The following is a 65,923-nucleotide window of genomic DNA, read 5'->3' on the forward strand; positions in this document are numbered from 1 at the left end:
ATTTTTTTAATAACTAAATTTAAAATTTATTGAAAATACATCGATTAAATTAAGAAGAAGTGAAAAATATATAGACTAAAATAAAATGAAATCGGATCAAAATGGTATTTTATTTATTTTTTTAATTTAAAAAGAATTGGATTTTGAAACAATGAAGGAAGATAAAGTACAGTGTGGTCCAATACTAAAGAAAAGAAATGTCCCATTTTCAAAAAAAGGCCACTTCCCGCCTTTTCCCTTACTTTTTCCATAAAATCCCACTATTCCATACTTTTACTTTGTTTTTCTTTTTGTTTTCTAAGGTTACCGTTGGTTCCTCACTCAAACAAAACAAAACAAAAAAACCATCCACACAAAATCCAAACCCTCCACTTTTTCCAATGCCCCATTTCAAATTCAAATACTTCCTCTTATTCAAATTATATATATACACACTTATAAATTTACTTTTAATTTAAATAATATTTTGATATCTGAACTTTTAACGTATTCGTTTTGATTTCAATGTTTTCCAACTACGTTTTAATAATTAATCATTTTGGTCATTGCAAAATGATATTGAAGTACATAAACTAAAATTGACATTTTGAAAATTTTAAATACTAAAGTATTTCAAAGTTGGAAGTATAGAGATCAATATGAATACTTTCAAAGTACAATGTTCAGATAGTATTTAAACCATTTGTTTTATTTTGATCGATGAACGGTTAAAATTTGAACATTATTATTACTTGAATTAATGAGATATCAATTTTCATTCAGTACTTGGTATATCATTAGATGATGTATTATTATTTTATTTCACAAGTCTCGGATCTCAAGTCAAAATGAGCTTAGTTGAACTAATGTAGCTTTTGTATATCAACTTCGAAGTTAGATATTTGATTCTCTCACTTCACATATGTTATAAAACAAGCCTGTTGAGATTGATAGTAAAAGTTTATGTCAGTTGAGTTATACTAAGATTAACTAAAATAATTATCTCTAAATTTTGTAGATTAAATATAAATTAAAACCATTATAAAATTTCAAAATGGATAATTTGAATATTGTTTAATGAATTTGAAAGTTTGAAAATGGAAATAAATAAATAAATGAAGAATAGACCTTGAGATGATTTTGAAATGGTATCTCTCTCTTCCTTTATATATATATATATATATATTAAAAGCTTATGAATCCCAGAGATAGAGACTTGACCATAAAATACCTTCTCCATTTTTACATTTTCTTAACTCTTCCCCTGTTTTTGTCTCAAAACTTCAACAATCAAAACGATGATTGGCGACAAGAAAGCGATTATACCTCGCCAATCTTCCTACAACTCTCTGTATTTGAATCCCCTCATTGACCTCCGGCACAACCGTAGCTGCAGCGACGGCGGCGGATTCCGGCAAGGTAAAGAGAACTTGATACCTAATACGAAGGATAAACAGAGAGATGAAAATGCAGAGTGTTGCGACAAAGAAAATGCGATTCCCATTAATGAGTTCTGTGCTAATTCGAAGCAGAAATTTGGGGATTTTAAGTCATTTTCGACTGGAAAGGCTTTGAAGCCTTCTTCACTTCATCTCTGTATGCAAATGAACGAGCCCGATAAGGTTTTTGCCTCTAGATTGTGGGATGCCACTGATTCTGAACATTCAAGTTCATTGAAGATTTGGGATTTTTCGGATTCGGAAGCTGCCCCAGCTTCCTCATGGTCCACTTTGCCAAACAGGTGGATATTAGAACTTCAACCCCATTTATTCATTTATTGATGATAAAAGTTGTTTTTTGTTTTTCTGTTTTAGAAAAATGGTGCTTACTCTTTACCATATTTGAGTTTTAAGGCTCCCGTAACCATTTTAATGATTTCGTTTTTAGTTTTCGTTTTTTTTTTTTTTCAAATTTAGGTTTGTTGGGTCTCAAATTTTTTTTTATGGTTTCCTTAAATTTTTCTTTATTGTTTTCTCAAATTTTTATTTATGGTTTTCTCATATTTTTATTTATGGTTTTTACTTCGGTTATATATGCACTTGTTTTTGTTTTTAAAAGGGTAAACTGTTTAAGTTAACAAAAACATTGATGAAAATAAAAAGAGCTGGGTGTATAGATGCCTCACTCTTTAAGAAGTAATCATAGAAAGGAAGGAAACCCACTATTTCCTTATCTATTATAATAAACACCAACGGTCCAATTTCACTAGAGTTTCTTGGTTATGTTATCTATTTTTAGGATGTTTTCAAAATTGAAATCAAGTTTTGGAACTAAAAGAAATCTTTTTCTGAAGCGAGTTTTTTTTTTTTTTTTTTTTTTTTTTTTTTTAACGAAATTTGATTAAAAATTTAAATCTTTAATATTGCAAAAAAATAGTGAGAATACAAGCACAATTCTCGAAAAAAAAATGTCAAGAAAGCCTAAATGTATTAGAATTAGTTTGACATAGTATTAGGAAGAAGAGGACATTGCTTCCATTAATGTTATTTTTAGCTTTTTAAGGATTTTGGGAGTGATTTTGTAAGTGATCTTTTTCTCTTTTCAGGTCATTGTTGTGTAGGCCATTGCCTGTGGATGTGGGGAGATGTACTTGTGTCATTGTGAAGGAAAAATCACCAGATGGGCTTCATGGTGGAGCCTTCTATTCTCTATACACAAATGTAAGTTTGTGGCTTTCAGATTCTTTGGATGATATAACAGGTGTTCTGTTCTTAATGATTTACATTCTCTGACCACCTTATTTTGATTAACTTTCTTTAACCCAAGTGTGTATTGTGAGAAACTTAGGCCTATTCAACTCTTCAAGGAAAACACAACACTATAATCTCCCAAATCCTGTAACTTAGTAGAGGATTCCCTTGTTGATCTTCAATCTATGTTTTTTTGCATTTTAAACTTTATCAGGAAGGGAAAGGACGGCAGGACCGGAAGTTGGCAGTGGCCCGTCATCGACGACGGAACGGGAGGTCAGAGTATAAAATAGCTCAGAGTACAAGGGGGATATTGTGCAATGCAGATGATAGTTTTGTTGGATCCATGACTACAAACCTTGTTGGTTCAAAATATCATATATGGGATCAGGTTTTAATGGAATGTTAAATTGTGTTAAACTTAGAGTTTGCAGAGTAGTACCTATGATTGTGACATAATTTTCTCTTCATGTTTGTTCTCAGGGGAGCCGTCTGAAACCGATCCCGAGCAAGCCGAGATCGCTTCTGGCTGCTGTAACGTAAGCCTTCATCCCGTCCCTCCGACTGTCTCCCTCTTTTCTCCCTCCATGTCACTCTTTTAGTGTCATTGATTTAGCTTTGTTTTCTACAGATTCATGCCTACAATAACCACTTGGACAGGCAGCCATAGAAGCATGAAAGCTTTCATCCCCAAGCATCAATCAATGCAGCTGAAAAACACCAATCAGGTGCTTTAGAACATTTGATATTCTTTCTAATTTCTACGAGATGTTGTGAAAGTGATAGAACCCAAACATATTGAGATATAATTGGCAACCAAATTATAAGATAAACCAAGTAATTTGAGGTACTTAGGCCCTCCCAATCTCTTGAGATCATTCTCAAGCCCTAATCCACTCACCCAAACTTGCTTATCTTCCTCCTTCTCTACTCACTCTATTTATAACTAACAAGTCAAACAAATCCTCTAACTAATCACTAATATACCCTTAATATCCCTCTAATACCATTCCTATCAGAAAGTTTGCACCACCCACGAGACGTTTTGATACTTTTCACATTGATGACATTCTTGATAAACATCGACAAAATATAAAAAATCATTAAGTATACAAGTGTATCAAAGTAGTTTGATGTTAAATTTCAATATATCTCGACATTTGTCGCATCTTTTCCCGAACCCTTTAATTTACTGGTGGTTTGCTTCAGCAGGTGCAGCACATAGCAGGGCTGCCAAGGGAGTGGGAGGAAGAAAAGGCCAAAGTTCACCAGCTTGTTTCTAAGGTTCCCCAATACAACAAGGTGAATTAGAAACTTGCCATTGAAAAAAACTCTTCAATGAAAACTTGGAACTGCTCTGCATTCCTCATTGTTTTATTGCTTTTGACTTCTTCAGATTTCTAAGCAATATGAGTTGGACTTTAGAGACAGAGGAAGGGCGGTTTCAGGTCTTATGATCCAAACCTCTGTGAAAAATTTTCAGTTGACTTTAGAGGTACAAATCCACATTTTTTAGAGTACTTTGGGATCAAATATGATAGAAAGAAAGTGATCTGATTTTCATTTGTAAGAAGAGGCTGAGTTTCGAGTTGGTTTTTTGGCATAGGAAAACGGCAAACAAACGATTCTCCAACTTGGAAGGATTGGGAAGTCTAAGTATGTGATGGATTATAGGTAAGCTGATCTGTATTCTCTTGAAATTTAATCCAACCAATCCGAATTAACAATCGTATCGAAGTTCAATGAAATCCTAATACATCGATCGAAACCGAACCAACCTGAATATATTTGGTTTTTGAAACTACAGTTATTGTATTTGGCTCCTGGTTTTCCCTTTCAATTTTCTAATTGGGATCTGATCTTGATGTGAATTATGATAAAGTGAAAGTTTTGGCCTTCTTGCAGATATCCATTGACAGGTTATCAAGCATTTTGCATATGTCTGGCTTCCATAGATTCAAAGCTGTGTTGCTCAGTATGATCATATATGGTTGCTTTTCAGCTCTCTTTTGCAGTTCAATCTCTGAACTATCTTCCTTTCAATGTTCTGACTTAGCATAGATTGATGCAAGACTAGTTGATGAGATGTGTTTGTAAATTCTCTCGAGTCTTGAATTTTGATGATTAACAATGTTTAGCTTTGATCATTTTGGTGAACCAAGTTTCTCTTTGGATTAATTGATGTAATAAATTGATGGTCTTTTGTTTTTAGTTTAAAATTGTGAAGGTTAAGTGACATGGATAGTAATTATTATCTTATTCACTAAACCATGCTTAGAGATAGACATAGATATTAAGAAATATGGAAGATTAGGAATGATTTGAAAATACAATTTATCTCGACATTATAACATAAATAAACAATTCGTTTTTTTTGCAAAAACCACCTTCGAATATATATATATATGAGAATTTTGGTCGAAGTAGGAGTTGCTACTTATTTTGGTAGTTGATAAATTAAACATAAAAACGTAAAATTACAAATTTAACTTTTTAACTTAAAGTTCATTTTAGTTCATGAATTTTAAAATTACAAGCTTAGAGTTTGTTTTGGTAAGTAATCAGATTGTATTTTATGTTCTAGAGTAATTGAATTCAGAAAATATGTATTTGATAAACATAAATTTTGTTTTCGAAAATTGTTTTCAATGTATCTAGATTTTGAATTTGAAAATTTAAGATACATAATTATATTAGAAAAGACTAAAACAATAATAAATATAGTATTTCATGTTATAAGCTCAATTATTTTTTGTTAAATTAAAATACGTATTATATAATATATTATACATTATATGATGTTCCAAGATAATAATTATACAAACATTTTAACATAAAATAAGTTCATAAATTAATTAGTAATAGTTTATATTTCATCTATCATTTAATGGGTAAATATAATTAGTTTTATAATTTATAAATATATTATCAAATATATTTTAAAAAATTATTTAAATTAAATTTTCATATCTAATTTGCTATCAAATATATATATGAAAACATGAAATACAACTTTGTTTTCATCGAATCCCTTGTTTTAAAAAATGCTTATCAAATAGACCCTTTATTTGGCAACAATTTCAATTTTTGTTGGTTTTCCTATAATTATTTTTAATTTCATGCTTCTTCATTAAAAAATTTTCAATTATAGTTTTCATCTTTAGTAAAAGACAATTGCTAGCCAAATTTCATTAAGGAAAAAAAAAAAGACAAGTATTTAATTTTAAAAAAAAATTTAAAATTTGAAACTTTTTTGGATCCATTAATAGAAAGTAGAGAACAAATGTAGAAATTTGTCAATAGAAGTAGTTAACAAGCTTTAACTTTTTAAAACTAAATAATTACTAAATAGGGTCTAAACTTTCAAATTTTTTAAAATTTACAAACCATCTATATAAAAAACAGAAAGTTTAGCACATGTTTGGCAACCATCTAGTTTTTGTTTTTATTTTTTAAAATTAAGTCTATAGATACTACTTTCATCTCCAATTTTCTTCATTGTTATACTTTTTACTAATGATTTAAAAAATCAAGCCAAATTTTAAAAGCTAAAAGAAGTAGCTTTTAAAAATTTGTTTTTGTTTGGAAATTTAGCTAAGAATTCAACCATTATATTTAAGAAAAATACAAATCATTGTAAAAAAATAGAGGAAAAATAGGCTTAATTTTTAAAAACAAAAAACAACATGATTACCAAACGAGGTTTTAAGAGACTATTAAACCTAATTAAAAGTTCATAAGGATAAACACCAAAATTTAAACACTAAACATTGACGTTGAAAAAATGTTTTTGGAAACATTAATAATAACGTGAATATTAATGGATGAAAATGATAAAAATCGAACGAATTTATTGAAATTCCAATCCAATTCCTCGTGGAGTTGAGCTGGCAAAAGTATGTTATAAAGAAATGTATACCGGTAAAGCTATCAACTTCCAACTAACCAAATCTCAACCACTTGCAAAAGTGTGTAACTCATAAAGTAAGTTCTTAAATGCATATTAAAGGGATGTCTAAGGTTTTAAAGAAGTTGTATGACCACAATCTATCAAATTTAATTGGTACTATATAATTTAGTTTCAAAAATATCTTTAATTGAGTGGATTGTGTCGAGTGGAATCGGATAAGGGGTGCGTAGTAGTTCCATATTTTTTAGTGTGCTTCCATATGCTACATCTGGCAGGAGCGTAATCAGCGGCTGCATGAAGGTCGACCAAGGTCGGTGTTTGCTCTGGTTCACCTTATGGTCTCTACGGTTTGTGCTCGTGCTGCTTCCTAGTGGATTGACCTTCTTGGTCTTATCTAGTATGTTTACGGATGTTTTTTCTTTTTGAACTTTACGTTGTTCTTTGTTTTGTTGTTGTCCTTAGTTTGTGGGGTTTTGGGTACTTTTGGCTTTCTCCTTGGTGGTTTGCAAGTTCGAGTTTATGTGTTGGTTTTGTTCTGGTCTTATCTTGTTGGCTTTGTTTTGGTTTTGTTGCCCTGTCTTTGCTTGTGTTTTGTTGCTTGGATGCCTTGATCCCGGGCTGTGGAATTTCCCTGTTGTATAATAATATCACCTATTCTAAAAAAAAAAATACCTTTAATCGGTGATGATTTAGTTTCTTTACTTTTGAATTTGAAACAATTTAGGTTATGTTTGAAATATATTTTCAAATGTTTAATTTAAAAAATAAGTCATTTTGGAAGAAATTGAAGTGTTTGACAATCACTTAAAATAACTTCTTAAGTGTATTTTAATCCGTTTTTATAAAAAAGTGTTTAAAAAAAATGAGTTTTTTTTAAAAAAAATACTTTTTTCTCAAGATCAATTATAATTTATAACGATTTAGTCTATGAACTTAAATAATATTAAATTTAATGAAATTTCTTAAACAAGTAGATTGATAAAGAGATTGGAATCAAATTTATTTAAAATATAAATACTAAGTCATTACGTAATAAAAGTTATTAGAATTAATTTTGATAAGATTTTTTATTATTATAATTGAATTATTACAAATTTCAAGATGCGGGAACTAAATTGTTACTTAAAAAGGCTTTTAAAACTAAATTGTGACAAATTCGGAGGTTTAACAACTAAGTTAAATTAACCATTACAAATTTTAAAATTACAAAAAACTAGTTCAAGCACTACACTCTTTCGTGGATTAAAGTCCAAGGATGAGGCAAAAGTAATTTTTAGCCCTTTTTCAATGTCTCAAGAAAAATAATGTTTTAATTTCTATTTTAGTCTCGTAGCTTAAAAAATTATTTTATTTAATCTTGATCATGATGTCTATTTTTAATTTTTAAAATTTTAAAATATAATTATTCAATCATATTTTCCTTAGTACTTTTATCACATAAATACCATTTGCTCAATGGTCACCTCAAGCCAACTTGTACAGCTTAAATGGGTTATCTTTTGGAAAAAGAAAATGTAAATTAAGATAAACATTCTAAAATAGAATTAAATTACAATGAATATTTTAAAAGTTTATGATAAAAAGTCGACTAAAACGTAGTTTTTTAAATAATAATAATAATAATGTCAAATCGAGTATAGCTAATTGGCATATGAGTGTCTTAATAACTACGAACTTTGTGGTTATCCCCCATTCTAAGAACAACAACAACAACAACAATAACTACTTGTGAGTTATGACCTATTAAAACATTAATTTTAAGAATTTCACACTCTTTTATTTATTTATCTGAAGCGAGAGAATCAAACCTCTGTGTTATGGTTTTGGTTGATTGATAATATGTTCTTTTATTATCTTGAATGTTTAATCTTTGACTTTATTGAGAGATCTTGAGTTTGGTCTTATTTTCTTATTGGTGATAGATTTGTTGAGGTGATATTTTCCTTATTTGTGATATTGTCATTCGGGTAGCTTTCTTACCTTCTGTGTTTTTGTATTTAGTGTTGATCCAATGATAGGCTTGAGGTGAAGCCGTCTCTTTTGTTTCTAGGTTTTTCTTTAGCTATTTGCTTTTCATTTAGAACTATCAGTGGTTGTAAATGTTATATCACGAGAAGAAAAGAAGGTGTTCTGTAGTTTTGAAGCTTGGTTTGTCTAAGTCATTCTATCATCGAGCTTTGGCGAAGTGTTAGTTGTTCGTGCTTTCAACTAGCAGGTGAAAAGGGAATCAGGTCGTTGCAGTGGCATCAGATTTAGAAGAAGCTTGAATTTACAGACTCATCTAAAGTACTATCAGAGTTAGGAGGAGCCTAACTTACTTGCTAGTATTCAGTCATGTGTAAACTGAGAATGTGTAATCTTAGTTGAAGTAAATGTTGTAAAACTGAATTACAAACTAGTAGATCTCTTTTCACCTAGGCACAAAGCCTCCCAGACGTAGGTGTGGTTGCACCAAACTAGGTCAACAAGTTTCTATGTCTTTTCTCTCTTCTTATTCTCTTTTAACTCTTGTCTTTATTACTGTCAATACATTACTCCTAGAAAGTGCTCTATTTATGTTTCATCTATTTTTCAATTGGTATTAGAGAGGGTTGACTGCTTGTTTATTGAGTTCTCAATGGAGTCAATCAAGCAAGGTAGATCTACAATACGTCTTCCAATCCTAGATGGAGCAATTACTCATATTGGAAGCCTAAATGATTGCCTTCCTTAATTTATTGAGAAAAAGACCTAGAAGGTGGTACTTAATGAATGGTCATATCCAACAATTACTGATAAATATGGTGTTACCAATCAAAAGCCTAAAAAAGACTATATTGAAGATGAGAAGTAAGCCTCTCAAGGAAACTCGCGAGCTTTAAATGTGAAACCCGAATTTCCAATTTTCCTACTTAAGCAGGTAATTAAGGGAATTAACTAAGTATGAGTTAAATCTTATGTTGAAGAGAAGGAAATTTCTAAGTGTTGAATAGATTTTCCTTGAGTAGTTTGGAGATAAGCCTTAACTAGTAGAAATTTGGCTAAGTGTGAAGTTAAAACCATGCGTTAGGTGTTAGGAAATATTGAACGCATGAGATGAGGCTAAGTGTAGTATGAAGCCGAAGACAACCATGCGAGAGCTTGTGAGGTTGAACGCATGATTGGTCGAGGCATTGGCAAAAGGCATTGCTTAAGTTGCTCATGCATTGGGGCTGCATGAGGAGAGCGAAGAGAGCGAGATTTTGAATGCAAGACGCTAGGCAGACGATCGTATAGGTTTGGACAAACTAAAATTGTCACAAGATAAACATTTAATCAACCTAAGCATGAAATCTATAGAGAGTTTAGAGAAGAGAAGACTAACCCTTGATGAATAACTCTTCTTCACGCAATCCTCTTCAAGAACACGAACTGAACAATTTTGGACGAACACTAGGACTTTTCCTCAAATCTAGATGCCACCACTTAGTAACATCGTTATTTTTAGGAACAAAGAAAGGACATGTGGGCTTCTTCTTTATTGCTTTCGACCGAGAAAAATTTCCATGAGTGAAAAATTTTTGTTTTGTGAGAGAGAGTTTTTTTTATAGAGGAAAAAAAAACTCTCTGTGTTTTCCAAGAACATAGGTTTAAGAGAAGAGTGAGGGAGTGGGAGTTACAATAACTCCCTCCCACGATCTGTAAATATAACCCCCTGATAATGGGGAGTTATAATTATATTATTAATAATTAATAATATAATATGTATATTATATGGTTAGATAACAAATTAACAAACCATCAATATACATTATAATCATATTATAATGTAACTACCCATAGTTTAAATAGGAATCATATCCACATTAAATTTTAACCTATAGTTTTTATACAAATCTTATTTATATAAATAATATTTGGATCTCATTCAAATATTTATCTCTTGCATATTATATAGTTTTAATTATAAATCATATTTATAATTAACTATCTATTATAATGTATGAATATACATTATACATTATATTAATCATATAATTAATAACATAAATTTCCATAAATAATTTGAACAATTCAAATTATTCTGAAAACAATTATTTCTTATTTTTATCCTTAATGAGCTAACAAAGGACCTTATAGACCTACAGATTATAAGCTTCAATGATATGAGACTAATCAATTAAACATTTTAATTAGATTAATCAACATTCATTAATTGTCGGTCACTGCACTAAAGACCGACAGCTATACTCTTTGCAATATAGGTATATTTCTATGTCCATGGATATAACCAATCAACAATAAGTTGACTATTCACAAGTTGCCCATAAATACAACTTGGTCAAATTACGGCTTACTCCTGTAGTTACATCTAACTTCTTAAATACCTTATTCCTCTAATAAAATATCAGTCCAACTATAAACTAACCCCTTTTGGGCCAATGAGAGGGTGAGACCTCATTAATCAAAACCCAGAATCAGCTATTAAGGGAACAATTTATCTACTTTCTCTATCTATAGGAAGTTTAAATCCCAGAATCAGCTATTAAGGGAACAATTTATCTACTTTCCCTATCTATTGGAAGGAGTGAATTCCATCTTGTGTAGCCATGTTCCCAGCTACTCTAACAAATCCCCAAAATGATAGGCATATTGAGTCAACAAAGCAGGTCGTTCTTACTCATATAGATCAAAGGATTACCCTCATAGATAGGAGTACAAAACTCATTCAGGATCAAGTCATCTGTGGTCATCCTAGTAAAATGTTAGTTTCTACAAGCAAGTTATAAAGAGAATCCAATCATTTCACGGTCCGATCTTATATAAACTCTTTATACAAGACACCCTCACTCACATATCTTTACATGAACAATATGAATCATATCGTCTATAACACTTACAACTCATGTAACAGTTACAAAGTGAGTCATATCTGCAATGTTACTAGGATAAGGTACCCAACCTTATCCATGTACTGCACACCTTTCAGGTTATTACTTGAACATGATCCACTTGTATATCTATAACACACTGTTCAACTTACATTAAATAATCTCGGATCTTATTGGATTGAGCTAATATTGTCTAATGTCTAATAAAATACTTCTTATTTTATTAAATAAATAATTTGTATTTACAAATTAAAAAGTACAAGATCCACGAGATTTAAGAAATTAAATCCACAGTTGTTACTCTTGCTGATACTGAAAATATTTCCATTGATCCTTCTGTTGAATCCGGTTCTGTCTCTGTTCCCTCTGCTACCATTGAGAAAGACTTTGATGTTTTACCAGATGTTACTGACATTCTTCTTAATTTGGGGGTTCTGTTAATCCTTTTGTGCATAGTTCGACTGTTTCTTCTCTAGATGCCTCTGTTCCCATTTATGATGTTCAGGTTAAGCTTTCGTTCCCTTTTACTGATTTTGCTGCTAGTCAATCCATGTCTGTCTTTAGTTCATTTGAGGGGATTGTCCATTTCTCTTGATGATAATATTCCTCTGCCCTATTGGAAAAGCTAAAGAATAGTGTCTTTGAGAATGTGTATGTTGATTGTGGTCCCTCTACTCGTACTCGTTCAAAAGAAACCTCCTCCAAGAAAAAAGGTTTCAAAATTTGACTCTTAACCCTCTGAACAACTCTCTGACTCAAGCTCCAAAGAATACATTGCTGTTATCAGAGACAAGCCTTGCATGAGTGTTAGTCACTGTAAAATTCCTCCAAATGTTCCTATTGTTCCTCTTGATGGGATATCTTTTCATAGTGAGAACAGTGTTTAAAAATGGAAATACGTGATTTTGTGGCGTATTGCAGATAAGAAAATTGAAGGATCTCATTGAAGAGAACCTTGAGTAGAAGTGGAATCGTCCCAATTCCCATTTTTCATCGAATGTATTTTTTTTTTTTTTTTTTTTTAACAGAAAAGAAAGAACAAATTATGCTTTATATAAAATACATCATGTTTTATAAAAGGAACTTAGGGTCTCAGAAACCCTTACCTTTGAAGACCTTCTTCAAGAATCCCTCGACAAGAAACCAACAGTACCACGATGGTGATCTTAGTATTTCTCAGGTAAGAGAACCAAAAGTGGTGGGCTCTACTATTTTGGAATGAGGGAATGAATTTTAGAAAGAGATGAGGAAAAGGAAAAGATTCATAAACTTACAGAGAGCATGCTTTTCTGTTAAAAAAACGTATATTTTCTAACCTTTTTTTTTTTTTAAAGATGAAGGAGACTCTCTCCTATCAAATGCCCATAAAAAAAAACATCAACCACCAACTTACGTAGTGGAGAGAAAAGGAGGGGAGAAAGTTATAACTTCCTCCCTCATTTAAGTTAAAAATAACAATTAATATATTATATAATATATATATATATAATATATATATATATAATATATATATATATTAAATGGTATATTCTATCAAATATAACACATAATCTATAGTTTTAATATTGTATCATATATGATATAACCTATAGATTATTCTCTCTCATATGGCATTTAATATAAATCACATTTATATTATAACAATTATGAATCCAATTCATATAATTAATATTTGAATCTTATTCAAATATTTATTTGTTCTCATAATGTATAAAATACATTATACCAATTATATCATATATAATTAAAATAACTTAATTATATCGTATATAATTAAATCCCTCTATTAATTTGAACAATTCAAATTAATCCAAAAACTAATTCTCATTTAATCCTATTGAGCTACCAAGTGGACCTCATGGACTTGTAGCTTGAAGCTCCAACGATACAGGAATAATTAATCAAACTCTTAAATTAAATTATTCACCAATCGTTAACTGTCGGGCACTCCACTACAGATTGACAGCTGTACTCTTCGCACTACAGATATATTTCTGTGTTCATTGGATATAACCAATCAATAGTATGATGACCCTTCACAAATTGCTCGTAAGTATAGCTTGGTCAAAATTACCGTTTTGTCCCTATAGTTACATCTAACTCCTTAAGTACTACTAATTTCTCTAATGAACAATAAATCACAATCCAACTATGACTAAACCCCTTTTGGGCCAGGAGAGGGTATGGCACCACATTGTTCAAGCCCTGCAATTAGCCCTTAAGGGAGCAATCTATTTACCCCGACCTCGGGGAAGGAGTGAATTTCTTCCTATATAGTTGTGTTCCCAACTTCCCAATCAGACGAATCCCCAAAATGGTAGGCTTATGGAGTCGACGATTTAGCCACCTTCACCCATACAAATCAAAAGACCGCCCTCACAGGCAGGAGTTCACAACTCAATCAGAATTCAGGTCATGTTACCTATGGTCATCCTGGTGAAATGTAGTCTCTATCATGAATTGTTGATTACATAAATAAGCGACGGAAGCAAACAGGATCATTAAGCATTCTAATTCATTACTTTGGCTTAAAAGACGACATGCTCATGAACTAAAAACATAGTTTCAACACTAACTTTTGAAATACCTTTGAATCACGAAAACCAGCTGCAATCTTCTCTTTTGGTTGTGAATCACCACAACGTCTTCCCTACTATTCTCTTGGAGCCTTAGATGAGTTGTGGGACTCAAAACAAACTTGAATTAGAAAAATTGGTGGTGAAGAACTGGTTTTTCAGTAGTGTGAAGAACACTTCTTCAACCACTTTTTTCTAGCAAATTGCAACCGATCTCCTCTCCATTTCTACTTAGATCTCATTGTTATATTGCATGGCTTTCATGCAAATCAACATCCTACATGAATTCCAGCTCATACTTGAGAAATTGGACTGGAAGTGTTTATGGAATGTGACTAACCTGCTTCAAAGAAAGTGGGAAAATCCCAAAAGTTGGGATTTTCCACTTTCTCTTTTCTTTCCTTTTTTTTTTTTTTAAAAAAAAAAATTTTGATTTCAAAAATCAAAACTCATTTCAATTAAAAATTGAAAAATTATTAATTTTACAAAATTAATTTTCTAATAAAATTAATAAATTAATTAAACAATTAATTAATTAACTTAATATCAAATATTAAATTAATTTGTCACCAATTCCATTACCATGAATCTTTATTCATGAATTTAATATTTAAATAATATTTAAATATTAATAGATTCTCCAATTCCGTTTAATTCCAAAATTAAATGTGTAATTATATCATGTATAATTACTAATTCTCTTAATTCTAATTTGAATGTTTCAAATCAACTTATCACGCTACTCTAAGGTTAATCCGTTTGTGAGCTAGTAAGGGGACCTAGTAAACCTACAGATCATGGACTCCAATGATCCAAGATTAATCGGCTAAATATTTTACATCGAATTAACCCTCATTCGTTAACTACTGGGTCACCTCACTAAAGCCCGTAGTTGCATTCCCCTCACTATAGATATATTGTGGCAACTTGATATAACCATGATTAGTAATTTAACCCTTCATAGGTTGTTCGTAATAATGACTGGGTCAAATGATTATTTTACCTCCGAGATTACCTCTTATTCCTTAAGTCCCACTGATCCTCTAATGAACAATTGGTTTTTGATCCAATCATCAAACCGAGTCCTTCTCAGGTCAATGAGAGGGTGGGGCCCCTTCTTCAAGACCCAAAGTCAACACTTAAAGGAACAACCTCTCTACTATTCCTAAAAGCGGGTAGGAGTGAATTCCATCTTGCATCTTATGTCCCTAATTATCTACCCAGTCTTACCCTTGAAATGGGAGGCTTTTTTAGCCGACGCTGATGAGCCAACTCTCACTTATGCAAATCTAAGGATAATCCCGAATAAACAGGAGTTCATAGTTAGCTCAGGATTCAGGTTAAGTTACCTAGGTCATCGTTGTGAAATAGTCAGTCCTAAAAAATAAACAACGTTATAAAGTAAGAATGACTTATTTCATGGTCCGATCTTGTACAAACTCATTACACAGAACGCCCCCACTTCTCATTTCATCACATGTACGAATTAGAATCACTTCATCTGTAGCACTTTACAACTCCGTGTAACAACTACATAGTAGGCCGCATCCAATAGTGCTACCAGAATAAGGCACCAAATCTTATTCATACACTATAGATCATTTTGACTATTTACTCAAACATGATCCACTCTTATGTCTCCACATAAAGTTCAAATACTCATGTAATAGTCATGGATCTTTTATTTTATTGGATTTATTTCTAAAACGAAATAAGCAATTCATATATTCAATACAACTTTATTGAATCAAACTTCAATAATAATTTTATTGAATTACAGAATGAGTTTATTGTTTACAAACCACGAATTTTAAGATATAAAACCCAACATGAACGACATTATATAATGAGACTAAACATTTCGTGGTCTGATATTATACAAACCCCTTTGTATAGAATATCCCCACTCACATATCTATACATGAATGATCAGGATCAAATCGTTTGTAGTACTTTACAACAATTGTAACGCCTACAAGCGGGTCATACTCGTAGTGTCACCAGGATAAGTTACCCAACCTTATCCATCTACTACAGACCATTTAGGTTATCAGTTAAACATGATCCACTCGTATGTCTCTACATATATGTTTAAGCTACAAGATAACCTTGGATGTTAGTTTATTGGTTTATGGTTAATGCAACTAAAATATGGAATAAAATATCATATATTTTATTAAATAAACAACGAGTTTATTCAAAACATTTACAAACTATAGGACCCTACAAGATTTAGGGCATCAACTTCAACAGATCAAGTCCTGCTTAGAAATTATGGATCTTATTCAGCGTGTGGAACTTCTTAAGATTGTTATTGACCTCGAGCCTTTTTATCCTCAGCTGATGAGAGAGTCTATTGTTAACCTTCCTTCTAACTTCAACTATCTTAGTATTCCTGATTATTATAAGGTCCATATTCAAGGAACTTTTTTTTTCAATTTCTCCTGCAATCATCAATGCATATCTTGGTCGTGATAATCCCCTTTCTCATGGTGAGCCTTATCCCTTAGCTGAAGATCTTGTTACTGAGCTTACTGGTGGTACTCACTCAAAGTGGCCTCAGTCTGATCAATTGTCTACTTCTGCCATCATGTGAAATATGTTATTTTTTTTTAGAATTGGCATTGCAAATTGGTGTCCTTCGACACATGGGTTAAGTCTTTCTCCTTTTCTGGCTAGTCTTCTATATTAGATCGGGACCCTGTCTACCTTTAGTTTTGGTGTGTTTGTGTATAATCAACTTTCTTGGCATGTTGACTCCTTTGCTATGAAGCTTTCTATTTATTTATCGAGACTATTTTCTGGTATCTTGTTGTCTCAGTGCCCAGCTATTATTGGTTTGAATGATGCTCTTGGTCCTGATGCCAAGATTCTAAATTTGAGTTACAAGATTTTTCAGGGTTCTCATGTCCTTGATATTGTGCATAACATCCATTCTCCCAAGACTTCAGATATTCCTCTTCCTGAGTATATGCAGGTTTTTGGGACTCACATCTTTCACATTTATCTTATGAATCATGTACTATGAGTATCGTCATGATTTGACTGATCGTCGAGCTAAAATTGATGCTTTGGTTCATCTCTTAAGTTTGTCGCTTCCACTTTTTGTTGATGCTTCTACTTCTCAGCCTCCAGCATCTGCTTGATTTTCTCCTTGGCAGAAGGGGAAGATTGGTTGGGTTTGGACTGATGAATGTTTCAGTTTTTTGTTTGAGCTGATGAATGTTTTGGTATTTTTTGTGCTGATTTTATTTATTTTCAGGTTGATTTGTTGTTTTTCTCAAGTTGTACTGGTGGTTTATGTTTATTGTGAAATGTTGGTTTGCCAATAAAAGAAAATATTATGCCAAAGAGGGAGCTTGTTATGGTCTTGGTTGGCTGATAATATTTTCTTTTATTATGTTTAATGTTTTGTCTCTAACTTTATTGACAGATCTCGGGTATGGTTTTCTTTCCTTATTGGTAGTAGATTTGTTGAGGTGATATTTTCCTTCTTTGTGTTGTTGTCATTCGAGTAGCTTTCTTGCCTTTTGTATTTTTGTATTTAGTGTTGATCCGATAGTAGGCTTAAGGTGAAGCCGTCTTTTTGTTTTTGGGTTCTTTGGCTGTTTGGTTTTCATTTAGAACAAACAGCGTTTATAAGTATTATACCACGAAAAGAAAAGAAGGTGTCCTATTATTTTGAAGCTTGGTCTGTCTAAGCCATTCTATCGTCGAGCTTTGACAAAGTACTGATTGTTCGTGCTTTCAACTAGCAGGTGAAAAGGGGGTGAGATCGTTGCAGTAGCATCAAATTTAGGGGGAGCCTGAATTTGCAGACTCGTCTGAAGTAGTATCAGAGTTAGGGAGAACCTAACTCGCTCGCTAGTATTTAATCATGTGTAAACTGAGAATGTGTAATCTTAGTGAAGTGCATGTTATAAAATTGAATTACACTCTAGTGGATCTCTTTTCACCTAGGCACAAAACCTCCCAAAAATAGGTGTGACGCATCGAATTAAGTCAACAAGTTTCTGTGTCTTTTCTCTCTCCTTATTCTCTTTTACCTCTCATCTTTATTATTGTCGGTAACATTATTCCTAACAAGTACTCTACTTGTGTTTCATCTATTTTTCACTCTAATTTCAAGATAGTACAACAGTAGAATCGAGGAAATTGCTTGAATTCAATATTCAAATGTACAGTGACACTAACAAAGATGGTTTTTTATTTTTTTTTTTCCATTCCTTTTTTTTTTTGTTTTTTTATAATTAGGCATTTTATTCTTTTGAAAAAAAAAAATCACTACTGACATAAATGTTCTAGCTCTTTTTATTGTAATGTAAAAATGCACAATTTATTTCTACTAAAAATTCCAATACCAATTCTCAATGCAGGCAAGATTTCTACAGTTGCATGCAGATGAATTCTACGGGGGGGAAAAAATAAACGTATCCTTCTCTTGTTCTTGTGAATCAAAGAAGAAGGCTTTACAAAAATGAAAAACTAATTTCTCTATAATTTTTAATTAAGTTATTTCCTCAAACTGATCTCGTCGGACGTTGAATTCCTCCTCTTTTTTACCGTGCCTAATTAAGCATCGAGTTCGCACTGAAAAACTGATGAAGGTAAAAACGAATTTAGGTACCCAAAAATGCCGTCGTCGCCTTCGGCAATGTCGCCGGAATCTTGAGTACAATCGAAGTAAGTTTGAATGTCGTCGGGAATACAGCGGCGTGGTCGGTCAGATTCCGGCGGCGTCTGTGGAGCCTCGGCGACGGTTGTTCTTTCTATTATATCTTTGAATTTTGAGGAATGGAGTAGGAGCTCCAGCGCCGCGGACGAGGAGGAGGAGTCACCGTCGACAGGTCCCGGAAAAGGCGCAGTGGCGGTTTGGCCGGAGCTGGAACATTGGGACGGAAAGGTGATTCCGATGAGGGGATTGGGGTCAAATTCTGATGTAGTTTCGCCGGCGTTAGGGTTTGATGGACAGTTATTATTGTTTGGGATATCCGGTTCCCCAGGACGGAGGCATTTGATGTAACGGCTGAGATCGAAATTTGTAATGGCGTTAAGGCCACGGTACTCTATGGCCGCTTTGTCGTAAGCTGTGGCAGCTTCTTCTTGGGTAGCTGTAAAAGTAAATGTGAAAATAGCCATAAGGGCTTGTCTGGCGGGACAACATTTGAGAGAGCTTAAATTATAATTTTGGCTCTATTATACTTTCAAATAGAATTGTACTTTCAAATATTCAATTCTAGTTGGAAAATTATTTTAAATATTAAAACTACTGAAAATATTTATAAATAATAATAAAATATCAGTCTCGAGAGTTCATGATGGACCGCAATAGATTACTATTATATTTATCATATCACAGATAATAGTCTATTGCAGTCTATCGTAAATAGACAGTAAAATTTTGATATATTTGTAAATATTTTGGTTCATTTTTTGTATTTTAAAACAACTCATTTTAGTTTTTACTTTCTATATTTTCAATGAATCTTAAATTTAGGATGTGTTTTGGAATACATTTTCAAGTGTTTAATTAAAAAATAAGTCATTTTGGAAGGAATTGAAGCGTTTCATAACCACTCAGAATAGCTTTTCAACTGTATTTTAATAATTTTTTTTATCAAAAGTATTTAAATAAAAATGAGTTTTATGAATTTTTTTTTCTCCAAGTCAATCCAAACAAGCTTTTAGTCTTTTTAAATTAATCTTTATTAAAATTATTTAAGTAATAACAATAGTTTTTAGGCAAAGAACACACTATATGAATATGTTTTTAAAATTTATTATAAAAGATTAATAAATTAATAAACATATTTTTTTAAAATTAAAATAAAATAAAAATAATGACTAGATTTAAAATTTATTAAAAATAAAAGAATTAAAATTAGATATTTGAGAATACAGGCACTAAAATTAAATAAGTCTCAATTAAAATAGCATTTTAACCTTTAGAATAATACTAGTAATAAATTGAAGTTCTTAATTTGTATGGAAAATTTGGTGGGAAGACATTGAAAATTTATGAAATCATGTGTCAAAATGAATAATCTTAAATGGCGCTTGCCATGCTGCAGTTGAGGTTTGGTGGTCTACATGCCAACCACTAGAATTAGTTGCATAAATGTTTTAAATATTTTAGTTTATTTTAGAAGAAAAGATTCTTAATTTTGTTATTCAAAGAAAAATATGGATGATTTGAGGCTATTTGTCTTTAAAAATTAAATTTTCTTACAGAGAAAATTTAATCTACTTTGCAAGAACATTGCACTATAAGACAATTTGACCGCATCGTTTTTAAATTAAGCTTAGGAGGTACTTAAATTAACTTTGAAAAAAAAAAAAAGATAAAATTTCAAAAGCTACTACCTCCTTTGATTGATATATATATATATATATATATTTATTTATTTATTGAAGATACCTCCATTGATATTGATTTCTTATGATTTTCACATTTTAAAGAATGAATCAAATTTTAAATCTTTTTTTTTTTTAAAAAAAAAAACCATAATTTTCTCGAATTTCGAAAATATTTACAAAGTAGATAAAAAAAATTATTTTAACTGTAGAAATAATATTTATGAGTAAAATTAAACTCTTATTAAATAGACTACATTTTACCGTTTCAAAGTTTAGATAAGATTTTAGGTAGGATAAAAGAGCATGATTTTTAAAAACAAAAACTAAAGATGAATAAAATGAAAAATACAAAGAAAGAAAAGAAAGTAGCTTTCCAAAGTAGAACCACTTTATTTTATTAATTTGACATTAAACAATCTAATAAGTTTTTTATAATTTTTTTTAAGTACAAGTTTTTTTTTCCTTTTATAATTAATATCATGGGTTTTCATAACATTCTTGAAAATATATATTAAAAAAGGCATGTGATAATATAAATTAATGTTTGGGCAAAAAAGATAAGATGACCTATGAAACTATACACATGAGAAAGACTATTCATATCATGCTAAGTATTAAAGAGTATGATATGTGAACTAAAAAAGAAGGTGTGATATGTGATAGCAACTCTAGAGTAATATTATAAAGGGAGGCTTTTGGCTATGTCAATGAGAAACTACATTATATAATTTAGAGAAATAACGATTTTTTCTTCTCACAATTCTTTCCTCTTTTGTTTAATTAAAAATTTAAAGTATACTTTAGTCTATTATCTTTAAATGATATATTTTTTATTGTATCCATGAATTTCGAATCATATATTTAAAATCTATCACTAATTTTGTTATCAAAATGCTAATACGACATGTTGGTCAAAATCTATTTAGTGATATAAACAATTAATAATTTACTGTTAAATTTGAGCAGTATAAAGAGATAACTACCATATGTTCCAAGGTAAAGGTATTTATTGCCAAAGACTCTGCCGATTCGAGCTTCCCATCTTCCATTATGATGGTGCCTGCAGCAATGCAATCATATTACAGGAAACCAAACTCCCTTTCAATTTCAAAGTAATAATAAATATTAAAAAAATGAAAAAAAATGCGTCACATCATTAAAACTCAAAAGAGCGTGGTGGTTTTTGTTTTCACATGCAGACAACTTTACACGTCAAGATTGTCTTCCATCTTCAAGTCATAAAATATGGTTTATTTATTCAAGTTTCTTCCCATTTAATTAAAACTACATTTCTACCGGGTGTTTAATATTTTAAAATTTTATACAGAAATAATATGATCATTAATTATTCCTCATAATATACCTTTCAAGAATTCAATTATGGAAAATAATTATGATGAGAATTAAGATGAACCTTGTAAGCCTTGACTATCAAAGGGTTAGAAAGTTTTAAGCTTTTTTCGTTGACGATTTTGTTTTTTGTTTTTTATTTTTAAAAAGAAGTATTTTTTCTTTAATTTTCTTACCATGATTTGCATTTTTCTCAAGTACAAAAATTAAACTTTTAGTCAAAATCTAAAAGCAAAAATAATTTTTTAAAAACTATTTTTTTAATTATCAAATTTTGGCTTAATCTTTTAAAACATGAATAAAAAGTAGATAAAATAACAATAGAGGATAAAAAGAGTATTTATATACTTAATTTTCAAAAATAAAAAATGAAAGGATTATAAAAATGAATTTTAATTATAATCTTTTATCTTTCAAGAATTGAAACCTTTAACTTTTAGATCAAAATACATTAAATTGATAACATATAGGTTTTTTAAAAGAGAAAAAGAGAGAGAGAGAGATCAACATATAGTTCTTTTCCCTTCTTTGGTTAGTGGTTGAAGGATGATATCATTAATTGTCTCTACTGTAAGCGGAAAGAGATATTTCCCAAATTGATATCATAAAGAAAATAGAAAATGGCAACGAAGAAAGTTAACTAAGAAAGTTCCACACGCAACACGTAATATTTTTCACATATTTGTGTAGGAAGGTAGTAGAGACTTAGAGATAGACACCTACGGAGTGTTTGACTTGGGAGAAGAAGCCGAATTCACATTTGATGCATAAAATTACGGAAAAATTACTTCTCCGTCCTAAAGTTTTGGGCGTAATTTCTATATTTGTCCATTAAATTTCAAATTATTATATATATATTTTTTTGTTTTATTGGTATAGAAATTTCAAAAATCACCGACATGAGCGTAGCTCAATTGGTATAGTATTTGTACTATCGATCTCCAGGTTAAATATTTGATTTCCTCACTCCACACTTCAATTACAAGATTTTTTTTTTAAAAAAAAAAGAAAAAAAAAAGAAAAAAAGAAATTTCAAAAATTAATTTTAATAGTGATAAAAATAAAAAAACCTTATTAATTATAATTATTTTAAATTAATTAATAGACATTAATACTACAAACGAACCATGAGTATTTAATGAAGAATCATGATTAAAATTTTATATCTTAAAGTTTAGAGACTAAATTGAAATAAAATTTAAATCTCAAAGGTAAAATTATATTATTTTAAAATCTAACGACTAACTTGAAATTAAAATGAAAACTTAAAAGGACTAAAAATACGGTATTTTAAAATATTAAATATTAAATAGAAACTATACTGAGCAGAAAGTCTTTTCCAATTATTTATAGAAGCTTCAAATTTTACTAATTTCGTGGATTTACACATATGCTTAAGTCACGCATACCTTTGTATCATGAACCTATCTATTAACCAATTGGAAGTTTCAAATTTTCAAGTTTTTATAACTAATACATTTTTTTTTATCAATCCGAATAAAACCAAGTAAATATAGGTATAACAAATTGTCAAATTGTAGGAAAAAAAATGTACATGTATACGTATACATGCATAAAATGATTTACACAAAACAAAATTAGTTAAATTACAAGTTTAATCTTCTTTTTTTTTTTTTTTTTTCTTTTTTCTCGTATATTTATTTTTTTAAATTTAAAAAGTGTAATAAATTCTTAAAATTTTAATTTTTCTATTCTAACACCTATTCAATGTTGTTTAAAATTTTTAACCATGTATTGAACACAAAATCGAAGGTTTAGAATTTCAAAAAGTTCAAGACTACATTTTTAATGTTTAAGGGATGTTCAAATAAATCTTCTCAAATTAAAAAAAATGTTTAAATAACTATTAGGCACTTTTAAAAATTTAGGAACCAATTTAACATAAACAATTTTTAAAATGTTAATATATATTTGACGTCAAATTTTAAGGTCCTGTTTGGTAATCATTTGATTTTTTACTTTTGTTTTTAAAAATAAAACTTATTTCATCCACATTTCTTATAATGATTTTCATCTTTATTAAGTACAATTGTTGAATTATTAACCAAATTATAAAAACAAAAACTTTTTTGAAAGCTACTTTTTTTTTTAGTTCTAAAAAATTGGTTTGATTTTTTTAAATCATTGGTAAAAAGTATATAATAAAAAAAGAATTTTAAATGTGAAAATAGTGTTTATAGACTTAATTTTAAAAAACAAAAACAAAAAACAAAATAGTTATCAAAGATATTTGTTTCCACATGCAAAAGAGAAGCTCCATTTTTTCTTTTTTTTTTTTTTTTTTTTTTTGGAAATATGGAGCAAAATTATTTGGCAGAATCCACTTATTGTTTTTTGAAATAAAACCAAATAAACAGATTTTTAAAAAATAATATTATATACATTTCAATATGTAACTACTTTTATGCATTTACTTTAATTACCCATAAAATTAAAAAAATATATTTTAAATGATAAAAAGATTAATAATATTTATAAATATAGGAAAATATCACCGTCTATTAGAAATAGACGGCGATAGACTATTATTTTTGTATATATGACACAAACAGTAAAATTTTGCAATATCATATAAATATTTTAGTTCATATTATTATATTTGAAAATTGTACTAGTTTGAAATTATTTTAAAAATGAAATAAGAAGAATTTAAAGCCTGGAAGAATAATGTTCTTAATAAGGCAAGTTGTGTTGGAGGCTATGGTACCTTGCTACACCTCTGTACTTTGAAACCCCACGAGAAAAGCCGCTACTCTTCCTGTGGATTGAACTCATAAAATTGGATACAGAATCAATTTTAGAGTTCAAATTTCAAATAATATTTCTAGAAATGAATGGTTATTACCTTCTCAAATATCCAATATACTCTTCTCTTGATTGTCCTTCCATTTCTTTAAGCTCGTCTTGGTACGTTAATAGCTTCCAACGATTAAAAAAAAATCAGAAGAATTGAACACATGATCTTCAACCAATTTCTTAATTTCCATATAGCCAATAGAAAATCAAGTGAATGCAAAACAAACAATCGATCAATTGGAAAGTTACTGGATAGTTAAGAACAGTTTCAGTTCCCCAGTACTTGAGCGCTGCAAGGTCGTAAGCATGAGCGGCTGCTTCTTCATCATCATACGCTCCTGTAGATCAGAGGAAAACAATAGAAGTACACATACTCAACACCGATCACTCTATTTTCGATATTAAATCGCAAATTCAAGTTCCAGTAGCAGAAATACCTAAATACACTGCGCGTTTCGGTTTCAGATTCCATCAATAAACCACCGCAACAGCAAAACAGAGGCAGATCAAAGAACAGTAAAATCAGGATCGGCACCAAACATTGCAGATTCATCAAAGAGAAAAAAAGAAAAACAGATCATTACAGAACCTTGTCGTCCTTTCTTACTCTGTCCTTCATTCCAGCAATTCTTATCCCACAAATGCGCCTCATACCGTCCAGTCCATCTATGCCTAAAGTAACAAAATCGATTCAAGAAACAAGAAAGGAAAAAAAAAAAAAAAAACAAATGAATCGATTCAATAGGACGTTTCAAACCAAATCGGTAATGACTAACCTAGTGACTCCGCGGTATACAGAGCTACGCTGAGCGGGAGCATCACGAGGAGCGGACTTACGCGTGCGCTTCAGTACCTTCCTCTGGCTGTGATGGATTGAAGAAGAGTGAGGATCAGTAGTGGTGGAAATGGAATTGTTGTGCGAAGGATTTGAGATCTTCGCCATTAAAACGAGCAGAGAAGGAAAAGGGAAGTACGTGAAGAAGAGGCAGAAGGAGAGAGAAGAAAGGACTGAGTCATCCAATGGAAAAGGGGAATTTTAAAGGGAAGGGGAAAAGAAAGAGTAAGAAAATATATAGGGAAACAGATGGAAGGTATTTGGTTGTTTGGTATTGGTAAATTGAAAGAGCCAGCAGAAGAGGAAATCGGTTTTTATTTTGCGCTTTCATTTTCTTTTTCTCTTACCTATATTTTTCACACTCTCACTCCCATTTTTCTTGTTTCTTTTTTTTCTCCCAAATGATAAAATTAAATATAACTATGTGGTAGAATTAATATGGTTAAAACATTATTTTAAACTTTCAAATATCTAAATTTAATTAATAAATTTTAAAATTTGTATATGTGATTAGCTTATTGTTGATTTTTAAAAATATCACTATTAGCATTCTTTCGGTTAAATTTAGAAACAATCCTTAAGTTTCAATTTGATTCCAAATCCTTAAGTTTCAATTTGATAACCATTTCTTTTTTCGTTTTTAATTTTTGAAAACTAAGTTGATTTCTTAAATTTTTTTACCAATGATTTACATCTTTCTTAAGTATATATAAGAGTTGAATTCTTCGTTAAATTCCAAAAACACACAAACAAATTTTTCAGTATTATTTTTTTTTTTGCTTTCAAATTTTTAAAAAAATTTTAAGTACGAGAATTGAATTCTTAACCAAATTCTAAAAAAAAAAAAAAAAAAACCTAATTTTTAAGAATCAATATTATTAGTTTTTAAAATTTGCTTAGTTTTTGAAAATATTGGTAAAATTAGATAATAAAGCAAGGAATTTTGAGGTGGAATGGTTGTTTATAAGCTTGATTTTAAAAAATGAAAACTTAAAAACCAAACGGTTACCAAATGAGGTCTAACTTATTTGGTTTGTAATGATTTTTTTAGTTGATCAAATAAAGGAGTAAAGTCAATTTAAGACATTTGTCCTCACTCCTCAAACCTAAGCTTCGATTCCCTCACTCTATTTAGTATTGAACTAAATAATAATAATAATATTTTGACTAGTTGAGTTATATTCACATCGATACTAATTTAATATTTTTATTAAAGTAATATTCAATTAAATCTAATTTTCGCCTTTGGGTTTTCTTAAACTCTATTTTAGTTCCTTAATCGTCAAATGTTCTATTTTAATAGTGAAAAAAATAATAATTTTAGTCGCTAATGTTCCATTATCTTTTGCGAAAAATGAGCCCCTATGTACCACATGCAGCTTTAAATACATGAGTTTATGATAAAATTTATGAAAATTTAATGATAATGACTAATATGGGTTTCAGATAAAGTTTATGTATTAAAACAGTCTAGAATATAATGTTTTAAAAGAAGTGGTTAGATGCCCTATACACCTTATATATTCATATTCAAACTTAAATTTTAGTTGAAATTTTTGGTTGAAACTTAGAGAAATATAATAGATCTAAAATTAGGCACTTGATTATTCAAATTGATTTAATGTTAATATAAATATAAGTATATAAATTACATTTAAAAAAGAGGGATGGACACTTAGCTTCAAATATTATGAAATTAATGCATGCATAAATTACAGTAAATCTCCATGAGAGATGGTACTACTATGATATTAGCAAACTAGGGCAATATTAAATCTCCATGAGAGAGATTATTCAAATTGATTTAATGAGAGAGGGTATACTATGATATTAACAAACCAGGCATTAGCATAGGCTTCATTTATAAATTTATATATTCTCCCTAAATCCTTCTTCATTTCCTTTCAAAATTATAATAAAAACACCTTTTTTTTTGTTTTTTTCTCTATGATCATATTCTCATAATGCAATGCATAACTATATAGAATGTCAACTTATTCCTATATTTATGTATTAGTAATTTTCTTGATAAAAAAAAATTAGTTTTAGTACCGCAACTTTCTTTTCATATTTAAAAAATCCAATTTAGACATAACTGTCGATTGGGTAAAACATATATACCTTCAACTAAAATGTTAGAGATTATTTGAGTCTTCATCTTTAAATGTTGTTAAACTAAAAAAATAATCATATTAAAAATAGAAAATTTTTCATTTTTATCCCTAAAGTTTGGTTTTGATCCGACCTCTAACTTTTCAAATTTGACATTTTAACCCTAATGTTTGGGATAATTTGGTTTTTTGTTCTTACAATGAACACTTTTGGTTCTTCAATTAACTTTAGGTTATATAGAGTTCACTAAACAATTTTTTTAGTACAACTAAGGATAGGGAGATTTGAACCACAGAACTCGTGTTATCAATATACTTATATGTCAATTGAGTTATGCACACTTTGGCAAATAATAGTAATAATTACTATTATTTTTAGTTGGCGTGTATAATACATATACATATATATTTGTTTAATTAAAACATATATATATATATATTCTTTTTCACGTCTCTTCCTAATTATCACTCTTTCACCTTCTTCTTCATTCACTATCATGAATGGAAGGAGGAAGAGGATGAAGGTGGAGGAAGAAGGAAGAAAGAAAATTTTATTTCTGATAAAACAATAAGAGAGATTTTCAAAAATAGAAAAATAAGAAAAATTATTTACATAAAATAGTAAAATTTTAATCTTATTTGATATAGGTCGATAGAAGTTCATCAGTGTCAATCGATGATAGAAACTGTATAAGTCTAGGATTGATCGACATTGATAAAAGTTTATCAATATTTTTTTTTACTATTTTTTAAATAGTTTGAAATTTTTATTATCCGTGAAAATTTCTCAAATAATAATTTTTTTTGCCACAAATCTTTAAAATATGTAGCATAAAGTTAAAAGATATATTTATAACTAACAAAATTACTTTTGAATCGGCACAGCCAAATAAATTTGTTACCTAAACTTCATTTTTCTGAGAGTAAGAAATAAGAACATTTTGATTGAAAATATTGTTTTTTTTCTTAAAACGTCCCTAAACTAAAAGTATTTGAAAGCACACCCTCAATACCATTAGCTAACAAACATAGGCTCAAGGCCATCTTTACCACTCTTAACGAAATTAAAAAAGTGATCTCATTTGATTACTTTTGTAGTTGTTTATAAATATTTTATAATCGTGTTGAGAGGTAGGTCATACCATGAAATTCGTAATAGATTAACATAATTTGATTGAAGATTTAATAGTGTTCAATCGAATTACAACTATAATTAGGTGGAACCCACTATATTTTCAAAATATTTTTGAATTATTTTTGAGATTTGACATCAAATATAGTTGGAATCGTTTTGGATTATAGCTATGGAAACTTCCATTAAAGCCATTTTATCAGTATGACGGTACCATTTTTATTGATGTACTGGTTCGATACGGTACCAATAAAAAAATCTAAAAAAATATGGTTATCAATGTATTGTTATAGATATTATTTGGCCTATAACCACATCGATAAAAAATTTATAAAAAAAATCCAAAATTTTGAGATGTTATTTGCTCAGCCCAAAAGAATTCAAAATTTTGGGATGACATTTCTTTGATAATGGTATCGATAAAAAAATTCAAAAAAATTAAAATTTTGCAATGTTATTTGTTTGATGAAAGTATCAATAAAAAAAATCCAAAATTCAAAATTTTAGGATGTTATTTGTTAATAATATATCGATAAAAAAATTTTAAAAAATCCAAAATTTTGATATGTTATTTGTTGATTAAAAAAATCTGGGATTTTATTTGTTAAGTTAAAAAATCCCAAATTTTGGGATTAATATTTGTTATCGATAAAAAATTCAAAAAATATAAATCTTAAAGTTTGGATTGTTATTTGCTCAGTAAAGCCATTGATAAAAGGAAAATCTAAAACATTCAAAATTTTAGGATGTAGTTTGTTATCATATCAAAAAAATCATCCAATCTAATTATCTTTATATTATTGAAGTCCATTATAATTTATTCATCCATAAAAATCCATTACATTTACACCTTTTTCAAGCCAAAATTGATGGATACGTTGTGGCGCAAGAAATTTTCCACCGTTTGGTGCATCATCTTATATTTTCTTAAAAATACATTTAATTTTAAAGTTGAAGACATTCGTTTTAAGCCGAATTAATTTTGTTTTTCGTTATTGGACCATTATTCACCCACACCACAATTGCATTGTATAAGAATATTTTTTAAAAAAAATATATTTTTGCTTCCTTACCACTTTTTTTTTTTTTTTACAAAATGGACAAGACAAATTACTAATATTAGGCTTATAGTCCAGATCCAGCTCCACGATTTAAAACAGGAAATATAAAAAAAAAGTAAGGATATAATTATACATACTTGATATATACTTGATACACCTGATATATTTGATACCATTTAATACATTATTAATGTAAACTTGATACACACCTTGATACACGTAGATTTTTTTTTAAGAAAAAAAAAAACTTGAACTTCTTCTTTGAAAGCAATAAATCTCTTTGCCCCAACATCTCTCTTTAAACAACCTAACCATCGCTCCACCTGAAATCAAGCTCCGTCCACCAAAAACCACCATGTTCCCGCCATCCTTTGACCCAAAGAAACCCATGATTATGCGTGAAATTGAGCTTCTACGACGATGTCTTCGAAGCTCTCAGATGGCTTCACTGTCAGATTGATTTAATTGAAGGTGGCAATTGAGCTCCGACCATCAGTAACCACCATGTCCCCATTGTCCTCCTACCCAAAAGGCCAACGACGACGCTTGAAATCATTGTACTTAAGAAAGATACAAATCATGATAAGAAATGTAGATGATATAGACTTAATTAAAAAAAAATTGATTATCAAATGGAGTCTAATTTATTTATTTATTTTTTTTTTGTCTTTTAAGAAAAAAAAAAGTCTGGCTATTAAATGAGACTGAGATATTTGGAATAATTGAAAATGTGTATTAAAAGTTAGGAGGTGGAAAAAGATAGTCAACAAATTAAGGGGAAAAAAGTGCATCAAATCTAAAGTGTGGGCTTATAAATTGCTCATACTTTTTGGTAAGGCACATTAATTATAGGGGATGTAATTTTGGTTCAAAGAGAGAAGACCATTTTTAATTATTAAAAAACCCCATAATACATATTAATTTCAATTGATAATAAAATTATTTACATTTTGTGTGAGAGTGTGAGAGAGGTGGCCCTGTCATCAACTTTATCTGTCCAAAAAAATTTCAGGTAGGTTTGGAGTTGGTTGAACAAATCACACAAATTGATTAATTTAATACCAATTCCTTGCTTTTATTAATTTATTTTTTAATATTATTTTTGGCAATTTCTTTGTCTTTTGGTTGGAGGAATTTTGTACCATGGACCAAGAAATTTAGATTTGAATTAATTCATTTGACAATGAAATATGTTTGTATTGTCTTGTTTGTTATAATTAGGTTGAGAGTTAGATCATCTAAACTAGATTTCATTTCAAAGAAAGAATAGAAAATAGAGGCATGACAAAAAAAAAAAAAAAAAACATATATAAATTTTCAAGTATTAGATTGAGAAATTTTTTTATTCTTGCTATGAGTTAAATTTTAGGGTAAATATCAATTTATATTTTTGAATTTTAGATTATGTCAATTTAAATTATAAATTAATAATTGTATCAATTTAAACTTTGAACTATGAGAGTTGTATCAATTTAAACCCCAAATTAATATTTATATCAATTTAGATCATAGATTTTATAAGTATATGAATTTAAATTTTGAAATTTCATAATTGAATTAATTCAAATCTCAAATCACTCATGTTTTGAAAATCTTGTCATTTCCTTCATCTAATTTAATTGTATTCCTCCTCAGGGAAAAAACTTAATTATATTCTTAATGCAGCAAAATTAGTACATGAAATTAGGTAGATTAATTAATTAATTTTTTTTTCATTGAGAATCTGTCAGCCGACCAAATTTATGGAAAGAGAAGAGGTACAAAGAAAACGTTGGCCATAACAATTGTTTTTTTTTTAATTAAAGAAAAATCAATTTAGATTCAAAATCTTTGGGAGTTGGTATCAATTAAACCTCTAATTAATTTCATAACTAAATATTTATATTCTCACCAAGTGATCTGTAATTAATTTTCATTTAACACTATTAAAAATAATTCAAAATAACTCCAATAAAATTATTCTATCAAAATTCTACGAAAATTATCGAGAAAAATTATTATGTAATTATTTTTAAATAAGTTTAGAAAAATAGAGGTAAATGAGATGATAAGGAAAAACCACATACATAATGAGATCAACTCGATAGTGTAATAGTATTTAGGCCACATTTATCAACCCATAATGAAAATTGGTGCAATCATAATAGGATTCTATTGATAGATTAATTGTAATGGGTTATAATCACAAATATAATTGAATTATTTTTTATCACGTTTATTTAAAATTATGAATCTAACCACATCTACTACTATTACTGTTTAGGGTCAAACGGTAACGCTAATGATATCAGCGTGGCTTTCAAACGCAATTGGATTGAACACCCTCCGTTCATCAACCAGTTTGCACTTTTTTGATTACATATTTAGAAGTAGGCCCCATATATCAGTATAGAGCATAAGTAAACAACATCAAATGTAATCAAATAGAAAACACCTTTCAAATAGCCTTTGATTTATTAAGTTTCTCTTAGAGTAAATGTGACCTCAGTTCTTTCTAATATATGTTAATTCTTTCCCTTTTTTTTTTTGGATAAATAGGTGACGGAGCTTAGCTCCTATTCTTAGAGGAACCCATACCCAGCGTTAATTATGTACTTAAATAGGTCTTCTACATATGAAAACTATGCATTATACTATAAAATGAATACTAGTGGAGAGTCTTAATTGATTTACTCCTCAAAGTTTAGGATTTTAATATAATTGTAATTATTAAGTTTTAAGTCATGTGACCTCAAATCTACGGGTATAAATAGATTTTTTTTCTCTATTTTTAAAATACAAATTTCTCCACGTTTATTTACATAAATATGTTTTTGGCAATGTTTAAATATCGATGTCAAAAGAAATTTCATGCTTTCAATTTTATGGAAATGTTGACAAAATGGCAGTGTAAAACACCGATTCATCCTTGTATTAATGTCCAATCAACGGACATATGAAAAGGTCGACATGTCCAAGAAATTATAAAATTTTAGTTTTGTTAACATCAACATTAAACCTTCAACCTTCCTAATTTTTCATAAAAAAGAAATGTTGGGAAAAACTTCCCAATTCTACCACAAGAATAAGCAGAAAATAACCAAAAAAAATAAAAATAAAAGTAAAACTGGAAACACAAGAATTTACGTGAAAATCTCTCAACTTGAAAAAAAACTACAGTCCACTAGAAAGAAATCCACTATGTGAAAAATTATTACAATTCTCTCGGTGATCCCAGGTAAGAGAACACTCTCTCAAAGCTTTTAACTATTCAAACCGTTTTCAAGGAATCATTGAAGGTCCTTGAGTGGAAACGGAAACGGACCCAAAAACCCAAATTTATAGAACATTTAATTTTACAGAAACAAATAGAACTTTTATGCATTTAAGAAGAAAAATAAAACATGCTAGGATTTTATAGAAAAGTGAAATGGGTTTGAAGACCAATCTTAAAAAAGAATCCCTCGATAAAAAAGAACACTACCACAAAATTACCACTTTACTCTCTAGTGAGAATCGAGAAGATGTGGCCTCTGACTATTTTGGATGAGGGAACTTTTTAGAAAGATGATAGAAAGTGATGAAGGGGAAGTAAATTTCTCAGATCTCTTTTTTATGAAAAATTCTCTCGTTTCTGTAAAAAAAATAAGAAGAAGAAAACACCACCTCTTATCTTCCCACTATCACGTAGAGAAAAGAAAAGTGGGAGAGAGAGTTACAACTCCCTCCCTAAAATGATTTTTTTAAAAAAATAAATTAAATTAAATTAATTTATTTTTAATAAATCAATTAATATATATTTATATGCTAACTACCTTATCATATAATATATATAAAATTATATGTTATATCAAATATAACATATAACTTATAGGGGTTGTTTGGGGTGCTGAGATGATATAGTATATGGGGAGTTCTGATTTTCGGAGAGTTATGATGTTTGGGGAGTTCTGATCGAATACGAACGATCGAGTATAATCGAGTATGTTTAAGCACTGAGATGATATATGATACACGGAAGGAAAATGACGGTGAGATACGAAACACGTTCCGAAAATGAACCCACAAACAATTAAAATCGGTGAAATAGAATAATGGGCCTCCAAACACTAGGATGATATAGGATGTAGGGATATACCATCTCATGTTGGGCCCCCAAACAACCCCTCAAATTCTCTCTCACCAATGGCTTTTAATATAAATCACATTTATATTAAATTTAATTATATGAATCTAATTCACATAACTAATATTTGAATCAATTCAAATATTTATTTTCTCTCAAATAAACTTTATATTATAATATATCAAATATGTTATATTATTTATATTATATATAATTAGATTAAATTAATTATATCACATATAATTAATTTCCTCAATCAATTTGAACAATTCAAATTACTCTAAAAATTTATTCTCATTAATTCCCGTTGAGCTATGACGCCAGCAGTTACCCCTAAACTTGTAACACCCCCTCTCGGTTTACCCTTTAAAATCAAAAGAAGATATGACGCCAGCAGTTACCGATCTACTTGCCAGCACTTACTGTCTAACTTAAGTGAACCTGCTTAAAAGCTCAAAATGCAAAACGACTTGGCAATACACCACCATGAAGTTAACCAGCGTAAGACTTAATTACAGTTCTAAAAACAAACATATGTCTAACGAAATAAAATGATAAGAATAAACATGGGTCTCAAAAGAAAATAAGTTTCATAGTCCCAGACTTCTCCCTAAATATGTGTACATAAAAACAAGCTTAACCTAAGCTTCTTCCTTGGATATCCAAACTTTGGGTGGCAAGCTGTAGTGGATTCAACCGTGAGGGAACTGACCGCTACCTGGGAAAAAGGAAAATATTTGAAAATTATGAGATGGTGATGGGTTGATGCTCTAAAGTCTCGTATTCTGTACTTTGTAAACAGTTTGTACGAACGCTCGTGTTGTATAATATATGATATTTTACTTCACATCTTGTATTTTGCTCAGTTGCATATTTTATTTGCTTTACCACAAATCAATAAACATAAAATCCCTAGTTATCTGTATGTGACTCAAGCATGTATATGGTGACATACAAGTGGATCATGTCTTGAGTGATAGCCAAAATGGTTTGTAGTATATGGATATAGGAGGGAAACCTTATCCTGGTAACGCTACGGATGTGGCCCGCTTTGTGGAATGGTCACAAGTGTTGTGACTTGTCACAGATGATCTGATCCTGATCATTCGTGTTGGAGACATGCAAATAGGGGCGTCCTATACAAAGAGTTTGTATAAGACCTGACCACGAAGTGTTAACGTCTCGTTATATAACACTGTTCATGATAGAGACTTCATTTCACTAGGATGACCATAGGTAACATGACCTCAATCTTGAGTGAGTTGGAAACTCTTACCATTGAGGGCGGTTCTTTGATTTGTATGGGTACGAGTGGCCAGGTCGCCGATTCAAACCTACCATTTTGGGGATTCGTCTGATTTGGGAGCTGAGAATTCAGCTACACAAGATGCAATTCACTCCTTCCCCGAGGCAGGGGTAAATATATAGATAGCTCCCTTAAGGGCTGATTCCAAGGCTTGAACGATGTGGCGCCACACACCTTCTCTTTGCCTGAGAAGTGTTCACACATAGTTGGACTATGTTGTATTGTTCATTAGAGGAATCAGTGGTACTTAAGTAGTGAGATGTAACTACAGAGGCAAAATGGTAATTTGGCCCAGTTATACTTACGAGCATCTATGAAGGGTCATCGTACTCATGATTGGTTATATCCGATAGACATAGAAATATATCTGTGGTAAGAAGAGTTCAGCTGTTGGTATTTAATGGAATGCCTGACAGTTAACGGATGGTGGATCTCGTAGCTAAAGAGTATAGTCAGCTATTCATGGACCGTTACAGCTTCGAGCCACAGTTCCATTATGTCCCCTGAGTAGCTTGGATAAAGTCAAGAATCAGTGTTTGGGTTAATTGAAATGTTTAAATTGGCAAGAGGAAGTTCGATTATATATGATATAATTGAACTGGTTAATTATATATGATATAATTGGACTGGTTAATTATATATGATATAATTGGCCAAATGTATGAGATACATTATTATGGAGGAAATTAGATATAAATATGATTTATATCAAGTAGAGGAGAAATTACTATAGTAGATATGTGATATCAAACTATAGGTTAAAAATATAATACGATTATATTTATTAATAATTTAATTGGTTAATGATATGATAATTAACCCAAAATCATGCTCGAACGTGCGTTAGTAGGGAACAGCGTCGGTTATTGTAATCGACGAATAAAAATGAAATTTGTTTCATTTTGAATCATTCGAAAGCCGGGAAAAAGATCAAAGGAACGCGTTGGTGTGAAAACGTAATTGATGATGGGAACTAAAATCCCTTGGACGCAATATGTGATGCATGTTCTTAAGGTATGCGTTGATAGTCAAGCGTCGATGGTCATGCGTTGGAATGATTATGCGTTAACAAATGTATGCGATGGCCATGCGTCTCGTCATAAGTTTTCTTGCGTTCACGCCAAGTATAACGCGAACGCAAGATTCTCGGATGATTCGATGTCAAACACGGGGACTTGTAGCAAAATGAATGCGATAATGTGCATGCGGTGGTTAAATAAAAGAATGTTGGAGGGGTTGCTAAGTTAATCCTACTCTTGCTCCTATCTAACAGACAACGCAATGAGAATATGCATGAGAGGTAGAGACACGACAACTTTTGACATGAAACAAATGAATGGAAAAATAGATAAAATGAGGAGATGATTTCATTGCAACCCTTAAGAGTGACCGCAAGGGCAACCTTAGTCAACGCAAGCCATGCAATCATGCTATACACACTAAAAGCCTAAATCTAGGACGTATGCGGTGGGTATGCATAGTGTCGAGATGATCGCATACAACCACCATATCCTACTTCCTGGATGCATGCAATATCCCATCTGTAGGGTGCATAGTTTGTTGAAAGAAAACAGAGCTTATCTCTAAGATTCCCATTCTTGCCAATGCGTTCCAATTCGCTCTCCGAGTCTTAGATGTGAGTTTTAGGCTACTCTTAAGTAAGCCTAAATGATGAATGAAGTGCTCATAGGACAAGGTACCGCATGAACTTTGCTGACCTAAGATTGTTCCTTTATCCCTAGTGAACAATGACTTACATTGCTTAATGCGACCAACCACTTACCCTCCCAGGCAGTTGGTTGTTGCTGACTTTACTCATAGACAAGTAATGCATTAGCCTATAGACAAGCATTGCCGCAACTTCACACTAAGCAAATAAGGTTACTCACACACTCACGCAATGCACACCTTTCGGTGGATTGCTACATGCTTCATATCCCTAATCCACATGACTAAGTATGCGATACCCAAGCAATCTCACTAAGTGTTGCAATGAAAGTAAAGATGCTAAGAAAGAAAGATAGAGATGGAGTTGAAGGAAACAAAGAAATGCATTGAAAACAAATTGTATTAATTCCTTAATCACAAAATGTCATACAATAAAATATAAGAAAAGAAAGGAAAATGAAATGACCGGCTGAAAGCAAAGACTTGCTTCCAGCGGATGTGCGTCAAGGCTGCCGGTGGTGCCATGGATGGGCAGTGGAGCTGACTCTCCCGAGATCTAGCTCCGGTCATCACTCGGAATGGATGAAGGAGGTGAAGAACTCTCAAGCGTCTTCTCACGCATTTGTCTGGGTTGCAGGGGTAATCTCCAGACTAGTTGGAATTCTGCTCATCGGCTTCTATTTATAGAGCTTGGGTCACCGACATTAATGGATTGCTCTGAGTCTGACATTTGGCACGTTAGTCCTTTTCTGGACCTCGCAGCTAACGCCGTTGTAGGTGAAATGTCAACATCATATTTGGATTTTCTCGAGGTAGATATGTTGATGCGTTTACTCCACCAACCTTGCGTTGATCTCATTAATATGCGTCATCGCGTAGCTGCAATCATTCAGTGACCGCATTCACTTAATACCACAACTCTACAGGATGACCATAATCGCTTGACGAGCACAACTCCCATGTGATGGACGCATACGACAGATTACCGCAACATCCATGCGTTGATCGATGCGTTCGCCTTTGTGATGGAGAGTTTCTCCACATGCGGTCGTCTATACGGTGGTCCAGTTTCCATGTTTGCATTTACTTCCTGCGTTAGCTACAAAAATAGAACATTGAACGCATAATATCGCATAATAATGGGTTAGCCGAGATTCATCATACTGAATGACGCAAGCTCATTTTCTCATGAATTCCTAGCATGATTGTCACATTGCTTAACAACCTTCATAATTCTAAGTAAAAGGCCTAAGATGACATGCATTTTTGCATGTCATCAGTAATCGATCGCTTAAAATCGAGAGCCTATACGCTAGTCGCTTAGTGTCTAAACGATCGTCTATCTAGCACCTAAACGATCGCACACTAAGTCCTAAATGATCAGTTAGTTTTCCTAAACGATCGTATAGTGTGTCGTGTTTGCTAAACGTCCGCCTTCTGTTTTCTAAACGATCGTTCAGTAAAATCTACACAATCGTGTAATTTCTCCTAAGCGATAAGCATCTCGCTGCACGATAGCTTCATATTCCCTCCCACTTGCTTATCGTCTACACAATCAGTTCTTCCTCCTACCTCTACCAAACTCACCAAAGACCACGCTTTGGGTTCTCACTCCGAGAATACCTGGGGTTCTTTTCTGGTGGTGTCGTCCCCGCTGCGTTCGTGTTTTTACGGTTGTTTGTGTTGCTGTAGTCTACGCATTTGTTGGGTGTTGGTTTATCGGGTAGAGGTCATCCGCTGCGTTGAGTTCGAAAGTTTGAAGATCGTCTTCAACTGGTATGTGAACTCTCTCCCTTGTTATTTTTTGTTCAAAGCATGCCGTTAATTGACTGTTTGTTTGTATAAGTGTGCGTTTGAATGTATCTGGTGTATTTCGGTCACGGTGAAATTGGAGCGATCTGGACGTTCTCATAGAACTTTTCGTTAAGAGATCCTTCAATTGGTATCAGAGCCAGGTTCTGATACTCCGATTTTATATGTTTCAACGAAATGACATTTACGTTTTTGGTGGGTGCATTTCCACGCTGTTTAATTGTTAAATTGCTGCGGATGTACAGATTAATGGATGTTTTCGTGGATGATTAGTCTCGGTTTGATTTAATTCTTTTACATTTGTGGTTATTTGTAAAGGCCCCTGTGTTTTTTGAGCATTAATAATCGTTATTGGGTATGTATTCAAAGTCTGTTTGAGTTTTGAGTCGTTCGTGATGAAGATCGATGTAAGCGTTGCGGTTCTTTGAGGTAGGAGACGATCAAGGGTTGATTGTATCGTGTAGATGATGGGGTACACGATCGCTATTGATCGCATCGTGCAGACGATGGGGTACGCGATTGTTGTTGATCGCATCGGTTAAACGNATTGATCGCATCGTGCAGACGATGGGGTACGCGATTGTTGTTGATCGCATCGGTTAAACGATGGGATATGCGATCAAGGGATGATCGCATCGTTTTGACGATCGGGTACGCGATCGCTGAGTATCAGGTCGTGTAGACGATGGGATGCTCGCGTATTATTTAACGCGCGCGCGCACTAGACGATCGTTTAGGTTAGCAAGCCTCATCTCTTAGTAACTGACTAAACGATCGCTTAGTAATACAAGGTAAATCGTTTACCTGTCGTCGCGTGAAGCAAGCACATATAAGATCAGGCTTCGTAGCCTTGTTGTCGTCTACGCGATCGTTTAATTTTGCTTCTATCGTTTAGTGCGCTCTGGATGATTGTCTACGTACGGCGTTTACTATACGATGGAGTCCTTCTGGCAGTTCAAGACCCAGTTTGCCTGTGAACCAGTTTGCTCGATGAAAAATGTAATAGATAGGGTTATTTCATTCTAGTTTTTTGTAAATGCTCATTCCGGTCCATTGATCCTTTATTTATTACATGCTATGTTTGTTTTTAATATGTCATATGGTATGCACATATAGTAGATCCCACCTTAGGTTATGCAATGATCATGAATCATTTCTTTATTGTGATTGTTATAATTTAGAGAAGCATGATTTAATTATGTAAGAGCATGCTCATGCATCATATAATATAAGAGTTGTATTTATGCAAGCATAAAAAACATTGACATGCATCATCTTTATATTATAGATGTTATAGTATAAGAGTGAATGATAGCATGTTTGCTTGGTTGTTACACGTTATATAAAAGTTATATATAGTAATGACCGAAAATTGCATGAAGCATGACACATAGGTTTCTTTATAATTGTTATAAACACCTTGTTGTGTGCAATGTTTTTTAGTTATTTCTTTTTAAAAGTTAAAGAGAAATTAGAACTAAAAGAAATAAGAAAGACATTCATGCTTACTTAGGTTTAATTCTTGGTTTTAAAGTGTTTAAAACTTGGACACCATAGACCTAAGATCCCAGTTCTAATATGATTAGCAACCCTAAGGCTTTAATCTTTTAATCAGTTTACTAGGATTAAATTGGCTAATACAAGGTTAAAGTGTAGCAAATCTATCTATAAGGGACCTTTTGTCTAAGGCGGGTTCTGTCTAGGTTGGGGTATTTAAGTTGATGGAAACGTAACACCCCTACCTGGGAACTTACCTGGAAAGGTGAATTAGATAGATTTGATGCATGCATGCAAGTTAAGGACGGTCCATTAAAGTATTTAAATGTGACTACTTGACTTGTTCATATTTCATAGACAAACGTTGTTTATGAGCAGAGTTTAAAAAGACGACTTAAACTAAAAAGTGTAGCTGGATTGTCTAGGTTAATGAACCCTAGGTAGAACATTCAGTGGGAGGTACTTGGGGCATAAGATGCTTCACTTAAACCTTTCATGTTTCTCCTAAATAGTCCACACCGTGAGATCTACCATCGGCCTCACGGCACCTTTGGCGTATCCCCCTAACGAATGGTGTTTTGGTAGGTCAACATCAAGGTGGATGGAGAGAATGTTCATCGTAAGTGGGAGTGGGAAGTGAGACAACATATTCCATGGTCTCCCTCGTTAGGTTGAATAAAGTTACTGCACATCGCCTCGAGGCACCCTTGGAGTGTCCCCCTAAAGGATGGTAGTTTTTCCATTTCTTTATTTGATCTCCTGTAAGAGGATAAGGTAACTGATAATTGGTATGCAAGTTATTGTAGCCTTTTATTTAGAATTATTAGGGCTAACAAGTAGAATATGCGGTGATTATTCTAAGAATTCATGTAAAAAGTGAGCTTGCGTCGTTCAGCATTGAAAATCTCGACTAACCCAATATTATGCGTTATTCTGCATCCAAATGTCTATTTTTGTATCTATCGTAGGAATCGATCGAATGCGGTGAATCCCAGTCAATTGCAAGAGTGATCGCGTACGTTCATTGTATGGATGTTGCGGCTATTAACCGCATGCGTCCATCACATAGAGGTTGCGGCTACAAAGTAATAACCATAAAAGAAGGATGAACGCAGGGTGGTGGAATGCGATGGTACTTCAAAAACCAAACATGAATGCATACCTTGGGAGTACCAAAAAGATGATGTTGACATTTCACCTACCACGCCATTTGTATCAGAGATTCAGAGCAGGTCCATCACACCGTTAGTAGCATAAATTCAGAGCAAGACCATTAATGCTGTCGGCGATTGAGCTCTATAAATAGAGCCTTAGAGCCCAAATTTAAGGTATCCGAGTTTTTGCCTTAAGGTAGATCCTTGTGATCACAGATGAGAGCATGAGAAGACATTCTTTGAGAGTTCTTCATTCCTTCACCCATTCTGAGTGACAACTAGAGCTTTGCTGGAGATAGATCTCGAGAGAGATTACTCCACCGCCCATCCATGGCACCCGACAGCCTTGACACACATATGATAAACGCAAGACATTGCCTACATCTAGCCCTCCATCTCTCTTCTATATCTGTATTGTATTACATTTTGGCATAAAATATTAATACATTCTGTAATTAATGCATCTCTTTATTTCATTCGATTTCATCTTCATTTACTTCTTCTTTATCATCCTTTACATTCATTGCAATAAACTAAGTAAGACTGCAAGAGTATCGCATACTTAATCATGCGACATAGACATATGAAACATGTAGCAAACCACCGAGAGGTGTGCGTTGTGCGAGTATAGTGAGTAAATCCTCTTTACTTAGTGTGAGGCTGTAGTAATGCTTGTCTATGAGCGGTCACAATGCTTGTCTATGAGCTGATTAGCGGCGACTAACTACCCGAGAGGGTAAGTAGTGGAGCTCACTGAGCAAAGTAAGCAGTGTTCCTAGAGATAGGAATAATCTTATGTCAACCATGCTTTATGTGATTATCTTGTTTTATGAGTGCATCATTCATCATTTGGACATACTCGAGAGAGTAGTCTAAAGACCAAATCTAGGCTTGAAAGAGTCAGATTGGATCGCATAAGCAAGAGTAGAAACTTAGAAATAAGTTCTTTTTTCTATGTACACATTGCATGTGCCCTAAAGATAGGATATGGTGTTAGATTGCATAAGCAAGAATAGAGACTTAGACATAAGTTCTATCGACATTTTCGCATAAGCATCACATGCGTATATATTTGTATATAGCATGATTGCATAACTTGCACTGGATGGGGTTAACCTTGCGATCAAGCTTGATGATGCGGTGAAGTCATCCCCTCCACCATTTTGTCTATTTTTCCTTGCATCTTATTACACGTTAATAGTTGTTGTGTCTCTACCAACTCTCATAGTCATACTTCCATTACTTAATCTGTTTAGTTAGGAGTAGGAGTAGCGCATAGTCCCTTAACTTCATTATTCTTTTGTTCTTCGCCGCAGACACATCACTTTGCAACATTAGTTACAAGTCCCTGAGTTCGACCTCGGGTCACCGCGAAAAACTTGCGATCTCGTTATACTTAGCGAGAGAGCAAGAAAACATGTGACAGAAATGCATGGTCATCGCATATATTCTTAAATGCATATTGCATATCCTCTAGTCCATCACATGACCATCGACGCATGGAGAGCAACGCATATCATAAGACGCTAGCATATTTACTCTCCATTTTTCCATCCATCAGTAACTTAGTCTTTTATCCTAATCTTCTTCTTCCCTACAGTAGGCTCATTAGGGCGGGACTCTGGCACCGAAAGTGAAGGGTCACACCTGCACGAAATTGTTAAAGGTTAACAGTTCTGGACTGAAAAATGGTGGCTGTTAGGTTCAGTTCCAAAAGTTGGTTCTGCCTAATGATTGAGAATGTCTCATCCCAGCGAAAGGGCAACTGATCACCCCACCGGTGACGTTTGTCCTACCTCACTGACGCATCATTGCAAAATAGAAGTCTATAACTTAGGGTACTTGAAACTGTTTTGCAAAACTGATTGGTTTTAAAAGTGGTTTAGCAAAATCTAATAAAATTTTGTTCGTATTTTCAGCAACTTTTTCAAAATGGAAACAACCACGTTGGCTTTGTTAAGTGCCGTAAAACTTACTAGCGATAATTTCGCAACATGGAAACACATGTTCACGACTATCCTGATCATCGAGGATCTCATGCTCGTTCTCATGGAGGCTTTTCCTTCTATTCCAGCTCATAATGCCGCTCGAAATGTTCGGGAGGCATACCAGCGATGGACAAGGGTGAATGAGAAGGTTCGAGCTTACATCTTGGCAAGTCTTTTTGAAGTCTTGGCCAAGAAACATGAGCCTATGGTCTCAGCGCGTGAGATCATGGAGTCCCTGCGGGGGATGTTTGGACAACCGCCTGAATAACTTATGCATGAGGCTCTTAAATACATATTCAACTCCGAAATGGAAGAAGGCACTTCTGTTCGTGAAAATATGTTTAACATGATGGTCCACTTTAATGTGGCAGAGTTGAATAGGTCTACCATCGATGAAGGCAGCCAGGTTAGCATAATCCTGCATTCATTGTTGGAGAGCTTCCTGCACTTTGTTAGCAATGTGATTCTTAACAAAGTGAAATACAACTTTACAACTCTCCTCAACGAGTTGCAGACCTACCAATCTTTACTGTAAAGTAAGGAGAGGAACAAGAGTGAGGCAAATGTTGCTTCATCCTCCAGGACGTTCCATAGAGGTTCAACCTCAGGAACGAAGTCTGCACTTTCTTCTTCTAACTCTGCAAAGGGGAAGAAGAAGAAGAGTGGTAAGGGAAAAGGGAAGGCACTTGCCAACCCACCGCCTGTCGTCCCAAGGAGGCGTCCACCAGTTGAAAAAGGAAAGTGTTTCCACTGCAACCAGGATGGACACTGGAAAAGGAACTATCCTTGGTATCTGAAAGTGAAGATAGCAGCCAAGGCTAAGGCCAAGGTCGATAAAGGTAAATGTGATTTACTTGTACTTGAAACTTGTTTAGTGGAGAATAATGATTCTGCCTGGATAATTGATTCAGGCACAACTAACCACATTTTTTCTTCTCTTCAGAGGATTAGATCTTGGCGATAGCTGGAGGCTGGTGAAATGACGATGCCAGTAGGCACCGGACACGTCGTCTCAGTTGTGGCAATGAGAGGGCTCCGGTTAGCTTTATAGAATAGGTTTCTTGTTTTGAATGATGTATATATTGTTCCCGAACTAAAAAGGAATCTCATTTCTATAAAGTGTTTATTGTAATGTAAATATACGGTCTCTTTTAATATGGATAATACGTTTATTCATAAAGATGGTATTTTTATTTGTACTGCAAATCTGAAATCGAATTTATATGTGCTAAGACCGTTAGCCATTAATTCCCTCCATAATACTGAATTGTTTAGAACTGTCATAACTCAATCAAAACGTTAACATATTTCTCCAAAAGAAAATGCCAAACTTTGGTATCTACGTTTAGAGCACATCAATCTCAATAGGATTGAAAGATTGGTGAAGAATGGACTTCTAAATGAGTTAGAACAAAAATCTTTACCAGTGTACGAGTCTTGCCTTGAGGGTAAGATGACCAAACGACCTTTTACTGGAAAAGGTTATAGAGCCAAAGAGTCTCTTGAGTTAGTACATCCTGACCTTTATAGTCCTATGAATGTGCGAGCCCGATGTGGCTATGAGTATTTTATCAGTTTTACTAATGATTACTCCAGGTACAGGTATGTTTATCTTATGCAACGGAAGTCTTAATCCTTTGAAAAGTTTAAAGAGTTTAAGGCTAAAGTTGAAAAAGCATTGGATAGTTGGATTAGAACACTTCGATCAGATCGAGGTGGAGATTTTTTGGACTCGGCATTCCAGGACTATTTGATAGAACATGGAATTGTTTCCCAACTCCCAGCGCCGGGTATACCTCAGTAGAATGGTGTAGTGGAGAGGAGAAATAGGACTTTGTTGGACATGGTTCACTCGATGATGAGTTACGCTTCCTTACTAGACTTGTTTTGGGTTTTCGCAGTTGAGACTACGGTGTACATACTCAACTGTGTTCCCTCCAAGAGTGTTACGAAAACACCTCTGGAGTTGTGGAACGGGCGTAAAGCTAGTTTACGCCACTTCCGCATTTGAGGTTGTCTTGCACATGTGCTGGAGGCTAATCCCAAGAAGTTTGCACCATGAACAAAGTTATGCCTCTTTGTAGGCTACCCCAAAGGTTCATGAGAGGGTATTTCTATGATCCAATGGAAAATAAAGTGTTTGTTTCAACAAATGCTACTTTCCTGGAGGAGGATTATATAAGAGAGCACAGTCCATGAAGTAAAGTCGTGTTGCGTGGGCTTTCCAATAAAACTATGAAACTTCAACAAGAGTTGTTGAAGATCCTGCTACATTAGCAAGAGTTGTTGATGGAAGTTCATCCAGTAGGTCAGTTCCACCTCAAGAGTTGAGGGAACCTCGACGTAGTGGGAGGGTTGCGAACCCGTACATTCAATATCTGGGTTTCACGGAAATCCTTGCTATGGTAGCAGAAGGCGACGTTGAGGATCCGTTGTCTTATCATAAGGCAATGGAGGATGTTGACTGGGATGAATGGGTCAAGGCCATGGATCTCGAGATGAAGTCGATGTACTTCAACTCAGTATGGGATCTTGTAGATCAGCCTGATGGGGTAATAATATATGGTGCATGAACATGCTCTTACATAATTAAATCATGTTTCTCTAAATTATAACAATTACAATAAAGAGATGATGCTTGACCATTGCATAACCTAAAGTGGGATTTACTATATGTTAATTTGTGGAGGGTCATTGTACTGTTGATTGATTATATCCAATGGACAAAGAAATATATCTATAGTGCAAAGAGTATAGTTGTCAGTATTTAGTAGAGTGCCCAACAGTTTACGGATGGTGAAAAATTTAATTAAAAGAGTTTAACTATTTATTCACGTACCGTTGGAGGTTCAAGCTACAGGTCCATGAGGTCCCCTCTGTAACTCAACGAAAATTAATGAGAATAAATTTTTGGATTAATTTGAATTATTCAAATTAATTGAGGGAATTAATTATATGTAATATAGTTAATTTAATTTAATCTAATTATATATGATATAGTTTCTATAATGTATATGATACATTGTAATAGAAATTTTATTTGAGAGGAAATAAATTTTGAATATGATTCGAATATCATTTATATGAATTTTATTCATATAATTGAATTTAATAAAAATGAGATTTATATTCAATGCTATTGGCGAGAAAATAGAAACTATAGGTTGTATTGTATTTGATTCAATATAGAATCTATAGGTTACGTGTTATAATTGATATAACATATAGTTTAATATATATATTATATGATAAGGTAGTTATCATATAAATATATATTAAATNTAACATATAGTTTAATATATATATTATATGATAAGGTAGTTATCATATAAATATATATTAAATTTATTTATAAAAATAAATTATTTTATTTTATTTTAAAAATCATTTTGGGAGGGAGTTGTAACTCCCACCCCCTCTTTTCTCTTTCAAAACGTGGTAATTGGAAGAAAAAGAGAGATGTTCTTCTTCTTCCTTGTGTATTTTTCACAAAAGATAGAGACGCAGAAATGTTCTGTGAAAATTGATATATCATCTCTTCCTCTCAACACTCTCAAAATCCCTCTTTTCCAAAATAGCCAGAGCACAGAAAACTCCTAGATTCTCATCCAGAGTATAAAAAGAAATATTTCATGGTGGTGTCTTCCTAGACGGTTAGATGGTTCGAGATTATTCGTGACAAATTTTGGAAAAGGAAACTCGTGAAGAAGAGTTCTTCAAGGGTACAGTTTCTTAAACCTTTTTACTTTTTTACTTTTTCTTTTTTAAAGCATGCTGCAATTTTCTAGTAAATGCATAGTCTGTATGTTTTTGCTGTAAAATTTATGTTATGTAAATTTTGGGTATTTGGTTCGATCTCATGCTTCCGCTCAAGGACCTTCACTGGTTCCTTCAATTTCCTCAACCTCTTGAGGGTTCTTACAACACTGTTCTTTAGACAATATAACTTCATGCCTGAAAGGTAGTAAACCTCTCTTGGAATTCTGCATCGAATACTTGACAAGCATTTTGTCAATGTATTATGCTTGAGACAAAGTTAGTGTTTTGTTCTTTTGATCTCTAAAGATCTGAATTCTCAGAATAAACTGAGCCTCTCCCAAATATTTTATTTGGAATTCCGTCGCTAGCCAGTTCTTAACTTCACTCAGTAGACCTACATTATTCCCAATGAGTAGGATATCGTCTACATACAACACTAGAAAAGCTACTAAACTATTTATGATCCTCTTGTATACACAAGGCTCGTCAATATTCTTATCAAAGTCATAAGATTTGATCGTAGTATTAAATCTTAAATTCCTAGATTGAGAAGTTTCCTTCAATCCATAGATGGACTGATTAAGCCTGCAAACCTTTTGCTCTTGACCTTGGTTTATGAATCCCTTAGGTTGCTGCATATAAATGGTCTCCTCAAGATTGCCATTCAGAAAGGCAGTCTTAACGTCCGTTTGTCAGATCTCATAGTCATAATATGAAGCAATGGACAGGAGGATCCGGATAGATTTTAACATGGCAACAGGTAATAAAGTCTCCTCATAGTCAACACCCTCAACTTGGGTATAACCCTTTACCACTAGTCTAGCCTTGAAGGTTTGCACAATGCACATTACCACAATATATAGCCCATCAGGTTAATCTATAAGATCCCAAACTAAATTGAAGTACAACGACTTCATTTCGAGATCCATAGCTTTGATCCACTCATCTTTGTCAACATCCTTCATTGCCTTCTTGTAAGACAATGGTTCCTCAACATCTCCATCAGCTACTATAGCTATGATTTTTGTTAAACCCATATAACGGAAAGATGGGTTCGCAACCCTACCACTACATCAAGGCTTCCTCAACACTTGAGGTGGATTTGACCTATTAGATGATCCAACTTCAATAACTCTTGTTCAAGTGTTAGGTTCTTCAAGAACTCTAGTTGAAGGTTCAGTAGTTTCTTTGGGAAGTTCATTTAACACTATTTTACTGCGGGGCCTTTGCTCCTTTATATGATATTATTCTAGAAAAGTAATGTGTGTCGACACACACACTCTATTTTCTTTAGGGTCGAACAAGTAACCACCTTTCGTTCCTTTGGCGTATGTGACAATTAGACACAGTTTTTAACAAGGTTCCAGTTTCTTGGGATTTTCCTCAAGCACATATGTTGGGAAACCCCAGATTCTGAAATGACATAAACTAACTTTATAACAATTTCCTAACTCTAAAGGTGTTGTCGTAATACTCTTGGATGGAACACAATTCAAAATATATGTTGCAGTCTATACTGCAAAACCCCAAAAAGAATAAGGTAAGGAAGTTAACTCATCATAGACCGAACTATGTCCAACAGGGTTCTATTTTTCCTTTCCGGTAAACCATTTTGTTGAGGTGTACCAGGTGCTGAGAGTTGGGATACTATTCCATGCTCTATCAAATAGTCTTGGATTGTAAAATTAAAAAACTCTCCACTAATTTTCTATTTAATCGTCAGTAAAGGTGATGAAATATTCAAACCCTCTTCTTGCTTTTACATCCATCGAACCACATAGGTCTAAAATGTACTAGTTCTAAGGGTTATTTGACCCAGTGACCTTTTCTTGTAAAAGATCTTTTAGTCATTTTGCGTTCAAGGCATGATTCACACACAGATAAGTTTTCTTCTAACTCGCTTAGAAATCCATTCATTACTAATCTCTCAATCCTATTGATATTAATGTGTACTAATATCAGGTGCCAAAGTTGAGCATTAGGAGAAATTCTAAGTCTTTTATTTTGAGTTATTGTAATTTTAAACATTTCAGTGTTAATAAGGGATTTAGTTGCTAACAGTCTTAGCACATAAAGATTATTTTCAAGATTTTCATAACAAATATATACTCCATTTTTTTAAATAAACACTTTATTTACATTAAAAGAGATACAATAATTTTGTTCTAACAGGCGTTTTACAGAAATAAGGTTCCTTTTCATACTCGGAATAAAAAATACACTATCTAGTATAACATAAGTTTTTTGTAAATAAAGTCGAAGTCCTCCCACTGTTGTAGTTGAGACAACGTGCCCAATTTTAACCCGCATCATCATCTTCCCAGGTTATAGTTGCCACCAAGAACTAATTCCCTAAAATGAAGAACAAACATGGTTAATGGTGCCGTAATCAATTATCCAGGTCGAATCGTCATGCTCCACTAAACAGGTTTCCAAAACAAGTAAATCATATTTGCCTAGCTTGGTCTTCTTCTTCTCTACCAATTTGGGATAGTTTCTCTTCCAATATCCCTCATGGTTTCAATGGAAACAAATTTCCTTTGAAACCTTGACCTTCTTTCCCTTTTGGGCAGTAGCTAGAGAGTTAGCTTTCCCCTTTCCACCTTTATTCTTCTTCCACTTTTCGGTGCCGGAAGAAGAAGGCACAAATTTCATCCTAAAGGTCGAACCTCTGAAAAACTTCTTAGAGGATGAAGCAACATTTGTCTCACCCTTATGTTCCTTGGTTTTCATCAAGGATTGAAACGTCTGTAGCTCGTTGAGCAAGGTGGTCAGGTTGTAGTTAATCCTATGCAATCATGTTTTAGAAAACCAATCATGTTTTAGCAAAATAGTCTAGTGTATCCTAAGTTACATCTACTTTGAAATGATGCTTCAGTGAGGTAGGATAAAAGTCACAATAGTGTGATCAAGTGCCCTTTCACTAAAATGAGACATTCTCAGCCTTTAGACAGAAACAACTCCTTGTAACTGAATCTAATAGTCACCATTGTTCGGTCCAGAATTTGTTAACATCCTTAATAATTCTGTGTAAGTGTAATCTGTCATTTTAGGTCCTAGAGTCCTGCCCTAATGAGCCATCCTTAGGGAAAAGTCGATTAAGACAAGAGACTAAAGAAACCTTATCCATTTTTGAAGATCAAATAAAGAGTCATGCAAAACTGCCATCCTTTAGGGGGACACCCAAAATGCAACGAGGCGATGCACAAAACTTTGTCTAACCTAATGAGAGAGACCGAGGGATATGTTATCACACGTCCCGCTCCCATTTACTATGAACACTCTCTCCATTTTCCTTGGTATCAACTACCCAAATGCCACCTTTAGGGGGACACCCCATGGTGCCTTGAGGCCGAGGATAGATCTCACGGTGTAAACTTTTACTATACTCCATTTTCCTCTATTTTCCTCCCATTGAGTATTCTACCTAGGGTTCATTAACTTAGAAAATCCAACTACTGTTTTTATCTAAGTGATTTGTTTAATTTTCTCAAAAAACACACTTGCTTTTGATGATTAAACAACTTTGATTCAAGTCTTATTAAACTCTTTAACAGACTTTCATCAAATTTGCACGCATGTAACAAATCTATCTAACTCACCTTTCCCGGTAGGTTCCCAGGTAGGGGTGTGAGTTTCCCATTGACTTAAGTAGCCTAGCCCAGCCAGAACTAGTCTTAGACAAAAGGTCCCTTATGAAGGAACTCTTATTCAAGAGTATCTATGAGCGGAAGTGGATCTTTCCAATTCATTGTGACAGAATTTCCACATATACACTCAAACATATAGATATACATTTACAACGCTAATTATTGGTATGCTTAGAGAATCAATAAATAAGAGATGAGAAATCATACCAGTTGAAGACTTTTCTTCACAGAAAATCTCGCTTTCGCTAAAACGATAAGCTATCATTCAGCAACACCAATCGTCTACCACAAACAGTCTCCACACGAACAGAAGGAAACGAGGACGACACCACCACTCAGAGCCCTCAGTATTCTCGAATTGAAAGATCCAAAGGGTGGGATTTTTTCGGATTTGGTAGAGAGAAGGAGGAAGAGAGATCGTATGCAACGATCAAGCAAGTGGGAGAAAGGCTCGCCTATCGTATAGACAAAATGCTTGATCGTTTATGTGAAGTATACGATCGTGTAGGAAAAGGTAAGCGATTGTCTATACGATCGTGTAGGAAAAACTAAGAGATCGTCTATACGATCGTTTAGAAAAAGTCGGGCGCTAAGCGATCGTTTAGTAAAAGGTAAGCGATCGTTCAACACTATCGTATAGGTAAGTGATCGTTCAGCACTATCGTATAGGCTCTGATTTTACTAAGCGATGACACACTTTAACACTATGTTCGATCCAATGCTTAACACACCGTGAGCTATTTAAGCATCTCAAAGCGATTCTTCATCTTACTCATCCATTATGAAAATAGAAGAGACGCTGGCCAATTATCCCATAACTGTCCAATTAATAGATAATAAATATAATCACATTATATTCATAACCTATAGTTTAATACATTATATTAACCATAGTATTTTTCCTCCCTTAGATATAAATCATATTTATATCCAATTTCCTCCAAATTAATGTATCTCATACATAAAGTTAATTATATCATATATAATTAACTAGTCCAATTATATCATATATAATCGAACTCTCTCTTGTCAATTCGAACATTTCAAACTGACCCAAAAACTTATTTTCAACTTGTATCTAAGCTACCAAGGGGACTGTATGGACCTATGGCTGGAAGCTCCATCGGTACGTGAAGCTTCCAGCCATAGGTATCCACCATCCGTTATATTCACGTACCGATGGAGCTTCCAACCATTGGTTATATCCAATGGACATAAAAATATATCTATGGTAAAAAGAGTTCAGCTGTCAGTTTTTAGTGGAATGCCTGGCAGATAACGGATGGTGGATATCGTGGCTAAAGAGTTTAGTTATCTGATATAATCGTACTGATGATTGGTTATATCTGATATAACGGATGGTGGATATCGTGGCTAAAGAGTTTAGTTATCTAAGCTACCAAGGGGACTGTATGGACCCAAAAACTCTTTAGCCACGATATCCACCATCCGTTATCTGCCAGGCATTCCACTAAAAACTGACAGCTGAACTCTTCTTACCATAGATATATTTTTATATCTATTGGATATAACCAATCATCAGTACGATGATCTTTCACAGATGCTCATAAGTACAGCTGGACCAATTTATCGTTTTGCCTCTGTAATTTCATCTTACTTCTTAAGTACCACCGATCCCTCTAATGAACAATACAATATAGTCCTACTATGTGTGAACATCTCTCGGGCCACGAGAAGGTGTATGGAACCACATCATTCAAGCCCAGGGATCAGCCGTTAAAGGAGCGATCTATCTACTTACCCCTGCTTCCGGGAAAGAGTGAACTTCATCTTGTGTAGCTGAGTTCCCAGCTCCCAAATCAGACGAATGCCCAAAGTGGTAGGTTTGAGTCGGCGCTCTAGGTATAAGACGCCCCTTCTCGCATGTTCCCTTCACGAATGATCAGGATCAAACCATTTGTGACAAGTCACAACACTTGTAACTATTTCATAAAGCGGGTCGCGTCCGTAGCGTTACTAGGATAAGGTTTCCCTCCTATATACATATACTACAGACCATTTTGGTTGTCACTTAAGAGATGATCCACTTGTATGTCACCACATACATGCTTAAGTTACATAAAGACAACCAGGGATTTTAAGTATATTGGTTTGTGGTAAAGAAGATAAAACATCTAAATGTGCAAAGCCAAGAAATGAAGTAAATATCATATATTATATGTCACAAGTGTTCATACAAAACTGTTTACAAACTACAGGATACAAAACATTAAGGCATCAACCCCAACACCTTATAGATACATTTGTTATATATTTAATCTTTTATTAGACATCAATTTAATCCTATTAAGCTGATTTAAAAGATTAAACTTAGATTTCTAATCTTATTAGAAACGTGATCTTAGATTTATCTCAATTAAATTTTAAAACACTTTTAAAAAATGATTAAAGCCTAAGGCTTGCATGCAACTCTTTATTATTGATTTTAATTCTAATTTCATTTATTATAACACTTATAAGAAATTAGGGGGTTTCAAAAACCTGATGACCCGAAAAAACCGATCAACCCAACCCAACCCGTGCAGTTTGGGTTGGGTTATCAACTCATTTGGGTTGGGTTGGGTTCAAATAATGAAATTTTATGGGTTGGATTGGTTCGTGGGTTCTCCTAATATAACCCAAACCAACCCGAATTTATTATTAACTTTAAAAAAATTATTTTTTTGTTACTTATAACACAATTATTTATACATATATTGATTTAATTTTTTTATTTAATTCCAATATTTTTTGAATAATTTATTCTTTAACAACTCTTAAAAGTAGTTTCTTTGCACTTTAGAAAGAAACTTTTTACTATATAAATTGAAATTGAGTAGTTAATCTTAATTCAATATATGAAAATAATTAAATTAGATTTTTACGTAGTTACATTTTGCTTCTTTTTAGAACAAAATTTTAAATAAATGACCCGATTAACTCGAACCAACCCAACCCAAATATTTCATGGTTGGGTTGGGTTTGGTTCATTTTTTAATAAGGGTTATTTAGGTTGAAGAAATTTACAGCCCAAACAATTGAGTTGGAATTAAATAGACTTCCAACCCAACCCAACCCAGCCCATGAACACCCCTATAAGAAATGAAACAATTAAAACACACTAACATTGCAGGATAGACATACATAAGTTATTTATAACAATTATAAATTAACTTAAGGTAGTGTCATGCTTCATGCAATGTTCATTCATTACTAATATATAACTTTTATATAAACAAGTAATGAATTAAGCTATATCATACATTCCATACAATCATTCAACCTTATATTATAACATTTATAATGTAAATGATGCATGGATATGCTATAATGCATGCATACATATACTAACTCTTATATTATACGCATGAACATGCTTTATGTAATTTCAATCATGCATACTTATATATTATAATACTTATAATATAAAATGATGCATGAAAATAAATACATAACTTATGGTGGGTTTCAACATTATATGACGTATATTATGGCATATGAAATAAACATAAATCACATGTATATTTAACTAAAGTTGATGGATCGAGATAAATAATCTCAAAACTGAAAATTAAATGGCTAAACTATTACAAAAGTTGAGTCCACCGGTTCGGAAGAAGTGAACCAAGTCTTGAACTGCTCGCCTCGAACCGTTTCACCAAGAACCCTCGCAGCTTGATCGTGTAGCAAACACTTGATCATCGAGTAACGAGGCGTCGAGTATAAACGATCGTGTAGCTACTGACTATGCGATGAGCATGATAGTCTACATGAACGTTTAGTACACAAGCCTTACGTCGAGTATCATATACCGTGCGATCATCTACCCATCGAGTGCCTATGTGATCATGCAGCCAACACAACACGATCATGTAGCAAACTCTACATGATCACATAGCATTAGCTATGCGGTCATTTAGTAGATGCTACACGATCGTGTAGAAGACTCTACACGAACGCATAACAAAATCTCAACGATCATTTAGCTTTAGCTACACGATGTGGCCAACATTTCATCTTCTCCATTGAAATAAATTGCAACCTTTCTTCTAAAGCTTCATGAACGACTCAAAAGCTAAACGAATACAGACTCGATTGCAAGTTTAATGCCTAAAAATGCAGGGAACCTTACGAATTAACTTTGTAATTTAAAAAGAAAGCCATAAACAGAGATTACTACCCCGAAACCATCCATCAATAACCACCCACATACATTTAACATTTAAACACAATGCAGAACTTAAAACCCACCTCTACTGTAGACGATTTCTATACAGAAATGGAATTTGAAATCGTAACTACAACTTGGCTTTGATACCAATTGAAGGAACGCGTTTTAAAGAGATCCTTGAGCGGAAGCGGATCGTCCAAATCCCATTTTTATTGAAAAATAAATTTACAGTAAACATACAAGAAATACATTCTTAAATAAATTACAACATGCTTTTTTATTAAGAAATAGAGTTCAAGAGAATCAAGCTACAACCTGGAGCTTGAAGCTAAAGGTCCATAAGGTCCCCTTGGTAGCTCAATGGATTCATGTTGAGAATCAATTTTTGGGTTAGTTTGAAGTGTTCAATTAACAAAAGAGAATTTGATTATATATGATATAATTAAATTAATTCAATTATATGTGACATAATTGATTTGATGTACAAGATACATTAACTAGAGGAATTAATAAAAATATGATTTATATTAAATGTAATAAAGGAGAAACAGAACTATGGTTTAAATATTACATATTATGTGATATTAAAACTATAGGTTATAAATATAATATGATAAATTAGTCATTATATTTATTTATAATAAAATAATTATAAGATAATTGTTGGGTGGTTTATTTTTCCCCTTTAACCATTAATAGATGGACGTTAATATCAGTTTTAATAACTGAAGGATAAAAACGAAATTAGTTTTCATTTTTTGATAAGCGCGTCATTTTTTCGATCGGGTAAAGAAAAGCTATACGATAGCTGAGAGTGAACCATCAAGCTCCTTGTTACTAGATGATAGCGCCTCGTTTGCTATATGATCGAGTATCCAACTCTATACGATAGATGTTTCTCATTCTCCCACTTACTCGATCGTTTACTCTATCATTCAATTCCTTCTTCCCTCTACCAAATTCATACAGAGCCCACACCTCCTGGATTCTTACATCGAGAATACAAAGATAGCCTCTGGGTAGTTTCGAGTTTGTTGTTCGAGAGTCGAGGACCGAGTTTTACTCGATTGTGTTCGAGGATCAGACAGTTCGTGTATATCACTGGTTGTTCAGTGCGTCCGTGCACTTGATTGAGTTTGCTTGGATGCTTGACTAGTGTTGATTGAGGGAATACTTGAAGAAGAGTTCTTCAAAGGTATGTCACTCGATTCCCTGTGTATTTACCTTAAAAGCATGTTGTAATTTACTTGATGATGCATAACTGTTGTTATTTTGTTTGTAAATTCTTTCTTCTTTCACAATGGGTTTGGAATGATCTACTTCTACTCAATGTTTCTCTTGTTTAAGAGTTCCTTCAGTAATACGTGATGTTGTTAAACCTGTCAAAGGAGCCATTGAAGAAGACAGTAAGTTTATGGACAAAATAGAAGATTGGGACAACAAGAACCATCACACCTAGTTACACCTCTAACCCAACAATTCACACTAAGTTTGATGCGTTCGACACAACTAAAGAACTTTGGGATTTTCTATCTGGATGATTCCAAACCGTGGGTCTTGCTCACTATTATCAACTTCACACTACTTTAGTTGGCATAAGTCAGGAGTTCGAGCAATCCGTAAATGAGTATCTCGTTATTCTTTGGCCTATTTGGACCCAATTAGACTAGGCTAAGATCTGTCTAGATCATCTATGACTTATCAGGGTTCTTATGGGGCTTCGCCATGAGTATGAGTTTGTTCTGTTGCATTGTAACATCGCATTCCTTTACCATCTCTTGATGCTGCAATTCAGGAAATTCTCTTTGAGGAGAGGCGACTTAGGTTAGTCTTCTCTCCTTCCCTGGACGTTGCTCTCGCCACCACCTATTCACGATTTTCAACTGAGTCGATTTTTTGCAAGAACTGCAAACAACATGGTCACAAGTTTTTCAATTGCCCCACCATTGAGTGCAAGTACTGCCACAGATGGGGTCATATCCTAGACAACTATCTTACCAAACCACCTCAGTCTCCAAGATACACCAATAAATCCAAGAATTCCCCTAAGCATGGTTCTCCAGCTATCGCGGCGGCTGCCACTTCCTCCGATGTGGTATCCCTCAATCCTCCAAGTATCCAGATCAGCGATCTTCAGGACTTGCTGAAACAGGTGTTATCTCCTAATTCTCCTGCTCTTGTCGTCACACCAGGTACATCTTGGCTCCCTGATTCAGTCTATTGCAATCACATGACCTCGAATATGGCCTTGTTGTATTCCTTTACCCCTGTACAATCCCTACCTCCGATATATTATGCTCATGGTAACCACATGCCTATTTCACATGTTGGGACAGTTAGTACACCGACTATTAGTCTATCCACTACTTATCATGTCCCAAACTTAATCTTTAATCTTGTCTCTGATGGACAACTGTGTGACCTGGGATTAAATGTTCTCTTTTACTCTCATGGTTATCAGGTTCAGAATCTGCGGATGAGTCAGATGGTTGGCACAGGTCGTAAGGTGGGAAGATTATTTGAACTCACGTCTTTTTAACTTCTTGCTCTGCCATTTTTGTCTACAGCTGTCACTGATACCGACACGTATCAGTAGCACCTTCGTCTTAGTCATGCTTCATCTAAAAAACTTTGTAGCCTAATTTCTGTTGGTACCTTAATTAATGTCTCTCAATTTCGTTCATTTGATTGTTTATATTGCAAGCTGGCAAAACAACCTGCTTTGTCGTTTCCTACTTCAGCATCTCTATGTGATCAACCATTTGGTCTTATTCATTCCGACATTTAGAGCCCTGCTTCTATCCCTACAATAAATGGTTATCGGTATTTTATTTTGTTCATTGATGACTACTCTCGTTTTACTTAGATATATTTTCTTAAGAATCGTTCATATTTACCCCAAGTTTACATTGAATTTGTTAAAACGATTCAAACTCAGTTTTCTCAAACCATCAAAATTCTCTGGATTGACAATGCTATGGAGTATAAGGACTCTCACCTATTCTCTTTCCTAACCCAATAGGGCACTCTTGTCTAACGCTCGTATCCTTATACTTCTCAAAAAAATGGTCGGGCTGAAAGAAAGCATCGCCATATTCTTGACTCTGTCTGTGCACAACTTCTCTCCACATCTTGTCCTGAAAAGTTTTGAGGAGAAGATACAATCACATTTGTCTATGTTATCAACCACCTTCCCTCTACTGTTCTCAACAACGTGTCTCATTTTGAGTGATTTTATGGTACTCCTCCCTCTTATTCTCTTTTCAAAGCTTTTGGTTGTGCCTGCTTTGTTTTACTTCATCCTCATGAACATTCCAAACTTCCTCGGGCTCGGTTGTATTACTTTTTTGGTTATGGAATTGAACATAAAGGATTTCGATGTTGGTATCCCATATCCAACCGGTTACATATCTCTCACCATGTCACCTTCTGGGAACATCATATGTTTTCTAGTATTTCTTCTTTCCATGCCTCCTTCCTTGGTACCCAATCATTCTTCACTAGCCCTACCACAGATCTATTTCCTGCCTCTGAATCTTCATTTGAGTCTCCGACTCCACCCATACCAGAGCGTGAGTCTTCCATTCCACCTGTACAGAGCTTGGTCTCAGTATTCTTGTTTTGCTACACTCCCATACCTATCATCTATCCCTGATGTTGATCATGATCCTACACCTGTTCGTTGGTCTGCCCAGGTATGACAAACTCCATTGTATCTACAGGATTATCATTGTTTTTCCACTACTATGTCCTTATTTGAACTACAGTCCGATCATGAGGCTTGCGCTACTGCTTGGCAAGAAACCTATTGGATGTAAGTGGATCTATAAAATCAAGACCCGTTCTGATGGATCTTTTGAATGCTATAAGGCTCGTCTAGGGGCCAAAGGATATCCATAGGAATATGGTATTGACTATGAGGAAACCCTCGCTCTAGTTGCACGAATGACATTTGTCCGGAGCCTATTGGGCGTAGCAGCTGCCAAAGACTATCTAAGGAAGTGTATATGCAGCCACCACTTGGCGTATCTTCTCCATGATGTCTTCTTCATCGTGCATTATATGGGCTCAAGCAAGCTCCTCGTGCCTGGTTTGCAACCTTCAGTTCTACTGTTACCCAACTTGGATTTTCCTCCAGCACTCATGACTCTACCTTGTTTACTCGAAAAATTTCCTGTGGAATTGTTCTCCTCCTGTTATATGTGAATTATATGACCATTACTGGTGATGATCCCCAGGCTATTTCAAATATCCAACGCTATCTAAGAGAACATTTTGAGATGAAAGATCTGGGATCGCTCAGTTACTTCCTTTTGAAGGAACTCTTATACAAGAATACCTATGAGCAGAAGCGGATCTTTCCAATTCATTGTGATAGAATTTTCACATATACATTCAAACATACAAATATGCGTTCATAATGCTAAATTACATGCTTAAAGGATGAATAAATAAGAGACTGAGAGATCATACCAGTTGAATACTTTTCTTCATAGCAAATCTTACTTTCGCTGGAATGGCAAGCTATTGTTCAGCAACACCCAATCGTCTACCACAAACATTCTACATACGAATAAAAGGAAACAAGAATGACACCACCACTCGGAGCCCTCAGTATTCTTGGAATGAGAATCCAAAGGGTGGGCTTTGTTCGGATTTGGTAGAGGGGAAGAGAAAGAGAGATCGTGTACAACGATCAAGAAACAGGGAGAAAGACTCGTCTATCGTATAGACAAAATGCTTGATCGTTTAGGTGAGGTATACAATCGTGTAGGAAAAGCTAAGCGATCGTCTATACAATCGTATAGGAAAAGCTAAGTGATCGACTATACAATCGTTTCATAAAGCTTGGGCGCTAAATGATCATTTAGTAAAAGATAAGAGAGTGTTTAGTAAGTAGCGTGCACGAGTGTAAGCGATCGTTAAGCACTATTGTATGGCTCTGATTTTCTAAGCAATGACAGACACTTTTTAATCGTAACACACCGAGCGTCTCAAAACAATTCTTCATCTTACTCATCCATTAATAAAACAGAAGAGATACTGGTCAATTATCCCTTAACTGTCCAATTAATAAATAATAAATATAATCACATTATATTCTTAACCTATGGTTTAATATCATATATTAACCATTGTATTTTTCCTCCACTAGGTATAAATCATATTTATATTCAATTTCCTCCAAATTAATGTATCTTATACATAGAGTCAATTATGTCATATATAATTAACTATTCAACTATACCATATATAATCGAACTCCCTCTTGTCAATTTGAACATTTCAAACAGACCAAAAACTGATTCTCAACTTGTATCCAAGCTACCAAGGGAACCTTATGAACCTATGGCTCGAAGCTCCAACGGTACGTGAATAACTGACTAAATTCTTTAACCATGATATCCACCATCTGCTAACTACCAGGCATTCCACTAAAGACCGACAATTGAACTCTTCTTACCCCATATATATTTCTATGTCCATTGGATATAACCAATCATCAGTACGATGACCCTTCACAGATACTCATAAGTACAGTTGGAACCAATTTACCGTTTTGCCCCTATAGTTACATCTTACTTCTTAAGTACCACTAATCCCTCTAATGAACAATATAACATAGTCCTACTAGTGTGAACACCTCTTGGGCCATGAGAAGGTATGTGGTGCCACATCGTTTTAGCCTCGGGATCAGCCCTTAAGGGAGCAATCTATCTACTTACCCTTGCTTTAAGGAAGGAGTGAACTCCATCTTGTGTAGCTGAGTTTCTAACTCCCAAATCAGACGAATCCCCAAAGTTGTAGGTTTGAGTCGGCGCTCTGGCCACTCATACCCAAGCAAATCAAAGGACCACCCTCAATGGTAGGAGTTCCCAACTCACTCAGGATTGAGGTCATGTTACCTATGGTAATCCTAGTGAAGTGAAGTCTTTGTCATGAACGGGGTTATATGACGAGACGTTAACACTTCGTGGTCAGGTCTTATACAAACTCTTTGCATAGGACGCCCCCGCTCGCATGTCCCTTACACGAAGAATCAGGATGAGATCATCTGTGATAAGTCACAACACTTATAACTATTCCACAAAGTGGGCCGCATCCGTAGCATTACCAGGATAAGGTTTCCCTCCTATATTCATATACTACAGACCATTTTGGTTATCACTTAAGACATGATCCACTTGTATGTCACCATATACATGCTTAATTTATATTAAGACAACCAGGGATTTTGAGTTTATTAGTTTGTGGTAAAGTTATATTAAGACAACCAGACACGAACCACTTGTATGTCACAAGTGTTCATACAAAAAATGTTTAAAAACTACAGGACACGAGACTTTAGTGCATCAACCCCAACAATCTCCCACATGTTCTAAAGCGAAATGGGGTATATAAAAACTAGAAAAAACAATAAACTAGGGCATAAAAACCCAGTACAATAAAATCTCTCACTTGCACTAGTCCAGCCGCAGGCGGTTCTATAGACCCACACGTTGAAGGTGACCCTCAAACACTGTAGTCGTGAGAGCCTTCGTAAGCATGTCAGCAACTTTTTTCTCCGAGGCGATCCTCATGACGATCATGTCTCTTTGATGCACTATCTCGCGGATCAGATGATACTTCCACTCTATGTGCTTGTCGGGCCTTTGACTCCTGGGCTCCTTGGAGTTTGCCACAGCACCACTATTGTCACAATAGAGGGTGATGGGTCTAGACATATCTGGAACAACTTCCAGCTCTGTCAAGAACTTTCTGAACCAGACGATCTCTTTAGCAGCTTCACAAGCCGCTACATACTTGGCCTCCATTGTGGAGTCGGTGATGCACCCCTGCTTAGAGCTCTATCACAATATAGCTCCTCCGTTAAGAGTAAAAACGGACCCTGAAGTGGACTTTCGAGAGTCCTTATTAGTCTGAAAGTCAGAATCCGTTTATCCAGTAAGGATCAACTCCCTAGACCCATACACGAGCATGTAGTCCCTTGTTCTCCGAAGATACTTGAGGATTTTTCTTAACTGCGATCCAATGACCCTGCCCTGGGTTAGACTGATACCTACTGACTATTCCCACAGCATAGCAGATGTCTGACCTAATGCAGAGCATCGCATACATCAAACTGCCAACAACAGATGCATATGGGACCTGTCTCATCTCCTCAACCTCTTGAGGCATTTTAGGACACATGTCTTTAGACAATGTGACTCTATGCCTGAATGGCAGTAGGCCCATTTTGGAGTTCTACATTGAGTACTTGAGCAAGATCTTGTCAATATACGATGTCTGGATAGGGCTAGCACTTTGTTCTTACGATCCCAAAAGATCTGTATACCCAGAACAAACTAAGCCCTTCCCAAATCTTTCATTTTGAATTGGGTTGCTAGCCAGTTCTTAACTGCAGTCAGTAAGCCTACATCATTCCCAATGAGTAGGATATCGTTTACATACAACACTAAGAAAACTACTGAACCATTGACGATCTTCTTGTAAACACAAGATTCATCAATGTTTTGGTCAAAGCCATACGATTTGGTTGCAGTATCAAGTGGAATACTCTAAGAACAAGACGCCTGTTTCAGCCCATAAATGGATCAATTCAGTTTGCAAACTCTTTGCTCTTGACCTTGTACAATGAATCCTTCGGGTTGCACCATGTAAATAGTCTCCTCAAGATTGCCATTCAGAAAAGTTGTCTGACTCATATTGTCAGATTCATAATTATAAATAACGCAAAGGACAAGAGATGCATATCGGACTTTAACATGGCAATAGATGAGCAAGTCTCCTCATAGTCGACTCCCTCCACCTGGTATAAGCCCTTTGCCACATGTCAAGCCTTGAAGGTTAAATCTTCTTCATCAGCACCCCGTTTGCACTGTAAATCCATTTACAACCATAGGTCTTACCCATCAGGCCTAATCTACAAGATCCTATACTGAGTTAAAGTACATCAACTCCATCTCAAGATCATGGCTTTGACCATTCATCCCGTCAACATCCTTAATTGCCTTTTGATAAGACAACGGATCCTTCAACGTTGCATCTTCCACCATTAGCTAGATTTATGTGAAACCCAGATAGCTATCAAGCGGTCGTAACCCTCTCACTGCGTTGAGGCTCCCTCAACTCATAAGTGGAACTGACCTACCGGATAAATATCATCAACAACTCTGACTGATGAAGTGTCCTTCAACAACTCTTGTTGAAGTATCAGTAGTTTCATTGGAAAGCTCACTACGTGGATTGTTCTCCCTGATATGACTCCTTCAGGAAGTGCGTTTGTGGAAACAAACACCCTGTTTTCGGATAGACAAAAAAATACCCCCTCGTTTACCTTTGGGGTAGCCTACAAAGAGGCATAACCTCGACCATGGTTCCAACTTCTTAGAATTTCCTCGAACACATGTGCTGGGCAATACCATATGCGAAAATGACGTAAACTAGCTTTATGCCCATTCCACAACTCCGGAGGTGTCTCGCAACACTCTTGGAAGGAACATAGTTGAGTATGTATACTGTGTCTCCATTGCAAAACCCCAAAACGAGTCCCGTAAGGTTCTGAAAACGAGTCGGGTAGCGTAGACTCATCATCGGACACAAACCATGTCCAACAAGGTTCTGTTTCTGCTCTTCGCTACACCATTCTGCTGAGGTGTACCCGGCGCTGAGAGGTTAGAAATGATTCCATGTTCTAATAAATAGTCCTAGAACTCTATCCAATGTATTCTCAACTTTAGCCTTGAATACTTTGAACTTTTCAAAAGATTCAGACTTTTGTTGCATTAGATAAACATACCCATATCTAGAGTAATCATCAGTAAAACTGATAAAACTCATAGCCTCCTCGAGCTCGCACATTCATAGGACCGCAATGGTCAGAATAGACTAATTCTAGAGGCTCTTTGGCTCGATAACCTTTTCTATTAAAAGATCTTTTAGTCATCTTACCCTCAAGGCAAGATTCACACACTGATAAATAACTTTCTTTTAACTCGCTTAGAAGGCCATTCTTCACCAATCTCTCAATCTTATTGAGATTAATGTGCCCTAATCGAAGGTGCCAAAGTTAGGCATTTTCTTTTGGAGAAACTCGTTGACGTTTAGATTGAGTTACGACAGATTTAAACATCTCTATGTTATGGAGGGAACTTAAGGCTAACGATCTTAGCACATACAAATTATTTTCCAATTTAGCTGTACAAATTTCAACATCATCCTTATGAATAAACACTTTATTCAATTAAAAAAAAAAAAAAAGAGTTTATTTGTATTGCAATAGACACTTTACAAAAATAAGGTTTCTTTTTAGTTCAGGAACTATTAAAACATCTTTTGATGTAAGAACCTATTCTATAAAGTTAACTGGATGCCTCCCACTGCCACAGCTGAGATGATATGCCCGATGCCTACTCGCAACGTCATCTCACCAGCCCCCTAGTTGTCGCAAGGATCTAATCCCCTGAAAAGAAGAACAAACATGATTAGTGGCACCCGAATTAATTATCCAGGCAGAATCAACATTCTCCACTATACAAGTTTCTAACACAAGTAAATAAAATTTACCTTTGTCTGTCTTGGCCTTAGCCTTGGTTGCCTTCCTTTCCTTCAGATAGCGATGACAATTCCTCTTCTAGTGTCCGTCCTACTTGCAGTGGAAACATGTTCCTTTTTCAATCGGCAGTGGACGTTTCCTCTAGGCGACAGGTGGCGGGTTAGCAGGCGCTTTCCCTTTCCGTTTACCACCCTTCTTCTTCTTCCTCTTTCCAAAGTTAGAAGTTGAATCTGCAGACTTCATCCCTGAAGTTGAACGTCGATGGAACTTTTTAGAAGACGAGACAAAATTTGCCTCACCTCACCTCTTCTCCTTATTTTTCAGAAAGGATTGGCAAGTTTGCAACTCGTTGAGGAGAGTAGTAAGGGTATAATCCACTTTGTCAAGAATCGTATTGCTAACACGTTCATCTCCACCACGTTCAACTGAACCATCGTATTAAGCACGTCTTGACAAACAAAAGTGCCTTTCTCCATTTTGAAGCTGAAGATGTTTTTCAGAGCCTCGTGTTTGAGCTGTCTGGACGGCTGTCCGAACATTCCCCGCAGGGACTCCATGATCTCACATGCTGAGACCATGGACTCATGTTTCTTGGCCAACATGTCATTAAGACTGGCCAAGATATAGGCTCGGGCCTTCTCGTTTACCCATGTCCATCGCTCGTACGCCCCACGAACATTTTGAGTAGCGTTCTGAGGTTGAATAGAAGGACAGTCCTCTGTAAAGACAAACTTCAAATCCTCGATGATGAGTATCGTTGTGATCATATGTTTCTAACTCGAATAGTTTTGGCCATTCAGTTTTTCGACGCTAAGTAAACTAATAGTGGTTGTAGCCATTTTTAAAATTGTTCCTGAAAAACAAATAAACTTTTATGAGACTTTGCAAAACCACATTTTAACCAATTAGTTTTAGCAAAACAGTTTCCAAGTACCCTAAGTGATAAGACTTCTATTTTGTAATGATGCCCCTGCGAGGCAGGACAAACGTCACCGTGGGATGATTAGATGTCCTTTCACTGGGATGAGACATTCAACCATTAGGCAAAACCAATTCTTGGAACTGAACCTAACAACCACCATTTGTTTAGTCCAAAACTGTTAACCCTTAATAATTTCGCGTAAGTGTAACCCTTCTTTTTCCGGCCCCAGAGTTCTGCCTTAATGCGCCCACCGTAGGGAAAAAGCAGATTAGGACAAAAGACTAAGTAACCTTATTCTCTTACAGTAGATCAAATAAAGAAAAGCGCAAAACAACCATCCTATAGGGGGATACTCCCAAGGTGCCTTGAGGCGATGTGCATAAACTTTATTTAATCCAACGAGAGAGACTGTGGGATATGCTGTCACACCTCCCGCTCCCACTTATTATGAACATCTCTCTATCCACCTTGATATTGACCTACCCAAACACCATCTTTTAAAGGGACACTCCCAGGGTGCCACGAGGTCGTGGATAGATCTCACGATGTGGACAATAAGGGAGAAATGCGAGAGGTTTAAATGAAGCATCGAATGCCTCAAGTACCTCCCACTTAATGTTCTACCTAGGGGTTCATTAACCTAGACAATCTGGCTACTGATTATAAT

General features: G+C 33.9%; 2 protein-coding genes across 3 annotated transcripts; one reads left to right on the plus strand and one right to left on the minus strand.

The window, feature by feature from the left end:
• The first annotated feature begins 1,195 nt into the window (after nucleotides 1-1,195).
• LOC120086718 (tubby-like protein 8) lies at nucleotides 1,196-4,816 on the plus strand. 2 transcript variants are annotated; one of them, XM_039043492.1, is made up of 9 exons: nucleotides 1,196-1,720; nucleotides 2,525-2,639; nucleotides 2,884-3,060; nucleotides 3,153-3,208; nucleotides 3,301-3,397; nucleotides 3,879-3,971; nucleotides 4,066-4,164; nucleotides 4,276-4,343; nucleotides 4,575-4,816. In XM_039043492.1, the coding sequence occupies exons 1-9, from the start codon at nucleotides 1,278-1,280 to the stop codon at nucleotides 4,648-4,650; spliced, it is 1,224 nt and encodes a 407-aa protein (XP_038899420.1). In that variant the 5' UTR covers nucleotides 1,196-1,277; the 3' UTR covers nucleotides 4,651-4,816. The 2 variants fall into 2 exon arrangements, with proteins under 2 accessions (XP_038899420.1, XP_038899421.1); XM_039043493.1 differs by having other exon boundaries at nucleotides 3,882-3,971.
• A 13,491-nt stretch (nucleotides 4,817-18,307) lies between these two features.
• LOC120085376 (AP2-like ethylene-responsive transcription factor At1g16060) lies at nucleotides 18,308-25,593 on the minus strand. Its single transcript, XM_039041327.1, has 8 exons — nucleotides 25,306-25,593; nucleotides 25,119-25,201; nucleotides 24,967-24,975; nucleotides 24,779-24,867; nucleotides 24,579-24,652; nucleotides 24,441-24,491; nucleotides 21,346-21,422; nucleotides 18,308-19,116 (listed from the first exon to the last, which is right to left on the minus strand). The coding sequence occupies exons 1-8, from the start codon at nucleotides 25,470-25,472 to the stop codon at nucleotides 18,578-18,580; spliced, it is 1,089 nt and encodes a 362-aa protein (XP_038897255.1). The 5' UTR covers nucleotides 25,473-25,593; the 3' UTR covers nucleotides 18,308-18,577.
• Between the last annotated feature and the right edge of the window lie 40,330 nt (nucleotides 25,594-65,923).

The sequence above is a fragment of the Benincasa hispida genome, chromosome 9 (genome assembly GCF_009727055.1).
Source record: "Benincasa hispida cultivar B227 chromosome 9, ASM972705v1, whole genome shotgun sequence".
In the NCBI taxonomy this organism is placed as follows: Eukaryota; Viridiplantae; Streptophyta; class Magnoliopsida; order Cucurbitales; family Cucurbitaceae; genus Benincasa; species Benincasa hispida.

What these genes read in the sequence shown, in the direction of transcription:
- LOC120086718 (XM_039043492.1), top strand. Translation starts at nt 1,278, where the DNA reads ATGATTGGCGACAAGAAAGCGATTATACCTCGCCAATCTTCCTACAAC. An exon ending in AGCTGAAAAACACCAATCAG is followed by an intron (nt 3,398 to 3,878) that starts GTGCTTTAGAAC and finishes GGTTTGCTTCAG; the next exon opens with CAGGTGCAGCACATAGCAGG. An exon ending in ATTTTCAGTTGACTTTAGAG is followed by an intron (nt 4,165 to 4,275) that starts GTACAAATCCAC and finishes TTTTTGGCATAG; the next exon opens with GAAAACGGCAAACAAACGAT.
- LOC120085376 (XM_039041327.1), bottom strand. Translation starts at nt 25,472, where the DNA reads ATGGCGAAGATCTCAAATCCTTCGCACAACAATTCCATTTCCACCACT. An exon ending in TATATTGGATATTTGAGAAG is followed by an intron (nt 24,492 to 24,578) that starts GTAATAACCATT and finishes TTCAATCCACAG; the next exon opens with GAAGAGTAGCGGCTTTTCTC. An exon ending in AAGTACAGAGGTGTAGCAAG is followed by an intron (nt 21,423 to 24,440) that starts GTACCATAGCCT and finishes GCATTGCTGCAG; the next exon opens with GCACCATCATAATGGAAGAT.